General features: G+C 37.0%; 1 protein-coding gene and 1 long non-coding RNA gene across 2 annotated transcripts; one reads left to right on the forward strand and one right to left on the reverse strand.

Annotated features, from left to right (window-relative positions):
- Positions 1 to 12,893: 12,893 nt before the first annotated feature.
- On the forward strand, positions 12,894 to 31,592 carry LOC149414231 (uncharacterized). Its single transcript, XM_089644052.1, has 9 exons — positions 12,894 to 13,032; positions 14,289 to 14,392; positions 18,363 to 18,423; positions 23,411 to 23,514; positions 24,189 to 24,306; positions 26,203 to 26,348; positions 28,071 to 28,180; positions 31,119 to 31,271; positions 31,544 to 31,592. The coding sequence occupies exons 1-8, from the start codon at positions 12,966 to 12,968 to the stop codon at positions 31,261 to 31,263; spliced, it is 855 nt and encodes a 284-aa protein (XP_089500178.1). The 5' UTR covers positions 12,894 to 12,965; the 3' UTR covers positions 31,264 to 31,271; positions 31,544 to 31,592.
- A 14,235-nt stretch (positions 31,593 to 45,827) lies between these two features.
- On the reverse strand, positions 45,828 to 50,009 carry LOC149414232 (uncharacterized). The gene is made up of 3 exons (XR_016304156.1): positions 49,870 to 50,009; positions 48,890 to 49,010; positions 45,828 to 46,345 (listed from the first exon to the last, which is right to left on the reverse strand). It is a non-coding gene; the product is annotated as an uncharacterized LOC149414232 (long non-coding RNA).
- Positions 50,010 to 72,089: the final 22,080 nt, after the last annotated feature.

Below are 72,089 nucleotides of genomic sequence, written 5' to 3' on the forward strand. Positions count from 1 at the left end.
ATAATTGCATGGCCACGAATCACACATTTGGAGGAACGACAGAAATTAGTTCGCAATATGCATTTTTTTAGTCAAGGTAGGTGGAGGTCTGCACTAAAAAGTCGATGAAAAAACTTAAATTTATTCAAAATTGCAAGTTTTTTGGTTCTTACAAAAAACAAACGAGTTCTAGTTTCTAAACTAAACTAAATAATGACTTTGGATGTTGAAGCGTGGCACTGCATGTCCTCAGCATACTTTTCATACGATGGTACGTAATTACCGAGTGCTAATCGCAAGTACGATGATATATGTTCGTCAGTTAGTCGATTGCGATATTTTGACTTAATTATCTTCATTTCAGAAAATGCAGACTCGCACAAGTAAGTTGACCTAAACATTGCGAATACGAAATTTGCCAGCTGTTACAGAACACTCCGTTCAGTAACTCAGTCTGCTACAAGCTACAAATAAATAATAAAAAAGAAGGATTGAAAAATGGGAAATTTTCTCGAGATCGACTCAAAAAGCGCTCGAGATCGACCGGTCGATCGCGATCGACTGTTTGAGCACCCCTGGACTAGATGATCATTTGTGGAAAAGTGAGTGGTTGGGTTAAGTTTTTCCTTTGGGGAAGATTTAACCCGGACAACTAAATCGGAAGTCAAAAAAAAATTGGATAATTTGTAGAGCGCCGTTTTTGTGAAAAATTACCTCAAGGGCCAAACTGCCAAGCTGATCCACGACTTACGGGAAAGGAACGATGCAACCGCAAATTTCCTTTCCCATAATTCGTGACTCAGCTCGCCTGTTTTTTCTTATACGCAGCATAACAATCTCTTGCCTGACGTTTGGCGGGGTTATATTTCCAAGTAGCCAGGACTCAAGAGAGATGAGTTATTTTAAATAAGTTGTGTTGATAAAACATATATGTAAGAATGTAATTTGACTATTTAATGTACCTAATTTAAGGTGACATAATACTCTAAAAACGAGGGTGTGCTCGACGCTCACACTTGAATTATTTCTGATGAACGTATTACTAAAATCTCAAATGATTCTAGAGATATCCCTACGGATGTAAGTTATTTATATTTAAGGCGATGCACTACGTAGTAATGCAAAATAAGAAGTAGAATATCCTTGCAGCTCAGGGGTAGATGTGCTTAATGAAGCTCAAACACATCTGACAGCTCTACAAGATGTCTTGGCAGAGAAGCAGTCGAAGGTCTCAAAAGACCAGCAGCTGAGAATTGCCAGAAACGTGTCGGAAGTTTTTAGATCAGTATCTCAGCTGTTGTTGGAGCGCGAGACCATGCGTGCTGATCTGGCTACAGTGACTGCCCAACTGAGAATGACAGAAATCAAAGTACGATACGTGAAGAGCGAAAAAAGACAACTTGAACAAAAAAATATTCAACTAGAGTCTGATCTTGGACCTGTAATGCGGAGAGTAGCGGAGGCAACAGAGGCTAGCCTCTCATTTGCTGACATCGCCCGCAAACAGCCTAATGATGCTCACCAACCCCCTCCACTTACCCAATATGGACATCGTGTCGGAGCACCAAGACCAGGCGTATGCGTATTTCCAACAGATGCAGACGCCACCAAGGATAGTGATGGTACCAAAAAAATTATCCAGGACATGATTCGGCCATCTGAGCTAGGCGTTCGGGTCACGGGAATAAAAAAGATAAGAAATAAAGGTATCTTGATAAACACGGCAACCGCAGGCGAGAAACAAAAACTATTAAATGCACCCTGTTTCGACAAATCAAGCACAATTAAGGCCCGACTGCCGACCAAGCGATCTCCGAGACTAATATTTTTTGGGGTGCCGCGGGACCTGACTGACGAAGAATTTTTAAGGATCGCCTTAACTGGGGTTCCCAACATTCAAGACATTGAGGGAACTATTGCGTGCTGCAAATTAAGTCACTTAGCTGGTGCTCGCACAGGAAACACTTGTCATTGTATTTATGAAATGCCAGCTATGGTGCGTAAATTACTTATTGAACAGTTGAAAGTATTTGTGAACTGGACTGTTTGCCGCGTCAGAGATTTTATTGGCCTTACCGTCTGCACTAAATGCCATATGATTGAACACTCATACAAATATTGCAGAGATACTAAACCTACATGTGGACACTGTGCACAAGAAAAACACACCCGTGAGTCGTGCCCAAATGCAGCCATCAAACCAGTTTGCGCGACATGCTTCAGATTTGGTAAGCCTGCTGACCATTCAACCGGAGATAGGGACAACTGCCCAGCTTACATAGCTGCCCTCAAGAAGGACCTAGCTACAGTAGACTATGGAGTGTAATATACAAGAACACAAGTGCCTAACTATCGATGACTATACTCCCATGAAGAACTGTCTGCGAATAATGTATATGAACGCCAGAAGTATACGAAACAAGTTTGACGAAATTGAGGAAAAGGTCAGAAGATTATGCGATATTGTTCATGTTCTTGTCATCACTGAAACGTGGCTTGATGTCGGAGAAGAAAAGTTCTTTTGCTTAAATGGTTTTTACAGTGCTTTTTCTTCTCGCCCAAATGAAGGAGGAGGAGGTGTGGCCATATATGTTCTGGATTCTATGAAGTGCTCCATCATTGAAAATTTTTCCAACGAAAATTCATTTTTAGGTATTAGTGTTTGCAGCAGTAATAGGAAACCGGTCAACATTTATGCCATTTATCGAAAACCTAACCCAAACAACATGCACGATTTCCTAACACATTTTGAAAAAATACTGAACAAAAGCAGACAAGATATATTAATACTCGGAGATTTCAACATTGACACTTCCATAAACACACCTTCTTCTTTAAATTTTATCAACACCTTATTAACATACAATTTCTCAATACAAAATAAATCATATCCCACGAGAGTCACTGATACAAGCAGCACTATTATAGATCACCTTATATCAAACAGACAAAACATTTTAACAACCATATCGAATATAGATGACCCGCTTAGTGACCATAATATACTAATTGTTGACTTTAAGAATAATTAAAAAAAATGGTTTAATAATAGAACTAAACCACGCTTTACTAAACCTATCATCAACAGTATGGCGGTAAAATCTTATATTGCGACTAACAAATTTGCTATCAACTCAACCAAACCCGAAGACGGTTACAAAGATTTTAATGATTATGTCAAAAATGCATTAGAAGCAGGTAAAACTACATCAAACGTAAAAACAGGAAGGCGGCAACATCTAAATACACCTTGGTTTGATTCTAAACTGAATTTTCTAATCAAGGAACGAAACCAGCTTCACAAGCAGTGGAAACAAGACCCAAGTAATATTACTCTTGCAATACGTAAAAATAAACTAAGAAACATAATAACTAATTATAGGAGAAGTCTAAAAAACAAATATTACATCAATAGCTTTCAACAAAGCCTAACTAACCCAAGAAAAACTTGGAAAACCATTAACTCAATTCTGTCTAACCGTGTACATAAACCCACTAACACAATTGAATCTCTCACCGTAAATAATTGTGAAATTAGGGAACCCCGTGAAATAGCGTTGGCATTTAATGAGTTTTTCCTGTCAGTTGTAGAAAAATTGGCAGCTGCCATTCCATCATTCCCGGATGACTGTAATACAATATATGTAGAACCAAAGGCACGACAATCCTTATATATGACTAGGACGAATAAGGATGAGGTAATAAAGGTCATCTCGAAACTTAGGTCGAATGCAGCGGCAGGAATCGATGGAGTAACACCGTGCATTCTTAAAACCTGTAAAGAAGAACTAGCGGGGCACCTAACCCAACTTATTAACTTCTCCATAGGCTCGGGAATATTTCCAAACCAGTTAAAGCTAGCAAAAATTATACCAATTTTTAAAGAAGACTGCAAGAAGTGTATTTCTAACTATCGTCCAATATCGATTTTATCAGTATTTTCAAAGGTGTTTCAGTCAATTATCAAAGATAGACTGATAAAATACATCTCTAGCAACGATATCCTAACACCACAGCAATATGGCTTTCGGAAAAACTCCAATACCCAATGTGCCACCTTCGATTTCATTTCTAACATTCAGCAGTACATAGACCAGGGCGAATATGTGGCAGCTATATTTATAGATCTGAAAAAAGCCTTTGATACGGTAGATCATAAAATACTTCTACAATAAATGGAACATTTGGGAATAGTCGGGAAATCTTTAAATTTGCTCCGAAGTTACCTAGCTGATAGATTTTGCCTTGTCGATAACGGGGGAACCTAAGCGGCGTTGGAAAAATCACATGTGGAGTGCCACAGGGCTCGATTCTTGGACCTCTACTTTTCTTACTATACATCAATGATATAACTAAATGTGGCATCTTGGGAAAACTTCAACTTTACGCTGATGATACTGTGATTTACTACCATTGTAAAAATCTGAAGGAACTTGAAGCTCTAATGAATAAAGATCTCGCAAAGCTGGCTAAATGGCTTCGATTAAACAAATTAAGCCTCAATGTTAAAAAATCCCATTACCTTACTTTCGGAAAAAAAGATAACATGGGTATGAATATCATTCTTGGAAATGAAAAGCTACAACATGTTCAAGTAACGAAATATTTGGGGTTACTCATAGACTCTAACCTCTCGTGGAACTCCCATGTTGAGAATGTGAAATCAAAAATTTCCCCGATAACCGGTGTACTTTATCGACTCCAAGGTGTGCTCCCCACATCTTTACTGCGTGCAACATATTATGCTATGATCCACTCCCACCTGAGTTATCTAGTTAGTATCTGGGGAACCATTACCAAAAAAAAAGTTCCGAAATACAAGTAATTCAAAATAGAGCCATACGTAATATATATAATCTGCCATGGGATACACATGTCAAAGATATATACTCACAGACACAAATACTTCCTTTTACAGTCCTGCCAAAGTATAACATCACAACTGCCATTCTACAAATAATTCAACACTCCTCACACACCAACACTAAACCAGTTAATTCTGACATACACCAACACAAAACACGATCACAAAATCAAATACATTTATCGTCATCTACTTACACGACCAAATTTGGAATTAACTCCTTACAATACATTGCACATAAACAATATAACGCATTACCTAGTAATTTAAAACTTCCGGCAACGAACAAAAAAACATTGACAAAAGCTCTTAAAATATATTTCCTTAGCAGTTTCATTAATGACTAACGCAATCTTTCTCTGGTAATCCATAATAACATCTGCGTTTATTTATTTTAACGTATTTTATTTATTTGCCTTGTCCTTTCTAATGTTGTCTTTCCCGAAATGAGTTTTATAAACTCATTGGGAATAATACATTATTACTTTGTTATCATTTTGTAATGTATTATCTTGTAATAAAATAAAAAATATCAGAACAGAAAGAGTTTTAAATAATTTTAGGAGCATACTTTGAAATTTTTTTCTATTGAGGGAATTTCATATAATTAACGTTTCATGTTTCATTAAATATTTTCACCATTTTCGCTTAATTATTATCGTTTTTTGAATATTAGTGCGCTCCCTCTTCATTCGTATTTACATATCCCCCTTCCAAAACATATTTGAACGCTTACTACGGGGCCTTAAATTAAAAACACATCATATAATATGTTGGACAGTGCCTAACAGCATCTGTGGAGGTCGAAGGTTAATGTCGTCATCGATAAATTATTATTGTTTTCATAAATTGATACGTGTACCTTACTCAAATCAAGATCAGCTCAATGACCTCTGTGGTCTAGAGGTCATTAGCAAAGCTATTTAAAAAAATAATGAAAAACACAAAATATTGACATTAATAACTGTTGAACACGATCTGCAGCAGGGGGCGAAGTTGATAATAATTATTATTGTTTATTTATAAAATAAAACGTTCTTGTGACTCAGACTAGATTGCAGCTTGATGAATATTTTAATCTTTATTCTGATTTTTTATTCGTGTTGTTTACAATTAGTTATCGGTAGTAACTTGCAAGTACATAGGTAGGTCGTGTTGTTTACTTTTGTCAAGACAATCTAGATTAATCTCTGGCCACAGTGATAATTTCCCTCGGGGCGTATGTCATATTTGGGGACGCTATGTGGAGGATCTTTTTTAGGAAAGGAAGGAGAGGAAGTTCTGGGAAGAGAAAAGGTATGAGGGGTGGGGAGGAATCTAGGGATCAGAGTGACTAAAAGTGACGGACGAATGATCCATCCATCCCGTTACGGCGCAAAGCGATGAGTCGAGAGAGACCCGTTGGAGAGATCAAAGGACTGAGGATTGAAGCTTCCTCCCCAGGAACTGAATAAAATTAGTGAATCGCGTTATCACTTAAGCCAAATCCTTATTTGATCGTACCGAGATTTATTTCGTATATTAACTGTATGCGTGAGTGTCGCGAAAAATCGATAAAGTGCATTGTTATCAACAACACTGTCGAGTTTCAGCTCGAACGGATGTCGGGAAATGGGTTAATTTCCACTTCTAAGCTTACATTTGATTCATTAATTTATTTATTCATTATTTCAAGAAAAAAAAATCTAAATTAAAATAGATGTATAATAAAAACACATAAATTTGTTTTTGACCACGATAGTTTTATTTTCACTCTACCGGTTTCGGAAGATCCCTTCCTTCGTCAGGAGAATATTTAAAACTAATCTACTACACAAAATATTGACACATAAATACAAAAATGTTAAGTGTTTGAGAGAGATGTCGACAAAGTGGAAGGGGTAATTACGGGAATTCCAGGAAGAACAGAGCGGTTAACTGGAAATATGTCAAGAATAGGACTATAAGACAGATTAATTTGGTTATTTATTATACTGGAGTTATTATTGATGGCTTTTCTGATTTCAAGTGCTTCTAAATTATCTAATTTTTTGCCTTTATTACTACGGTGAAGAATTTTAACCCCTGTATCTTTACTAAAAGTATGATCGGTGGAAATGAGATGATTGGCAAACTCTGAAAAATTGTTGTTATTTAAACATCTTAAATGTTCGGTGATTCTAATATTCATATATCTAGTTGTCTTACCTATGTAGAACGATTGACAATCATTGCAACATAGTTGGTAAATGCCTGAGTGGCTAAATTTGTGATCTTTATCTTTAGTATTTTTAAGTAATTTTCCCAAGTTGTTATCAGTATAGAACGCGGGTTTAATGTGGGTAGGCAAATTTTTTGTACTAAGTGAAGAAAAATTGGATATGTATAAGATTTTACGCCATTGAAAGGGATTTATGATTTTATTATTAGTTTCAGGTGTACCAAATAAAAATGTATTCGTCGAAATGAGTTTAAGTTTCTTATTCAGGATTTTATCAATTAAGTGTGTCGAGTAACCATTATTTAGAGCAATTTGTTTTATTTTTGACAGTTCAATTTCGAAATTAACAGCTGATAGTGGGATTTTTACTAAGCGGTGTACCATTGAATGATAGGCAGAATGTTTGTGTGATATCGGGTGGTTTGACGTGTTATGTATAGTTATATCCGTGAATGTCGGTTTACGATAGATGTTAAATTCAATTGTATTATTTATTGAAGTTAGTGTTAAATCTAGAAAATTAATCGATGCATTACTGCCTACCTCTACAGTGAATTGAATTTTTTTATGAAATGAATTTATAATTAGAAGGAATTTAGTTAGTTGCCGCTCTGTTCCCGTCCAGATACAAAAAATATCGTCTACATATCGTTTCCAAGTGAGAACATTATTTAAGAGTGATGACTTACAATTAAAAATCTTATTTTCTAAGTTATTCATAAAAATATCTGCCAAAAGTGGGCTAGTAGGAGCTCCCATAGGTAGCCCTTGGCTCTGTTGGAAGACGCAGTTGTTATACTGGAAATAATTTTGATTAAGGCACATATTGAATAAACGAGACAGGTCATCAATCATATCTTTATCTAAATTAGAGGATTTTAACATATCTACAATTATTTGTTTGCAATCAGTAGTTGGAACATTTGGAAATAAGTTAATTACATCAAACGAAATTAGCTTAGCATTATTGGGAATGAACAAGTCCTTAACTGAATTTATTAAATCAAATGAGTTTTTAATGGTATATTTGGGTGAAAACACATTAAAATTGTTGAAGACATTAGTGATATGAGAAGCTATTATGAAATTCGGGGAAGCACAGCATGACACGACAGGACGAATAGGTTCATTGATTTTATGTATTTTTAAAATCCCGTACAACTTGGGAATTTTAGGATTAGACTGCAAGAATTTATTCTGGTTAGGATAATCATCTTTAAAGATTTGGGATTTGCATGCATTTATTGAATTTTTTATATCTATTTGACCGGTCAGTGGTTGAGTGGGCATAGCGCTTGGGTCTCACCCGAGCGTCGCGTGTTCGATTCCTCGGCTGGCTAAGTCCTCCATCACAACACAAGCAACATTTTCGGCTTTCTGTGGTGGTAGTAGGAGATTTTCAAACATTGTTGGGTTATTCGTAACCCGGGAATGTTAGTCTTTCTTTTTAAAAATAATTTATTTATTAGTCGGATCTTTTTTTATAATAAGATGTCGTCACTTTTTACGAAGTCTTCCATTTTTTCGTGGTAGGCCATTTTGTTCATTATGATCACAGTGTTTCCTTTGTCTGCCCTAGTAAGCACTAAATCCTTTTCAGCCAACGTTTTGCGAATTTTATTGGTGCATAAAATTTCTGGATGTATGACCTTTTTAATTTTATCTTTTGTTATTAGATTTTTAATTGTCTCAGCACTTTTGTACAGAAACGGTCTAGGTTGGTACGATAGAGCCGTTTCAATGTCCACTGCCACATTTTCAATAGCACTTTGTATGTTATTTTTATTGTAATTTAAATTATATTTTAGTCCTTTAGATAGTAAATTCATCTCTTCCGGGAGGAACACGTGGGAAGAGAGATTCTTCACTCGATCAAAAAATGTATGTTCTGGTTTATCTGGACACTGGTTACTGATGTTAGGTTTACAAAGATTTTGAAGTTTTTTATTTAATTTCCCTTGTTTTTTGAACGCCTTTTCCGAGGTATACATCCTTATTTTATCGTCGAATAAAACCCACTCGACTGGATGTAAATCGTGTACTAGTTCAGTGTGTAGTAGCATGATTTTAAGTTTAATTTCGTTTCTCTGTTTAAAAGCACCTTTCAAATCTTCTTTTAACCAAGCAACTTTAGCTCGGTAAGCAGAACTATTTGATGTTGGAGAAGGACCGCACATTTTATTGAATTTATTATTAATATAATTCGGAAACACTTTACACTTTATACATCGCTGGTAGAAATATATGTCTAAACTCAGCATTCTGTATTTAATAGAAAAGTTTTTAAATAATTTTGCTTTGTTGGCCGTACTTGCCGATATTACGTAATTGTAAAAAGCATTCACTTTGTGGCTCATCCTAAAGATAAAGATCACTAAAAAATATCACTTAAATATCACTAAAAAATATCACTTAAAAATACTAAAGATAAAGATCACAAATTTAGCCACTCAGGCATTTACCAACTATGTTGCAATGATTGTCAATCGTTCTACATAGGTAAGACAACTAGAAATATGAATATTAGAATCACCGAACATTTAAGATGTTTAAATAACAACAATTTTTCAGAGTTTGCCAATCATCTCATTTCCACCGATCATACTTTTAGTAAAGATACAGGGGTTAAAATTCTTCACCGTAGTAATAAAGGCAAAAAATTAGATAATTTAGAAGCACTTGAAATCAGAAAAGCCATCAATAATAACTCCAGTATAATAAATAACCAAATTAATCTGTCTTATAGTCCTATTCTTGACATATTTCCAGTTAACCGCTCTGTTCTTCCTGGAATTCCCGTAATTACCCCTTCCACTTTGTCGACATCTCTCTCAAACACTTAACATTTTTGTATTTATGTGTCAATATTTTGTGTAGTAGATTAGTTTTAAATATTCTCCTGACGAAGGAAGGGATCTTCCGAAACCGGTAGAGTGAAAATAAAACTATCGTGGTCAAAAACAAATTTATGTGTTTTTATTATAAATTATGATGAGCCACAAAGTGAATGCTTTTTACAATTACGTAAAATAGATGTATTTAAAAGTAATAATAGACAGTAGAAATAAATGTAAACAGTACGAAATTAGCTGGTCTTTAACTAACTTTGAATGGTAGATTTTTTTTTAAATTAATTTTCCGATTCATTTTTAGTCATGCTGAAATTAATATTATATTATGGAATTCTTCATTTTATTTATTGTATGTGTACATTATTCACAAGAGTAGGTCCTTTAACGTATCTATGATTTAAGAGGAAGCTACAAGCGAAAAATATGTATATTCTTGGTATACCTTATATTGTAGGTAATAGGCATAAAAATCGCTTGACAAACGGAGTCTAGAAACGTTTGATTTCAAGAACAAAACTGGTTTTTATTTATTTTGTAAATAATTTTATAACAAAGCAAAAAAGTTAATCAAGTGAAACTGTCACAGATAATCTTGGCTATAATAATGTATTTTTTTAAAGTTGTTTCCTTTACGGCTACGCGTTCATACATTTATATTGGAAAAATATATTTTTTATTATGTTACATTTATATTTTTTATTGAGTACCTAATTTATTTTTTATTTGTATTCTACTCAAGCGAAGCGATAGAAAAACCTTCAATTTATCTAAAACATATTTTTTGGTATTCATAATGTACACACATTCGTTAATTTAGGTAATTTTACACAATTATTATTATTACTAAACGGTTGAGTCAACTACTACATCTACTTGAGTGCAATTCTCCTATCTGAACACATTACAATGTTCATGGACAAGTTATTCAAAGAATCCAAAATGAGTTCTTAAGATTTTAATTGGGTATTTCAGCAATTTTATAGAACTATTCTTTTAAATTATTTGTATATGCTTAAATCGTCTGATAGAAGGATTCTCTCTGACTTGGTATTTCTATATAACATTCTAAATGATGCATTTGATAGTCCAGAATTGCTTGCGTTGATAAGCTTTCGGATTCCACTACGTCGGGATTTATTTCAGTGCAGAAATTCTGGGATTAACAACCAAATGTACTCCTCATTGCCCAGAATACTAATGGAGGGAAATAATTATTCTTGAGTCAGTGGACATCTTCAACTTGTCACTGAATAAATATAACAGATTGTTTCTGACGCAGCTCAGTTATGTGTAATATGTACTATATAATATACACTATGTATTCCTATGTAAAAGCCCCTAAGGACCTAATTAATTAAAGAAGGGGATAAATAATACAATTGGACCCAATGCAGATCCTTGAGGAACACCCATATTTTTCGATTGCTTTCGACACTGAGATTTAAATTTTTATTTTATTTCTTAAAAAGGATTTCTTTAAATAAATTTAGAGCATTCAAGGGCGCTGTGAACTACTATCTACTGTTCCTAGATGAATAATTTCTTCCACAAATATTTCTATGTTCAGTGTGTAACATTTTGACATCTAGCTCTGGCCCTATAGACCAATGTCCTAGGAATAATATTTTTTTAAAGTTCCCTGGCCGAATCTTTTCGGGCCTCCAACCGGCCTGCCTAGTCCGTCCCTGTTTGCAAGACACTGCGCCAATTCGTTATCTTTTGTACGACCCTTAAGCTGCTGCCACACGCAAAGCTCACATCAACAGATAATATAAAGCACAATAGCGCTCGCCATACAATCCCATACAGACCCGACACACGTAAAAAGATAACGCGCTATAATTGTGGTTCTGAACTTCGCTAACCGAATTTATTTTACGTAACCGCTCCCGACGCGATATTTGAAAAGTTATGCGTCCCCCTCTCCGTCGTAAAAAGGAGAGGGGGTCATTTTAATTACGGAGCTACCAACTAAGTTCCGTGTTCCCTTTGACAGCCATGACATAAGCAGCCTAGTAATGCATTTCTTATTTATTATGTTAGCTCATATCGTCATGTGTGCTAGTAAATTTAGAAACATAAAAAAAACCTTATTTGGCAAACATACTTAACATATATTTAAAATATAAATATAATCAATATTTGAATTTGAAGTAAACAAATTTTCGCCCTTTCAAAATTAATCATATTTTTAATCTCAGTATGTTTATATGGTAATATCATTCGGTTTTTTGATAAAGTTGGACTGCCTGATACCTACATAGAGAAGCTTTTAGTTTGTTCGTTTGTTGATTGTTTTCAATTGTTTTCCTGGGTAATCTGGTTTGCTCTCGTTAGCTCTCGTGCTCTCTTCTCGTTCCCTGCCCTGGTGTTGGTCCTTGCCGCCTTTGCCTTCGACATTTTTGGAAATCGACGTGAGCTTATTTTACAATAATTTATTATATGTCGCTTTCGTCGATCGGCGTGCGAACTGCGAATTTCCTGATTCGACGGAGAGGTTATGTCAGGTTATGTGAAAATGCGCTATTTACGCGCAGATTGTTTAAAATCTAAAAAGTTTATAAATAGCATTTATAATCATATAGTTGGCGGCATCATCATCTGAGGATGAGCTGTCCAACAGATCCAGCAATAGGCGACAAGTATCATCCATTTCGAAAACGTGCTCAAGCTGTCAGTAATAATAATAATAATAATACTTGGATGACTTGTATAGCGCCGTTTTTGTGCAAAAACACCTCAAGGGCGCTGCAGTAAAGTTGTCACTTTGACAGATGAAATTATGTTCCTCGGCCGCTCTCGAATTCAACTGACCCCCTCTCCTACCATAGGAAGAAATATTTGATAGCGTCGTGTGTCGGTAGAAAAGATGATGTGCTGTACATTAACTTTTGATGTGAGCTTTGCGTGTGGCAGCAGCATTAAAGTCAAAATACTGATGCAACTCTTAGCTACCATAAATATGGTAGCTGAGGTCTTTGCATCGCATTTTGCTTTCAAATCACAACTAGGGAGGTACTTAATACCTTTAGGTTTTGTTTAAATTCTGTGTTTGCTTAAAACAATCATAATGCGTTATCTCTTAGAGATTGTGTCCGCGGTGATCATGTTGACTTGTGTTGTGGGACTACAGGAAGGTAAGAAGTTTTAAAAAAAGTTCAATTAAATTAACTTACAATTTAAAAAAAACATCATTGATTGTACTTGTATTTGTGAGTGTATTATTTATTTATTTATTCATTTTTGGAAAATCGACAGTTTATATTTAATCAGTTTGTACATGAGTGTTATTTAGTAAAATAAAACCAATATGGATTTCCTCCTTGTGACTTTAACTGAGACAGCATAATTTAAATTTGTGAGAAAGGAATATGAATTAAATAAAAATTATACACAACAGTCATGTAAATATGAATGTTAGAGGGAGCTCGCTAATATTAAAAAACGATCATAAAATAGAGTGAAAATGGTGAAAATATTTAATAAAACACGACTCGTTTGAACTAGAACAAAAATCTGTCGACAAATGCTTAAGTTGCATTTAAAGATTCACTGTGATTTTTTTCATACCTATAACACAATAAATAACAAAACGTGTTTTGAATAATTTTTGTTGTTTACTTTGCGATTTTTTTTCTATCGAGAGAATTTCATATAATTACAGTTTCGGCTTTACAAATGTATAGATATTACAATATACTAGACTAGAAACGTCTTTTATGAAAATTGACAGTCCTAACTTTCAGACACTGAATTTAAGTAAATGATGCATGAAAGCATTTAGAGAATATATATAGCAAGTTTTAAGGGAAAAAACGGTCACGTTTGGTAAAACCGCCCATGATGTGATTTTGATCAATTCATCAAAATATTATTATTTATTATTAAGGCGATGCACTACGTAGTGTAATATTTTAAATCGAGCCGCTATCAATTACACCCCTTACGTAGATGGCGATATGGTTTAAATTCCCGCTTAACACCATCCGCCTGTATTGATTTATGCAAGAAAAAAACATGGCCAAAAAGTGCCTTTTATTTTATTTTGTGGATGTTCAGGCATAAATATTAAACTTTTTTTCGTTCATTTTATAAATAACTTAATTTTCCACATTATACAATAAAATCATAACCGAAAATGGGTTCGTAAGTAGGAGATTTCGAACTTTAAAGCAGTTTTCATAGGCCTTATACATTATTTTTTTCTGGGCTTATAAAAAGACTTATCTAAAAACTACTCGATTATTTCAAAGGCCAAGATGTATTCTACTCACAGTATTTAATTAAAGCATCTGAAACATTTCTAGGCGACCAAATTTTCAAGCCAAAAACACATGATTTTGCATTACTACGTATGGCATCGCCTTAAAACTATTGTGGTATTTTGTTACAGGTGATCCGTGCACCATGGAGAGTACAGGGCAGGCCGGCAGGTGTCTGCACTTGTCAAGGTGTCCAATTGCCGTGGAAGAAGTTGATAAGGGAATAGATCCTCAGGTGAGGTAGCAACGCACTCGACTTTGACACCCTTAGGCCATTTGTATACAGAGATGCTTACAAGCTACGCGACTGTGACGCTACGAACCTTAATGCTAAATCACTATTTTGATTAATCTTTATAACGAATTGGTGTACACTGTGAATACCAAAAATATGCTTTAGATAAATTAAAGGTTTTCCTATCGCTTCGCTTGAGTAGAATACAAATAAAAAAAAAAATTACCCAATAAAAAATATAAATGTAACATACTAAAAAAAATATTTTCCAAATAGAAATGTATGAACGCGTAAAGGAAACATCTTTTAAAAACTACAGTATTATAGCTAAGATTATCTGTGACAGTTTCACTTGATTAACTTTTTTGCTTTATTATAAAATTATTTCAAAAATAAATTAAAACCAGTTTTGTGCTTGAAATCGAACGTTTCTTGACTCCGTTTGTCAAGCGATTTTAATTCCTATTACCTTCAATATAAGGTATTCCAAGAATATACACATTTTTGGCTTGTAGCTTTCTCTTAAGTGAATCTACCGACGATGACAATAATATTTTTCGTCTTTATATTCACAAGTATAATATAACACTCTAAAAGAAGATATTTTCGAGATGAAATTGTAGGGCATTACATGAGAATGATGTCAAATGAACATTCAAGTCATGTTTGTATGACATTTCGGTTAAACGAGTAAGAGATACGAATGCAACTAGCGTAGAGTCAGTAGCGTGCCACCAGCACCGTCAGTAGCGTGCCACTAGCACCGTCAGTAGCGTGCCACTAGCACTCACCGTCAGTAGCGTGCAACTAGCACCGTCAGAAGCGTGCCACTAGCAATGCCAGTAGCATGTCACCAACACTGCCAGTAGCGTGCCACCAGCACCGTCAGTAGCGTGCAACTAGCACCGTCAGAAGCGTGCCACTAGCAATGCCAGTAGCATGTCACCAACACTGTCAGTAGCGTGCCACCAGCACCGTCAGTAGCGTGCAACTAGCACCGTCAGAAGCGTGCCACTAGCAATGCCAGTAGCATGTCACCAACACTGCCAGTAGCGTGCCACCAGCACCGTCAGTAGCGTGCAACTAGCACCGTCAGAAGCGTGCCACTAGCAATGCCAGTAGCATGCCACCAACACTGTCAGTGGCGTGCCACCAGCACCGTCAGTAGCGTGCAACTAGCACCGTCAGAAGCGTGCCACTAGCAATGCCAGTGGCATGCCAACAACACTGTCAGTAGCGTGCCACCAGCACTGCCAGTAGTGTGCCAGTAGCATGCCACCGGCACTCTTTTTCTTTTCCTCGTCTCGTGTGTTTTGTGCTGCAGGTTTCAATTTTTCTTTGAAATTCAAATGATGTATGCCATAAGATTGCGATAAGATTCTGATTAATGCAATAAATAAACAAAAAGTGTGTTTTATTGTATTTTGAAGTTCAGACACAAATATTAAGAAATTTTACGATAATTTTCTAAAGAACTTAATTTTCCTCAATATGCCTAAAGTAAAATAATAACCGGAACCGCATTTGTGGTAGCGATGAGTCGTTCATAAGCGAGTCACATAATTGAGCTAGCTCTTTTGTGGTGAGCCGTATTTGTACGACTCAATTGAACGGATACCCTTTTTTCTACAGGGGGTATTTTAGAAAAATAGCACCACTGAGTTTATCCAAGTATTAATTGTTATTATAAATACTCCGCGACGTGAATGCCATCTGACAGCCTTGGAAAGGACTTGGGCTATGTACCCACACCTACTAACTACCTAGCATCTTATTTATGTCGTGCTACGAGCCGGCGTGCCGGTACCAATAGTGGTACGATCATTCATACGCTGGGAGCTGGGAGCCGTATCGGGGAGCCGTATCAGGTGATTCGTATCGTGCGCCACAGTGTTCTCATTGCTCATTCGGCTCCCGCGTCGTTCAATTGAGTCACTCTTTGAACCGTAGGAAAATATTGAGCTGGTACCGTAGCCCCCCGCTCTAAGAGTAGAAAATGTTGAACTTTAACAATATACCAGCGTTTGAGGGTCATATATGACCGGGTGTCCATATTTCATCAAGTATTTTTATCTTTTTTTTCGACGTTAGAAAGACAAATAATTATTCTTTTCAGTTTGCCTCAAATATTTATACTGGAATTCGAATTAATAAAATCCTGAAAATAGACAAAATTCATATTTTGCGCCTCTACCGTAACAATCGTTTTAACTTTAAAAATTATTACTCATTTTTTTTATTCTATGAATGAGATAAAAGTGAAGTAACACTTTTCTTACAAATTCTCCAAACAAAACAAATTATCTAGTTCTCTCAATTTTTCTATGATTGGAGTAAAAAATTAAATAAAACATTCGAGCAAAGAAATTATATTTATTTTGCGACGAAACTCCACAATATCCTTCCCCCTGATATAAAGCGAATAGAAAATTTGAATGATTACAAATCAAGAATAAAAATCTGGCTGAAAGAGATTAATGAAAAAACTCTGAACAAAACATTTGTCCGTCTCAGCACGGGTCACCCTAGTGAGGAGGAAAAATAAATACAACTTACTACACATATATTTATATCATATTTTGTATGTTCAATGTTTAAATAGTCGTTATAATAAAAAATTTTAATTTAAAAAAAAACAAAACACAGAAAAATAAAAAGAAAACGGTATCAACTGGGAATCAAACCCAGGATCTCTGTTTTACAACAACATGACAATACCTTTATCCACTCGACCATTGTCACCTAATTATTTAACCTAGTTAATAATAATAATAATAATTGGATGACTTGTATAGCGCCGTTTTTGTGCAAAATCACCTCAAGGGCGCTGTACAAACTTATAATACATTTCTACAGTGATCAATGTTATTACTTAACTATTTATGGAGATAATATACAGTACAATACTTACCTGGTAGGTCACAAGAGATTAACACTTATTTAACATTATCTAATTGTTTATTAGCGAAATTTAGATACAGGATTTAGGAAATAATTAGAAAATTGGATATAACTGAACTTTCTCTCAGGAATTTAAGGGTATGACAGCTTAAAAAGGTAAGTTTTTAGTTTAGACCTGAATTCTGTTGGACTTGTTATGGATCTAAGGCTGATTTTAGTGTCACGCCGACCGCACGCGCACCGTCGGCGCTGATGGTCGAGATATATGAACTTCTAGGAAGCGTTTTTGAATGACGCGTAGCTATCAGCGCGCAAGGTGGTCAGCGCTGATGGCTACGCGGCCGTACTCGTCGCGCGTCAGCGCCGCGTAGTTGTCGGCGCTGACGATCGCACGAGCGCCTCTGCTTTCAGCGAGCGTTCTAGTGTCGAGCGGAGCAGATGTCATCGCGTGTACAGTCATGGCGGATAGGTAGTACAAAGCAGCAATAACTTATACACTCCGCATTTTGGTCTTCGACTGTACAGTAAGGCGGTCAGTACGATACTGAAACGAGCCACGCTGAGCCTCAGCGCTGACGAACTACGCGCTGATCTATGAGCGCTGACGGTGAGCGTGACACTAAAATCAGCCTTAGTTTTTACCAAGCCTTCGGCCCAGATGCTCCGAAAGCGCGATCACCAAACTTAGTATTTGTCTTGAACTTAGGTTCCATCAGTCTGCCTACAGCTGATGATGTTGCTGATCTAAGAGTTGACTGCCTCAGACCAGTGTTTTCCAGGACGCATAGTTCATAGGGTTGGGCCATTTCATTGATGGATTTAAACACCATCCAGCACAGTTTGTACTGGATGTCAGGGCACTTGAGCCAGTGAAGGTTACGAAGGTGTTCTGAAACCTACCTACGTACCTAGTTAATTACAATTAACTACCAATTATTATATTGAAACTAATTTTTCCCATATTTTTACAGCTATATTTTGAATGGTTACAAAGTTCTAAAAAATTGGTTAAAAATAACGTAGATAGTGTCTCGGATAAACAAATATTTATAATTAATATTGCTTTCAGATTTGCAGTTTTGAGGGTACCGTTGCGATTGTCTGCTGTCCTCCTGTGAAGATAGTTGAAGGTACAGTATCTGAATCTAATCAAATCCGGTAGACCATTATTTCCCAAACTAAGGGACAAACTACCGGGCACCAAGAAATAAAAATGCCGGGTCGCATACCTTCCGTGGGTAAATTTACTGATATTCGTAGAAAATCTATAAAAACTCAACGATTTTCTTTCAAATTTTGTACATCATGACAATCTTTGTATAATTTTTTGAGAATAAAACAAGAACATTGGAGTAATTTCTATCATGACTGTCTTCGTGAATTGCAATCGTTAATTTTTGGCTAATAGTGTTAGGAAATGATAAACAGTTGTATTTAGGACATGGTTTCTCTCCTGAATGCTTAAGCATGGTGACTGAGTATCTCATCAAAATGACAGTTTAACACACCTACAAAAAGTGATATAAAGTCATGAAAAGTGATGAAATAAAACTAGGTTAAATAGGTTACGTAGGTAAATATTTAACCTTGTTTTTGTTTCATCACTTTTAATGACTCTATATCACTTTTTAAAGGTGTGTTTAATTGTGATTTTGATGTAATATCATGGAACCCTTAAGAATACAATAGAATTCATTTATTTATTTATAAATTCACGCCCGGCTGGGCTTTTAAATGTTATTTTATTATTTTTTTACAAAGAACATCTAAATAAACAAAACAAAATCAAAGTAAAATCAAAAAACAAAATCAAAAAGAAAATAGAAGACCTAATAAAACACAACCTCTTAAACAAAAACAATGTCAAAACGAAATAAAGTGCAAACTAGAAACTCCGCCATGCAAGATGGAAAAATATATTTTTTTTTATTTTTTTTTTTTTATGTGACACCTCACAAGAGTGTCCCTGCCTGTGCAGTGCACAGACAGGGGAACTATGTCACCACCCGGTTGGGCGGCGTTGTGAGGCGGAGTAAGGTAGGGGCTGTAGGAAGGGATTTGTTAATGCGGGCCTTGAAGAGGCTCGGATTATAGGAGGGAGGAAAAACAGATGCCGGTAGCTCGTTCCACATACGAGCCGACTTACACAAAAACGAGTCGTAAAAACGGCCCGTTCTCATGAAGCCAACGTCAACCGTGAACGGGTGTTCAGTTCGTGTCCGTCGAGTTTCGCGCACGTGCACCGGTGCATCAGGAATCAATGCTGCTAGCTCCTTGGAGCAGGCTCCATTGAAATACCTGTAGAACAGACACAGCATGCCTACATTGCGTCTATGCATCAGAGAAGGCAATCGGTCTGTTAACAACGGATTGTCAATCAGACGGATCGCTCTCCTTTGCAAAGACTCAAGCAGGTTTATCAAGTATTTTGGGGCACCAGCCCAAAGGTGGCTCCCAAATTCAATAGTTGGGCGGACTTGAGACTTGTACAGGGTCAGCAGCTGGTCACTGTTGAAGAATCTCCTAGCCCTGTACAAGACGCCCAACTTTTTGGAGGCCTGATTTACTCGGGCTTCTATGGATCCCCGATACTTGAGCTGGTCTGATATAGTAACTCCAAGCATTTCGATGGAGTCTTTATTGGGGAGAGTGCTCCCATCAAATTGCACCAGACAGTCATTGATCTCCCTCTTTGCCGAAATCAGACACGCTTGGGTTTTTGAGACGTTGAAACTGACCAAGTTGGCCTTACCCCAGGCACGAACCATCTCTAGGTGGTGGTCAATTTTTCGCTTCAAAACTTCCCGAGCTGTTCGGACATCATAGGTGGAAGGGGGCCTGTCAAAAAGATAACCCTCGTGAACGGTGCTGTCATCAGCGTAGCAGTGAATTGGTGCACATTCAACGAGATCGTTGATGTGCAATAAAAACAGCGTCGGAGACAGCACAGATCCTTGTGGCACCCCCGCATTGATTTGGTGCGGTGAGGAAGAAGAGCCGTCAACCACGGTTTGAATTGTTCTTCCCCTCAGAAAGTCCGCAATCCAACTATGCAGGGTTGGGTGGATCCCATACGATGGTAATTTCCCGATAAGCGCCCGGTGCCAGACTCTGTCAAAGGCTTTGGAGATATCCAACCCAACGGTTTGGGTTTCACCAAAACGTTCCATGTACCGCCCCCAAATATGCGTTACATATCCGAGTAGATCGCCACACGATCGGTTTCGACGAAATCCATATTGCCGATCGCTTAGGATATTGTTATTCTCGAGATATGTGAGCAATTTGTTGTTAACCACCCTTTCTAATACCTTCGAGAGTATGGAAGTGATGGCTATGGGGCGGTAGTTAGAAGGGTCGGAACGGTCCCCCTTTTTTGGGATTGGGTGGACGATTGCCTTTTTCCAAAGATCTGGCACCTTTCCACCTTTGAGAGAGAGCCTAAATAATTTCGCGAGCACTGGAGTCATTTCTGCAGAACACCTCTTGAGGACCAAGGCAGGTATTCCGTCCGGCCCACTGGCTTTGTCGACTTTCAGCTCGTTCAAGACTCGGAGAACCTCTCTGTTCCGGATCTTCGGTTCCTCCATTTGAAAACCGCAGTGCGGAATGGAAGGGGGAGTCTCTCCGTTATCTTGAAGAGTTGAGTTTTCCGCGAAAATTTTGCCTAATAATTCAGCTTTCTCGCGGGCTGAGTTAGCCAGCCGACCATCAGGCTTGGTCAGAGGTGGGAAAGTGGTTCTGCAGAAATTTCTTCCGATCGAGCTAGCGAGTGACCAGAAAGCACGGCTACCAGTGGGGCAGTCAGCCAGCTTTTTCGCAATTCTCTGGTCGTGATCGCTCTTAGCTCTATTTAGAACTCTCTTACAATCCCTTGCCCGTTTTCGGTATTCGGAAAGGTTATTCATGGAGCTAATCTTCCGGAGTGCATTAAAAGCCGTATTTTTCAGTCTGACAGCTTCAGCACAGCGATGGTCAAACCACGGTTTTGTGCCCGCTCCAGAGGATTTGACGGAGAAGGGAATGTAGCAATCCATTGCTGATGTGATTACTTCTTCTACCTCGCGTGCACAAATTGATGGGTCCTCGGAGCTAAAGCATACAGTACTCCAAGGAAAGGCGCCGAAGAAAGACCGCATGCCGTCCCATTTTGCTGCCCTGTAGTGCCATACCTTCCTCTTTACATGTTTGTCGGGTTGACGGTTCATGGAGGATGGGACAGAGGTGGTAATCAGGCAGTGGTCAGAGGATCCTAAGGGCGCTGTCACCTCCACTCTGTACCCGAGTGGCTCACTAGTGAGAAACAAATCGAGTAGGTTGGCTCGATGTGATGGGATGTCTGGTATTCTGGTCGGAGATTCTACGAGTTGGCTTAGTCCATGGATAAGGGCAAAGGATTCCGCAGATCTACCGGCAGAGTTTGTTGGGCCCGAGAACTTCAGCCATTGTTCATTATGAACATTGAAGTCCCCCAGGATTACAAACTCGGCCGATGGGTAACGGGGCAAGAGAATATCTACAGTGTCACTCAAGTATTTAAACAACTCAATAGTGTCTGATTCGGCAAGGTTTGGTGAGCGATATAGGCACGCATAGATTCTCATCATACCGGTGAGATCCACACGTACCCATAAAACTTCGTGTTTTGCGCTCTCGATATTTGCGAGACGAGCGCAGCTGATGTCAGCACGGCTGTAAAGGCAGACACCTCCTTTGGGCCTGAAAAGGCTTTCCAGATGATATCCTGGGCAGTTCAGATAGGAGTTATCTGGGGGCTCGGCAATCTGTGTTTCCGTAAGGAAGAGGAGATGGGGATTTTGTGAGAGAAGGTGGTGGTGGATGGGAGTTAGGTTGGTGTGCAGACCGCGAATGTTAGCGAAATTCACCTTCATCCTCGGTCCACACTGAGGACACCTACTGTTCGCTGTCGCTGAGTTTATATTAATTTGTTGTGAGTTCATAGTTTTTAAGTTTGTTTTATTTGTTTGTGGGATTTAGGATGGGTTGGGAAGGATTAGGTTAAAAAGGTTGGGTGGGGAGTTGGAGAGTGGAGCAACTGGATACACCAAATGTAAGGTATGTTCTTCTGACTGCGGTTCTAGGCAATGGGCAGGAGAGTCCGGCTGTGGGGGTCGCCCAGTGCGCCCCAAACGCTAGATGCTGGGTCCTCACCGGTCACGAACCGGCACAACATCAGCGGCAGGGTTTTTTCGCTGGCTGATGGGGCAGCCCACCCTTGGTCGTGAGCCCAAGGGTCGGGCCCCTGTACTATCCAGCGGCCCGGACAGCGATAACCGGTTTACTGGATCTCCCTCAACTGGCCTCTCCCAGCCCGGCCCGCCCCGCAGTGAGTAGGCTGACCCATTCATCAGTGTGATCCAGAACGCACAACCCTCCATGAGCCCGGGCACCCCTGCTAAGTCACCAAACGTAGCGAACCACTTCAGGTGACTTGTGGCAGAGGTGTTGGTAACCCAGAGTATGGTTCCCGGGGCGGCGGTACCCATTGACCACCTCCCAAATTACAAAATATAATACTAGGAAAATTACAAAACTTTGGTAAGATAAACAGAGCTACGTAGTTTCTGTAGTTAAATTATATTATATTTGATATTCGTCTTTCTGAAATAAATTGGGTAATGACTTGTTCTTATTTGGTGAATGATGTGTTGAATATATCAACCACATCTTTATAGTCATTACCCAAATTTAGTATACGGCCAACAGGGGTATGGAATTGAAATTCTGTGTTGGTGTTATCACAATAGAACGGTAGATAATGCCTCGATGTTGGTTTGCGAGGTATATGTAAAGAAATCAAGTATAATTGTTCAGGGCTGTCAATTATTGAATTTATGATTTTATATAAACATTTTAGGTCATTAACTATTCTACGTTAAGATAATTTTAATAAGTTGAGTTGACATAGTAGATAATCATAGTTGACGCATTCCCTTGTAATACCCATTCTGAAATGAATAATAACAAAATAGAATAATATAGCGAAGGATAAAATAAAAAATACTCGGTACACAGAAGTAGGCGATGGTAAGGTAAGTGGTATTTCCTAGGTTCCAACATGTAACCCTGATGTGACTGTATGTTGTGTTCTTGTAGGTAGCACCTGTATCGTGGTGGAAACGGGGATGACGGGAGCATGCAGTCGACTCGCAGACTGTCGGGTGGCGATGCTTGCTGCAAGTAAAGGCAATCTACCACAGGTAAACAGATTTTATCATCAAACCTCCTTATCAACAAAACCACAGGCCAAAAATGTGCATATTTTTTGTGTGTCCTAAATCGCCACAAATTAGGTTGAGTCAACGAAACTAACCGCAACCTGAATTTAAAGTTCCTAACATTTCGTAGGTGAAGTTTACGTCATAGAGAAAATCCCAACTAATTAGAACCATTACAAATGCGAAAGTATGTTTGTTTGTCCTTACTTCGAGACTCAGCGGATCCACTGATCGACGTGAATTTTTGCATAGAGATAGTTGGAGGTCTGTGAAGATGTCACTTTGCACATACATTCCATTCCTGTGGGAGAATTCTTTTTTCGGTAATTTCTCCTCAATACCACGCGAGCGAAGCTCAACGACAAATGACTGTTGCCAAGCGGTGATTGCTTTTTGAGTTATTAAACTGAATTGCGCTGCCTCCTCTCTCTTTTTTTCAACAATTCAGAAAGCCTTGCAATCTCCATCATCGGGAAAGATGTTAGACAGAGCATTTTATTAACTGTCACTTAGACGACCCTATTGAAAAATCCCTGGGTCAGCCGACTTTTTCTCTCTGGACTGCTATTATTTCTCTTGTCGTGTTATATGTTATGCTGTAATTGGACATCAAACGATGAACAAACAAATGATCAATATAACATGTTGGGTTTCAGATATGTAACCCGTATGCCAGTGCGACAGAAGGACAGTTAGTTTGCTGCTCCGAGCCGTGTTCACCTGTGTCCAAGATACTAGTACCGCAGCAACCAAGCGGATCAAAGGCGGCTGATTGTAAGTATAAATACAATACACAAATTAATTTATTATTTAAATTAGAAAATACCACCATAGTAGGTATATACATAATTCATAGACCAGCCTATAAAGGAAAGGAAAACAAACCAAGTAGCGAGGAGCGGAGAGGCGGCTCCCTTTCCGTGATTTGTGATATATTGAATCTGACAGTATGCAGGCAACTCCCATTATGCTTAAGCATGCTGATGAATTGCTAGTCCTTTGTTACAATGGTGCCCAAATTTAACTAAAAATCCCAAATCGGGTAAAACAAAAACTTGGGCTTGTTTTCAAAATGTTGTATTTTGTTACACTATTTAGTTAAAAACTTTAACAGATGTGTTATAATTTAAACAAATCACTACGCTAGTGTGTTCGATTAAGGCGAAGGTTAATGTTAAATCAATATTTTGATTAATCTTTATAACGAATTGGTGTACATTATGAAATCCAAAAAATATGCTTTAGATAAATTGAAGGTTTTCCTATCGTTTCGCTTGAGTAGAATACAAATAAAAATAGTAATTTCTCAGCAAAAAATATAAATGTAAACTACTAAAAAATATTTTTTTCAATAGAAATGTATGAACGCGTAAAGGAAACAACTTTAAAAAATACAGTATTATAGCTAAGATTATCTGTGACAGTTTCATTTGATTAACTTTTTTGCTTTCTTATAAAATTATTTACAAAATAAATAAAAACCAGTTTTGTGCTTGAAATCGAACGTTTCTAGACTCCGTTTGTCAAGCGATTTTAATGCATATTACCTACAATATAAGGTATACCAAGAATATACACATTTTTGGCTTGTAGCTTCCTCTTAAAAACGAACATTCAGATTCTGCACAGAAAAGTCCCACAATGTACTGCGCTGCAAACCGTTGCCTTACTTCAGCGAACTTTAAAATTTTGCACAGGGTCTAGTTATTTCAATGTGCGCTCTTCGGCGGTCAACGAATGACTGATGTGGTAGTTTATTCAAAGTATTATCGAACCCTTCTAGTGCCAAAAATATGGCCACGTATTATGCCTCCAGGTCGTCGAAATGATAACCAGATTTAATGTGAGGACAAGTTCATCATTTTGAATGTCTATGTACCTGTATAATATATTTATGCAATATTGGATTTATTTTGTTCTCGAAATTGATTTCTTGACTTTCTGAATATGTTTATACGACGAGTACCTGATATAAGCGACAAAAATAAATTATTGTTATCTGCTATGAGCACCAAAGTCTTCAGTCTAGAAGTTACAGTTGTAGTCCTCCCGGAGTCGTCCTAATGCCTTCTGGAATGTCTTGTAAGAAGTTTGCACCAGACTTGGCGGCCTACGTGGTCAAGATATAAAGTTCTCGACTTCGAATCGTGCAAAATACGGCGTGCACTGGTAAATATACAGAAAACAGGACACGCGTGTCTCAATATGCTCATTTTGTTTTTAAAAAACTTTTTAGTAGTTAGTTAATAATGAGAACTAAGTTTTTCAGTTTCTGCAAATAGAAAATAATGCATTTTAGTAGTTATTTCGTTAAAATTAAAACCAATTTTTACTAGGCGGCCATTGTTGTTGATGTCAAAGTTTTACGGTTAGTTTGTTTTTCCCTTTTCTTATTTACATACTTATTAATAAAACAACTAGCCTAAATAAAAAAATTAAAATTGTTACGTCAAAATATGGGATGGAGAAAAGGCGTCAAATTATACAGTTTGTTTATGAAACACCTACTAAAATGCTTTTCTTTCATTTTCGGCAACTGAAAAACTTACTTCTAATTCTTATCTAAATGGAGTGGTAACCGTGTCCCCATTTTCTGTATTTTTACCATTGAACTAATTGGAGTTGGTTCTGACCATTATCTCAAAACATTATTTTTTTTTTCCTCTACAGACTGCATAGAACTGGCAGGGAAACTGTACCCCTGCCAGCACACTAGTTTTGGCTGGACCCGAGGAGACATGTGTCCAGCAATACCTAATACAGGCACAGAACACCACGAGACTCGCATATACTCTATCACAGAGGCTCCTTACAAGGCAAGTTACAGACATTATTACGACCGCAGTAAGAAGTATTAAGTTGAATACAAATTATTTGCGTTAATTAAATAAACCATTTATAAACAATGACATAAATTACAACTACATTTAAAAAAAAAAACTTATTTTATTTCATCAATATACATTATAAAAGTAAGTGTACAATGTGCGTGACGCTAAAAGTCAGAAAAGAGTCCCGGTACGATCAAGGGAGTTATATGGCGTGGCAGGCCTCTATCCCCCATCCATGAAGAAGGTTTCCGTTTTTACTACACACTCTACAAATTTCTAGAAAAGTCCAGAATATTCTAGATTATTCGGAAGCATTCCACAATATTCTGGAACATCCCGGAACATTCTGGAATGTTGTGAACATTCGGGAACATCCCAGAATATCCCAGATCATCCCAAAAAAACTGAATTACACGCCGTTTCCTGATAAACTTTTAGTAAATTAGTAATAATATAATGTAACTCGTATTGAAGGTTTATATATATATAGAGTACACTTCAGCTAGTTTAAGGCGATGCACTACGTCGTGTAATATTTTAAATTGTGCCGCTATCAATATCCCTTACGTAGATGGCGTTAAGGTTTAAATTCCTGCTTAACAAAATCCGCCTCTTTTGATTTATGCAAGATAAAAACATCCTTTTTTTCCTGTTTTTTTTGTTGTTTGTTTTTGGGGTGTTATGCCGTGTTGCGCTAACTCCTTCTTTAGCCGACGTTTCGGACAGCGTTGCAGTGTCCATCATCAGGGCAGATCCGGTAGATCCGAAGATGTGTTTTCCTTTTTCCGATTTTTCCTTTTTTTCCGATCGTTTTATAAATAACTTAATTTGCCACATTATACAATAAAATCATGACCGAAAATGGGTTCGTAAGTAGGAGATTTTGAACTTTAAAGCAGTTTTCATAGGCCTTATACATTATTTTTTTCTGGGCTTATAAAAAGACTTATCTTAAAAATACTCGATTATTTCAAAGGTCAAGATGTATTCTACTCGCAGTATTTAATTAAAACATCTGAAACATTTCTAGGCGACCAAATTTTCAAACCAAAAACAAATGATTTTGCATTACTACGTAGTGCATCGCCTTAACATACAAAAAAACAAGAATCACCTAAGTACAGATAATTTAGACTAGTCATTACTCACTATCAATGCATAGTTGTTACACATTAGCATATAGATTTAGTGTTATTTTAGATTATGTGTGTCAATAATAATAATCCGTAATCAGTAAATAATAGTAAGATTAAGAAAGGGACGCTTAGATGGATTGGACATGTAGAGCAAGTCTTACTCGTACCAGCCATACCCCGTATTGGAGATGCCATAGTTTCACATTTATACAAATAAATTTAATTGACTTTTTAATTTATTTTCGAGCAATTTAAAAGAAGACTCGCTCACATACAGTTCTCCAACTTGTCGTGGATGGAGATTTTAGAGAATAAGTTCCTTATATTAAATCAGGGATTTATTCGAGACTTCGCGTATTACAAGAGAGACTACAATGGTCGACTAGGAGCTGGCTAAATGAGATTTGGCTACTAGGCCCTAGCTACCACTGGCTACTAGCTGCCATCTTGCGGACTTCCAAGCAAGCTCTTTGCACTGCCCTCTATGAGTGCATCTGTGAAGTTCTGGGCTAACCCACTTCCCAACAGAATATAATCATATGTATAATGTAAAGAGGGCTTGTATTCCCAGGCACGATTTGGAAGTGGTGAAAAGGACAAAATCACCTGGCAGAAGACAGGAGGGACCCTAATGAGTGACCGATGGGTTGTCACTACCGCATACGTCCTTGACGGCATAGGGTGAGTCTAACTAAACATCACGCCATTTCCCAGCAGGGGTTGGTAATCAGGACAGACTGCCAAACAACTCGGTCATGGCACACACTCCTTGCCTCATTCATATTCATACATGGTCACATATACATGGCCTCAAGTATCTGCTTCACTTAATCATGCCATGACTTCCTCGGGCGACCCCAACTTCTTCCACCATTCGCATTTGCATTATATATTCTCCTAACACACCTTGCATCGTTCATTCACTCTACATGCCCAAACCTTCTACTAAAGCGTCCCTTTATCAATCTTACTCATCACGTTTACATCAGCCTTGCACTCTATGCGGATCTCCACATTTCTCACATGATCATACGTGGTTTTACCACACATACGCCTCAGGGATCTCATTTGTACAGCATCTAATCTACTTTCATCCTTCCTCTACACGTTCCATGCCTCACTACCATACAACAGAGTAAGTAGCAGCACTCCATTGTGGACTGCTAGCTTATCTTCTTTGGACATATTTTTGCTAGCGCTAATTGCATTCAGTCCTCCATTAAACCTTCTTTCAATATCTCTGTCAGCCTTCCCATCTCTCTAGAACATACTTCCTAAATACACAAACTCATCCACCTGCTCCAAGTATTCCTCATTCACAACTATATTGCACACAGTTCTTGTAGGTACGCATTCTATTTCAAACACCATGACACTTACTTGGATTTATTACTTTCAAATTCTACTCATCTTGTAAACAACTCTCAAAGTGGTAAATAGAGACCGGAAAAAGCAATCTACATTTTTTCATTATTATTTTACCTGATTAGTGCATTTACATTATCTGCTAAAAATGAGCAGTCTCCAAAATGAGTATATTCTTAGTGTGCTTTATACTACCACAAATATAGGGAGTATGCAAAAATATCGCGTGGCAAACGGAGTTTAGAAACGGGTTATTAAATACACATAGGAAGCCCTGAGGAAAGAAATTTCCGTCAGGGCCTATTTCATCTTTAGGGATGCTGTGTGGAGGGACTACTTGGGTTCTGGGAGGTAAAGGGGCATGAAAGGGGGAGGGTAAGAGTGACGGACTTATGAATCAGAGGCGGTCGGTGACTTTTTGTAGAAGGGATGCTGGACAAATATTTATACTCGTACTTACTACGTACTTGATATCAAATATGCACATCTAGACGCTAACCCACGAACGAGATACAATTAGGTACCGTCTAAAATTATCTCTATAAATCCATTAAGCTTCATAACTCAATGTTTCCAGTACCAGAATAAGTATTTTTTTCCGCAAATGACAAAGACACAAAACTTTTTCGCACTAATTATTCAATTATACAACCACACAATTCACTATTATCATTTAGAACACGTTGGCGTAGTATCCATCTTATTTTGGGTATTCATTTTATTTATTTAAGTTATGATTAAAAAGTAAATCGCAGGTTAATAATATTCAATAAGAATTCGACTTCAGTATTCGAGTTCATAGCAAACTGTCAAAGCAGCGCGCGCATACAATCCAATGGATTAGTAATAGAGTACACGATTCTGTGCATTATAGATAAGACGGTTTCTGTACGTTGGATGCTGTCATCAGAGATGTGCAAAATGGGTACCCAAAACCATTTGAAATGCAAAATGGAAATGGGTCAAAACTTTTCCATTTGAAAATGCAAAATGCAAAATGGTTTTTAGAAAAGCATTTCAAATGCAAAATGCAAAATACCTATTTTCAAAATGCATTGAAAATGCAAAATGGTTTCTCAGGTCAAACAATTAAAATAATTATAGAATTTTTAAACAATTTCGTCATTTAATAATGGACATCAATGTAGAACAAACATTATACATGATGTTAAATCCAAAAACACCACGACTATAGATTATGAAACCACAAACAAAATTGCGCGGGACTAATGTTGCCAACGTAAAAACATAGAAACTAAATCTAACATTTAATATTACAGCGTCATGGCCCCATGTTCAGTATTTGAATCAGTATTTTTTGTAATGGTATCACTCAATTGCCAGGGCTCCTACCAGGGAGCAACTTGACAAATGTAAATTATCTCTCATAGCGAGGTTGAGGACCGACTGATATTTGGGGCTTATGAAAAAAAGATGAGTGGAGATAGTAGGAAGAATGTTGCAAAAAGCATTTAAAATGGAAAATGCATTGAGAAAAGCATTTGAAATGCAAAATGCAAAATGGTTTTTAGAAAAGCATTTAAAATGCAAAATGAAAAATACCCATTTTGCATTTTGCATTTCCATTTGAAATGGATTTATTTGAAATAAAGCACATCTCTTGCTGATATTAATATCGTACAAAGTTGACGAAGATATTGGCTTGCGGGTCTCAGTGCGCATGCGCGGAAAGAACGTACGTTCTATCATTTTGGATTCGGTTTACAGATCGCTTCCACACCACATTATTATTGCCTGTGTATGTGATAGAATGTATTTGTATTTAGACTCGCCCGCGCTGTTTGTATCGTGTCGTTCGTTGTGCGTACTACAGAGAAACGGGACGATAATATGCACGATGTCTTATAATAATAATATTTGTATGATTTCTTACAGCGCCGTTTTTCAAAAAAAAATCACATTTAAATTGCAGTATTGCTGTTTACGGCTAGAATTACAAATCTTTTTACTCTGAAATGCAAGAGATGCGGAGCATACACAGCCTGTATGGACGGACCGCGCCAGGTATGAATACATCCCTCCCACTCCAGTGCAAGAGAGTCTGGCTGGAGAGTTCAAAAGGTCTCCCTCAACCATACAGACCAGGGATGTAGGATGTATTGTATTCCTCCGGATAGTTAGCGAGAAGGATCAGACTGTCAAGCCAAGCACAAAACTGATTGAAATAATTCCAGGTGATGTACTGAGGTAAGAGGTGATGTTTGCACCACTGATAAACCAATCTTTATTTCAGATCCGAAAATGTGAAGTTTGTGGGATTGGGCGGGAGATTCAACCCAGATATTCCAGATGCTATCTATGGTGTTATTAGAATAGTCATCCATCCGGAATACGATACATCTTCCAACATGTACAATAACATAGCTCTGGTACAATAAGATCGACGGTAAGCATCAAGATTAATTATGAATTTGAAATATGAGATGGACTAATATGACGATTAATGAATTGGTCCCAATGGTCAAGTTGGTAAAGACGCCTGTCCGGTAAGGCAAGTGATCCTGGGTTCGAATACCTAGTTGTGACTGTTATCTTTTCATTTTTCTTTGTCTCGTTTTGTTTTTTGTTTCGCTTAGTATATATTTATGAATTTTACATTACAAATAAATATAAATATAAATAAAAATAAATATTTGCAACCATTTTTATCGGTTTCAGAGTTATATTTACAAATAAAATTCTCCCTGCCTGTCTCCACACGGGGACTGCTCTTCCTGGCGCAGGCATTATCTACACTGGCAGGGATATTACATTGCAGGTTGACATTAAAGTAAGAACCTTTTCAGAGTTATATTTACTAATAGGATTCTCCCTGCCTGTCTCCACACGGGCACTGCTCTTCCTGGCGCAGGCCTTATCTACACTGGCACGGATATTACATTGCAGGTTGACATTAAAGTAAGAACCTTTTCAGAGTTATATTTACTAATAGGATTCTCCCTGCCTGTCTCCACACGGGCACTGCTCTTCCTGGTGCCGGCCTTATAGACACTGGCACGGATATTACATTGCAGGTTGACATTAAAGTAAGAACCTTTTCAGAGTTATATTTACTTATAGGATTCTCCCTGCCTGTCTCCACACGGGCACTGCTCTTCCTGGTGAAGGCCTTATCTACACTGGCAGGGATATTACATTGCAGGTTGACATTAAAGTAAGAACCTTTTCAGAGTTATATTTACTAATAGGATTCTCCCTGCCTGTCTCCACACGGGCACTGCTCTTCCTGGCGCAGGCCTTATCTACACTGGCACGGATATTACATTGCAGGTTGACATTAAAGTAAGAACCTTTTCAGAGTTATATTTACTTATAGGATTCTCCCTGCCTGTCTCCACACGGGCACTGCTCTTCCTGGTGAAGGCCTTATCTACACTGGCAGGGATATTACATTGCAGGTTGACATTAAAGTAAGAACCTTTTCAGAGTTATATTTACTAATAGGATTCTCCCTGCCTGTCTCCACACGGGCACTGCTCTTCCTGGCGCAGGCCTTATCTACACTGGCACGGATATTACATTGCAGGTTGACATTAAAGTAAGAACCTTTTCAGAGTTATATTTACTAATAGGATTCTCCCTGCCTGTCTCCACACGGGCACTGCTCTTCCTGGTGCCGGCCTTATAGACACTGGCACGGATATTACATTGCAGGTTGACATTAAAGTAAGAACCTTTTCAGAGTTATATTTACTTATAGGATTCTCCCTGCCTGTCTCCACACGGGCACTGCTCTTCCTGGTGCAGGCCTTATCTTCACTGGCAGGGATATTACATTGCAGGTTGACATTAAAGTAAGAACCTTTTCAGAGTTATATTTACTAATAGGATTCTCCCTGCCTGTCTCCACACGGGCACTGCTCTTCCTGGCGCCGGCCTTATCTACACTGGCAGGGATATTACATTGCAGGTTGACATTAAAGTAAGAACCTTTTCAGAGTTATATTTACTAATAGGATTCTCCCTGCCTGTCTCCACACGGGCACTGCTCTTCCTGGTGCCGGCCTTATAGACACTGGCACGGATATTACATTGCAGGTTGACATTAAAGTAAGAACCTTTTCAGAGTTATATTTACTTATAGGATTCTCCCTGCCTGTCTCCACACGGGCACTGCTCTTCCTGGTGCAGGCCTTATCTTCACTGGCAGGGATATTACATTGCAGGTTGACATTAAAGTAAGAACCTTTTCAGAGTTATATTTACTAATAGGATTCTCCCTGCCTGTCTCCACACGGGCACTGCTCTTCCTGGCGCCGGCCTTATCTACACTGGCAGGGATATTACATTGCAGGTTGACATTAAAGTAAGAACCTTTTCAGAGTTATATTTACTAATAGGATTCTCCCTGCCTGTCTCCACACGGGCACTGCTCTTCCTGGTGCCGGCCTTATCTACACTGGCACGGATATTACATTGCAGGTTGACATTAAAGTAAGAACCTTTTCAGAGTTATATTTACTAATAGGATTCTCCCTGCCTGTCTCCACACGGGCACTGCTCTTCCTGGTGCCGGCCTTATAGACACTGGCACGGATATTACATTGCAGGTTGACATTAAAGTAAGAACCTTTTCAGAGTTATATTTACTTATAGGATTCTCCCTGCCTGTCTCCACACGGGCACTGCTCTTCCTGGTGAAGGCCTTATCTACACTGGCAGGGATATTACATTGCAGGTTGACATTAAAGTAAGAACCTTTTCAGAGTTATATTTACTAATAGGATTCTCCCTGCCTGTCTCCACACGGGCACTGCTCTTCCTGGCGCAGGCCTTATCTACACTGGCACGGATATTACATTGCAGGTTGACATTAAAGTAAGAACCTTTTCAGAGTTATATTTACTAATAGGATTCTCCCTGCCTGTCTCCACACGGGCACTGCTCTTCCTGGTGCCGGCCTTATAGACACTGGCACGGATATTACATTGCAGGTTGACATTAAAGTAAGAACCTTTTCAGAGTTATATTTACTTATAGGATTCTCCCTGCCTGTCTCCACACGGGCACTGCTCTTCCTGGTGCAGGCCTTATCTACACTGGCAGGGATATTACATTGCAGGTTGACATTAAAGTAAGAACCTTTTCAGAGTTATATTTACTAATAGGATTCTCCCTGCCTGTCTCCACACGGGCACTGCTCTTCCTGGTGCCGGCCTTATAGACACTGGCACGGATATTACATTGCAGGTTGACATTAAAGTAAGAACCTTTTCAGAGTTATATTTACTAATAGGATTCTCCCTGCCTGTCTCCACACGGGCACTGCTCTTCCTGGTGCCGGCCTTATAGACACTGGCACGGATATTACATTGCAGGTTGACATTAAAGTAAGAACCTTTTCAGAGTTATATTTACTTATAGGATTCTCCCTGCCTGTCTCCACACGGGCACTGCTCTTCCTGGTGCCGGCCTTATAGACACTGGCACGGATATTACATTGCAGGTTGACATTAAAGTAAGAACCTTTTCAGAGTTATATTTACTTATAGGATTCTCCCTGCCTGTCTCCACACGGGCACTGCTCTTCCTGGTGAAGGCCTTATCTACACTGGCAGGGATATTACATTGCAGGTTGACATTAAAGTAAGAACCTTTTCAGAGTTATATTTACTAATAGGATTCTCCCTGCCTGTCTCCACACGGGCACTGCTCTTCCTGGTGCCGGCCTTATAGACACTGGCACGGATATTACATTGCAGGTTGACATTAAAGTAAGAACCTTTTCAGAGTTATATTTACTAATAGGATTCTCCCTGCCTGTCTCCACACGGGCACTGCTCTTCCTGGTGCCGGCCTTATAGACACTGGCACGGATATTACATTGCAGGTTGACATTAAAGTAAGAACCTTTTCAGAGTTATATTTACTTATAGGATTCTCCCTGCCTGTCTCCACACGGGCACTGCTCTTCCTGGTGCCGGCCTTATAGACACTGGCACGGATATTACATTGCAGGTTGACATTAAAGTAAGAACCTTTTCAGAGTTATATTTACTTATAGGATTCTCCCTGCCTGTCTCCACACGGGCACTGCTCTTCCTGGTGAAGGCCTTATCTACACTGGCAGGGATATTACATTGCAGGTTGACATTAAAGTAAGAACCTTTTCAGAGTTATATTTACTAATAGGATTCTCCCTGCCTGTCTCCACACGGGCACTGCTCTTCCTGGCGCAGGCCTTATCTACACTGGCACGGATATTACATTGCAGGTTGACATTAAAGTAAGAACCTTTTCAGAGTTATATTTACTAATAGGATTCTCCCTGCCTGTCTCCACACGGGCACTGCTCTTCCTGGTGCAGGCCTTATCTTCACTGGCAGGGATATTACATTGCAGGTTGACATTAAAGTAAGAACCTTTTCAGACTTATATTTATAAATAGATTCTCCCTGCCTGTCCCTACACGGGCACTGCTCTTCTCTTATATACACTGGCAGGGATTTTACCTTGCAGGTAAGATGCTGTGCGAATGATCTTTTTAAGGGAAGGGGGGAGAAGAAGTTCTGGGAAGGAAAAAGGATTGAGGAGTGGGTCTGGGGATCAGTGTATCCAGGAGTGACTTCTGAATGAATCCTTCCCTCTCACTGCAATACAAGGCGTTAGAGTCAAGAGTCCAGCTTTACACATGGACAAACCTCATATCATGAACACAGGCATCCCTGCTAAGTCATCAAACGTAGCGAATCACTTGGGGTAACCTATAGCATAGATGTTGGTTATCCAATTAATGGTTCCCGAGGCGGCGACCTCCCGAATTAACACGGTACAGTTATTATAATACTTGAGTCGGGTCAGGATAACGAAAGAGTATGTGTGACACAATGTATGAGTGTGAATGAAGCAATGAGTGTGTTCCAAGATGTGTGGCAGTCTATCCACTCTGCCTACCGCTGCGGGAAGCGGCGCGATGATAAAACAAATAAGGAATTACATAATGTAAGGATGATTAGAAATTCAAAGAAAATAAAAGGAGAGAAAAGGAGATTAAAAACAAAACATGAAAAGAAAATGTTATTTTAAAACATTTTGATATTATTTATGCAGATGAATTATATTATGGCAATATTAATACAATATTATACACATTTTATTTAAATAAGAAATATATGATTTGTAAGACCTCCATGGTTGAGGGTAAGACGCTCGACTAGCAGGCCGGGGGTCAAGGGTTCAAATCCCGGCAAGCACAACTAAATTTTATTTGATTAAATTGCGTTATTTATAACTTACTCTTTTAAAATAATATATAGTATATTTGCGGTACGTGTAATATACTCTCAGTATCGCCCTGGTGTAAGAGTACCATTCAGCATTGAAAGGTTGCTTGAAATGGCTTTGGCCATGTTTGTTGTCCAGATTTGAATACCCAGATACTTCCCCACCTTCTTCCTCCCCGTATCCTTTCCTTCCCCGCTACATTGAACCTCGTAATTGTTGTTAAAAACAATTATATTTGATTTAATTGAATAAAATTACCAAATCATTAAATAAAATCTGCATTTCAGACATCAATTATGATAATCCCAGAGGAACAATGTTCTGAAGTATTTCCTGCCAGAGGCCGTGGCATCCTTCCTCGAGGAGTGAAACATGACATTCAATTTTGCGGCCGTCGTATAAACGCAGCTGGACCATGTCGGGTATGTAACGTTGAAATACGTTTATTGATTTAATTTTAATTTTTTTTTAAATTTTTTTTTAAAAAGAAAGACAAACATTCCCAGGTTACGAATAACCCAACAATGTTTGAAAATCTCCTACTACCACCACAGAAAGCCGAAAATGTTGATTGTGTTGTGATGGAGGACTTAGCCAGCCGAGGAATCGAACACGCGACGCTCGGGTGAGACCCAAGCGCTATGCCCACTCAACCACTGACCGGTCAAATACATAACACTGTACGTAGCGTATAATATGAACTAAAACTGTAGAAATGAATGATGAGAATCGTAGACACCTAGCTACCTAAATAAAGCACCGACAGATTGCAAAAATAATGATCAAATGTGATAAGTTTTAAATTAATTTTGGAGTTGAACCGACAGCTAGGCTGATGGACTAGCAAGGAAAGGGGCGAAAGCACCACTTGTAGGATCCGAGCCGGCCGTAGGAGTAATTACATATTGATAGGTGGGTTAAATCCCAGCACCGCGAAGAATGGGAGAGGTCACCTGGAATGAGACAATCCAAAGTACTCATAAAAGGACCAGACCCTAGACGAACCAAGAAACTACTCGATATGGACAGAAACTCGCTGAGGGAACTGGTAGGACTAGTAACAGGACACTGCCATCTCAGGAAACACATGCAGATATTGGGAGTGGAAAACACCAATAAATGCAGGAAATGTGAAGAGGATGAAGAGACTCCAATTCACCTATGGTGCCAATGTCCTGCCCTGGTGGGAACTAGGCGCAGATACCTGGGGAGACATACAGTAGAAACAGAAGACATAGCCACATACCCAATGACAACCCTGATGCACTTTATTAAAGGGACTGGGTTGTTGTTAAAGGATTGAGGTAAAATGGGAGATAGCACAATGGGTCTATGGCCTAAGTGCTCACGGGAACTACGTGTAAACCGTCTCCGCTTTAAAAAGAAGGTTATCTCCTAATTCGTAAAAATAACTTAACACCTGTTCACAGTTAATGAGAATGGGCCGCTTCTTGTACTCGTTTTGGTTCTTGGACAGCTCGTATATGGAACTAGTTACCGGCATTTGTGTTTCTTCATTCATATAATCCGGGCCTCTTAAAGACCTGCATTAATAAATCCCTGCCTACAGCTTCTACCTTGACCCGCCTAACAACGCTACTTTGCCTCTCGATCCACTGCAGCGCAGTGGGAGGAATGAGTTCATGCGTCCGTCGCTTCTGGACACATTGACCACAGATTGCTATCTACCCACCAGAATTTTCTCTCCTTCCTTTCCTTAAAAAGAACCGCCACACAGCATTCCCAAAGATGACCAAGGCCCTGATTTATAACAAGTTTCTCGTCAACTCTTTAAGTTTTAAGTTCCAAAACAAAAATGTTATATTTGAAGATATATACATTTGTTAGGCCGAAACGTTAATTATATGAAATTTCTTCGGTAGAAAATAATCGCAAAGTAAACTCCGAAAATTATTTTAAACACGTTCTGTTCTGTTATTTAATATGTTATATGCATGAAAAAATTACACATTATATCTTTAAATGCAACTAAATCATTTGTCGAGAGATTTTTTCTTTATTGCAAACGAGTCGTGCTATATTAAATAATTTGAACATGTATATATTTATAATAAATTACGAATTTTATATCAAAATGAAGCGAGCCCTTACCATAAAATCTAATTTCTTATTAATTAATTTTAGATATGTAAGATTATTTTTTTGGTGTCTTAAATACCGTACATAAATATTTATTTTTAGTTTATCTTTTGGAACACCTTTTTAGAATTTATTAAAATTACGAACAGTCGTATTTACAATTTAAATTTAATTTATTCAATTGTACAGTTTATAAATTTTTTTTTGTACATTACTAAACTGCCCCAGCAACATTTTTTCGTACTTGGTTTGGTCAACTCTTTGACAAGGCTAAATTTTTACCGTTCGCCATCTGATTCTATTTTCGTCATAGCTTATTTGTCTTTTGCAAATTTATGTACAGGGTGCGGCAAAGTAGCATTTGGCACATATATCGGCGATTTCCTTCCAAATTAGATCCTTGTGTCCTTCAAAGTTACAGGTCGATGTTTAAAACATTTTCTTTCATTGCATAACTTGCCCAGGAAGGCCAGCTAGGTGACGAACGAAAATGTGCAGACGGCGAAGCCCCGGTGTTGTTGGGATCAAATAATGGTAACGACTGAAAACGGCATGACCCCTCCGACAGAATGAGACCACTCCGAGATTCCTACTCTCTCCACACGAGATGTACCCAGCTACCCACCCTTCAAAACTGCACTGTATGTTTTATTTATTTGGAAATTGCTATTACGACTGTATTTCGCTATTTGTTCTCAGGTCGCCATTACCGGTTCTCCGTTGTCCATATACAACGGCGCCAGGGTGAGTTGCACCCACCTGCTTGTAGGGCTCATATCCGCGTTGGACGCTAAAACCTGCACGACCATCTACACGCGGGTGTCAGCATACATCCCATGGATTGAGAGCGTCGTGTGGGCCTAAACAGTTCCCCAAAGGACTCTAGTGCACTGTGCTCCATCTACACGCGGGTGTCAGCATACATCCCATGGATTGAGAGCGTCGTGTGGGCTTAACCAGTGCCCCACAGGACTCTAGTGCACTGTGCTCCAATCTTTGACGATTTCCGCAACCTTTGTGATTTTTACTTCTTTTTCGCCACCTATCTACAACGCACTCTCGCGACTGCACTGAAAAATTGAAAAATTTGGCAAAACTTTGAATATCAGATGTGCTTTTTGCTGTTTTGTTTTAATTAAGCTATTAACCCATTCCGTTAACTTAACACCTAACGTTTATTTTTAAACTTCTCGACCAGAACCAAAGGATGTTTCTTGAAATAATTGATATTGAAGATTTCTGTTTTTCTGTCTACGGGTAATTCCCGCGGTCTTTGATTCATTTTTCTTTGTATTGAAGACGATAGAATGATAATGAAATTTAGGATATTCTTTTGTCTGATGAATCAAATATCCAAGACTGTACAATCGACGAACTTGTGGAAGATGAGTGATTGGGAATTAACTTTTATAACATTTGTTATGCAACATATCATTTTATACTTGTTACTTAGATCGGCTTTTAAATTTGTTACTTAGTCCTGTTTTTATATGTTAGTCTACATTCACTAAATACTTAATTGTATACAGAGATGTACTTTATTTCAAATAAATCCATTTCAAATGGAAATGCAAAATGCAAAAGGGGTATTTTCCATTTTGCATTTTAAATGCTTTTCTAAAAACCATTTTACATTTTGCATTTTAAATGCTTTTCTAAAAACCATTTTGCATTTTGCATTTTAAATGCTTTTCTCAATGCATTTTCCATTTTAAATGCTTTTTTGCAACATTCTTCCTACTATCTCAACTCATCTTTTTTTCATAAGCCCCAAATATCAGTCGGTCCTCGACCTCGCTATGAGAGATAATTTACATTTGTCAAGTTGCTCCCTGGTAGGAGCCCTGGCAATTGAGTGATACCATTACAAAAAATACTGAACATGGGGCCATGACGCTGTAATATTAAATGTTAGATAGCAGTTTCTATGTTTTTACGTTGGCAATATTTGTCCCGCGCAAATTTTTTGTGGTTCATAATCCGTAGTCGTGTCATTTTTTGATTTACCATCATGTAATATGTTTGTTCTACATTGATGTCCATTATTAAATGAAAAAAATTGTTTAAAAATTCTATAATTATTTTAATTGTTTGACCTGAGAAACCATTTTGCATTTTCAATGCATTTTGAAAATAGGTATTTTGCATTTTGCATTTGAAATGCTTTTCTAAAAACCATTTTGCATTTTCAAATGGAAAAGTTTTGACCCATTTCCATTTTGCATTTCAAATGGTTTTGGGTACCCATTTTGCACATCTCTGGTTGTATATTACAAAATCAAGTTCAATCTGTGAACATTTATAATTGATCTGTTTCTTTTGCACCCTCCTTTGTATATTAAATTAATATTAAGACTATTTATATTCCTTAAAACAAATAAATAAATAAACATTTCTTAATAAATATTTATTTTTTGCTGTTGCTGTTGCTGTTTCTCGTGAAGATAGAGAAACGATAGGGCGTGTTGATTTTACATCCAAAAGATGACGACCATGCAAAAATGAATTTTATTTGATTAATTTGTATTATTTCACAAATAATTCATTTAAAATTATATATAGCATATTTGTGGCACGTTTCAGAGTAGAAAATACTCTCAGTATCGCCGTGGAGTAAGACCACCATCCAAGACCATCGTTTGTTGAATAGATCTGTCAAATAGTCAGGTACTTTCCCACTGTTCGGGCATATATACCGATAGATATCTTTAACTATTATATCCTACCTACCCGTCCTTGTAACCCTATCACCAGGAGAGGAAAGGTTCGCCAGTACAATTTCTACACTCTATAACAGTGGGTCTTGACCTTTTTGGAGGTACCGAACCCCACCAGTTACATATGCGCATTCACCGAACCCCTCCTAATTTGAAAAATAAAATTAGATTTTTACAAATTCAAAACATGGTATATATTTATATATAGGTGTACAAAATGAAAAAAAAAAGATCAAAACACTAAATTTTAATGGTTAAATCAAAACATGAAACATGTCAAAATGATCAGGTAAGCAACTTGCTGTGAGGATCGGTTTGTTGACGGGTGCAAAGCCGAGTACAGGAAGAGTAGCCTTTTCAACAAATCTGGCTCTCTTCACCTTGAATTCAGCGAGTTGTGTTCTTGTATTTTCCATCTCTATGGAGCTTAAGGAAGTGTTCTCTTAGTTTTGCCGGTGCTAGACTAGAATTATTCAACTTGGCATTGCAAATCATGCAGCAAGGATGCTGACTCCCATCACGTTCCGTTATACATGTGAATCAATTTTCCACATATTCATCCGACCACTTTATTTTTTGCTCGACATAGTTAGTGCGAAGGGATTGAATATTAAAATATTAAGAAAGGTATCATACGACGTAAGATACACAGAACACACCACTAATCTGTAAGATATAATGACTACGGTCATTTTCGGACGGCCATCTCGACCGGTAATCGCAAGCTCTACCGCTGCGTGATCACCTGCAGCCAATGATGGATAAGCGGGGCGTGTCACCACGAATCATATAAGTCGGGGGTCTTAACCTCCACCGAACCCCCGAGACTGACTCACCGAACCCCTGGGGCTCGATCGAACCCAGGTTAAGAACCAATGACTCTATAAGGTTGCACTCCGAGTGTAGTGCAATTTCGCCTTGAGTTTCTTTACGTGCTGGCCAAGAGGAACATTTGAGACACCATAACCAAGGTAGGACTCTATTATTCCGGTGGCATTCTCTTATAGATCGCGTTCGTTCCCCTTTCGCTATACAATATTCAAGGAAGAAATTCGCAGCCCGAAATATATCTCCCCTCCCGCTACATTCAGCCTCATAACATACCCAATTTGGGATGCCATAGTCTCACTGGCTCCAGATGGTTGGGAACAGTTGGGACTCTGTTCCGGTTGCTCTGTGCGGTTTCACATTTAAAATATGTGTCCAACAGATGGCGCTGTTTTAAAAAAAGCGTGTTTTCACATCTATATAATACTTAGTGGTCAGACGCTATCTTGCCACAGATCGCCTACTATGTAGACCACATTTTATACAGACCGCATTTTATGTAGACCACATTTTATACAGACCGCATTTTATACAGACCGCATTTTATGTAGACCACATTTTATACAGACCGCATTTTATGTAGACCGCATTTTATACAGACCGCATTTTATGTAGACCGCATTTTATACAGACCGCATTCTATGTAGACCACATTTTATACAGACCGCATTTTATGTAGACCGCATTTTATACAGACCGCATTTTATACAGACCGCATTTTATGTAGACCGCATTATATACAGACCTCATTTTATGTAGACCGCATTTTATATATTGTCGCTGTTGTCGGATATTTTATGCGCAAGTCACATCCATCGTACATATTATTTTCACGTTTCATTTGATATCGATCATTTCAGCAGATTGTGGTAATTGTTCAGTACGATAGAAAATAAATAAAAATGTGACATTGTGGCAGATTACCGCACAAATAGGGTGAAGTCCTCAAACGCCGAACAACAGGTAGTACCGAACGAATACGAAAACTATAACAAATAAGCGAACGAAAACGGTCGTTTGTACAGAGCTAGTTAGTCTTGCTCGTAGCCCCGCTTTACCTACGATTCAAAGAAAACATTTTCCATATACATTTTTTATTCATCCACCTTCATGTGTAATAAATAAAATGAAATACCTTAATTGATAATACATAAAAAATTGAATGCTATTATAAATGAGGTAAATAAAAATTGGTTCTTAAGTCTAAAAATTGATATTTCTTTAGATCTCAACAAAATCACAACTTATCAGGTGCAAAACTATTCTATGTTTCAAGCTGGAACCAACCATACATTATAAGCAATAAATAGTCGCCCGAAATACTAAAACAAATTGAAAATATCTCCCGAGTAAAAATAAATGCCGCCAACGGGAATTGAACCCGTGCCTTCTGATGTCCGGTCAGGTGCTCATTAACCACTGAGCTATGTCGGCTTATTTCCAACCCGCCAAATGATTCAATATGTGCTAGTACCTCAATCAACAATTACTGCTTATTATATTTTTTTCCACCTTTACACTACCAACTTTATTTTTGTAGGAAGGGCTTTGTTAGTGCTAAATTTCTCACTAGATGGCGTTGAGACCACAGACATAGGAATTAATAGACGAGAAGATAATGGCGAGGGGTAAAATCAACTGTTGAAGAACGAAGGGCGTAAGGCTGACTGTGATTCGTCAATAAATCAATCTGACAGTAAATAGGCATCTCGCATTATAATATCACCATTTACTTCTTAAGAGTAAAATCTGCTTTTGAATGAATAGACATTTTTACATGGGAGCGCAAAATACTCGCCACGTTATGAACTAATTTGCGAAGTCCAAATTCGGCAAAAAAATTCGGTTCTATTTTCAGAGTCGAATATTTCGTTTAAGTATTTAGTTAAGACACTTTTATAAATGTTCATAATTTACTTCCCAGCAACCAACCAGCATTGTGTTTCGCGTCCAGACGTTTCTCGATGTGATAGTAACAACTGATCTATATTATACGATGTGAATATGCTTAAAATAAAGTAAAATAATGCTTATATATGGAATGTAATACGACAATTGGGTTTATTCTCTTTTTCACATCTATTTTTACAAGTTTTCATAGTACAAGTCAACATTTTGCCGTGTTATTTCGTAAAATGAACCGATGATGCCTCGACCATAGTTCGCACAAGAATGATGACGTCACGTTTTCAAATTTCACTTGAGGCCATACGCGAGCCCAGCCGGCTCCAATGGAACCGGTATGGGGAGTGGGGAATAATACGCTTTTAATCACTTAGGGCAGGTCTACTAATATTCATATGTCTATGGTTGAGACATATTATATCTCCATTTATTGATGAAATATTTTTGACTTGTCAAATATTATTATTGTTTAATGATAAACTAATGTTTATAAGACAAGGTTTTATGCATAGCACAAAGGATAACAAATAATTATAAGCAATAATTAGTCGTCTGACCGGACATCACAAGGTGCGGGTTCAATTCCCGTTGGCGGCATTTATTTTTACTCGGGAGATATTTTCAATTTGTATTAATATTTCAGGCAACTAATTATTGCTTATAATTATTTGTTATCCTTTGTTCTATGCATATAACCTTGTCTTATAAACATTAGTTTATCATTAAAAAATACTAAACATAGATATTTTTTAAAATCTATTTTTCAAAATCACAACCTATCGGGTCCAAAACTATCCTATGTTTCAAGCGGTGACCGGATAAATCATCACAATGATAATTCATCACATCTTTAAAAAGTTATATAAAGTCATGGAAAGTGATGAAACAAAAACTTTATTAACTGGGTTAAGTAGGTTAGGTTAGGTTAGGTCAAAAAAAAAATGTCATCGTTTCTAATGACTTTATATAACTTTAAAAAAATGTGTTGTGTTGAGTTATCATGGAACCGTTTCAAGCTGGAACCAACCATACATATTCACAAAACTTCATTGAAATCGGTTGGGTGGTTTCGGATATTGGCGTCTACGTACACAGTGACATATGAATTGTATATATATATATATAAAATGATGCGCGTATTCAAAAGCAAAGTTGTATCAAAATTTCAAAGCAATCGGTGAAGAAATTTCGGAGATTTAAAATTTTTAACAAACGAACATTTACATTTTTTTTATATAGATAGATTAATATTATTTGTATCTCCAGGGTTTTTTCAAAAACTTTCTTAATCAATAAAACTCCGGCTTGAACAAAATACTTGGACTTTTATTGTGATTATTAATCCTATTATTCTTGTCAGCTAACGCCATCTATGGGTAACCTAATTGACTAATCTAGTGCCATCTATAGGTGAGTTCATACAATAACATCAAGGATATTACATCATTATATACTTTTTTAAATTCACACTATAATATTAAAAACATTGGACATTGCATGATTAGTCACATTAAGGATATAACATTTATTAGATCTCTCTTTATAATTTTTTTAACTTCAAAAATCTTAAATTATAATATACCGTGATTTTTCACGGGTCTGCGTTAACCATGGAATAAAGAAGAACATAAGAAGTGTTTCACCATGATTACAAAATTCAAATGGGATGGAGATCTACGATGTCAGCCATTGTAAGTGAGACAGAGCGCGTGCGGAACGTAACAATTTTTTTTTACAATTAACTCTACAGGAGGCCCTGAGGAAAATAATTTCCCTCTAGGTTTATGTCAAATTTGGGGATGCTGTGTGAAGTCTTGAAGACCCATGTTTTAAGAGGGAGGAAACACAGAGTTTGGCAGATCGGATGAGAATCAGTTTGTGGTTTTATGGTGAACTGTAATCAACAATTGACACAACTATTGGGGTAGCCGTTGTTAACAGTTAGAATTGGAAAGGAATCTGACTTACTCTTGGTCTTTTCAATCGATATTATGGAATTGAGGGACACAGCACAAACTTCCGTAACAGACTCGAATTAAACACACTAAAGGAACATATTCACTTTTCCGGTTTTCTTAACAGACTGTTTATGTTTAAATCGAATAAAACGCGCTAAAGGAACATGTTTACTGTTCCGGTTTTCTTAACAGACTGACGATTTATAAATAAATTGTTGCAATTGTCAGTGATGTAGGTACTCTACACTGTCAGACAGGGAGAGGTAATTGGGTAACAGGTTGAGTGGGGGAAAGCAGGAACATTTGTTAAAGGGAGATGAATATAATTGCGTTTAATAAATTAACTATTCAGCCTTGTTGACTCCTCCCACCCATTCAATCTTACCACTACCAACTATAATAGTGAACACATCTCCCGGTCTTCTATCCTGACCTACACTCAACCTACCGCCACCAACTGAGCCACGCCCACTGTCACCAATCGCAGGCTTAACGCTAATCTGCCTAGCCTCACTTTGACTTGCGTATTTTGGCCGGTCTTTCGGGCCCGTTACTGGGCCGATAAACCGGGATTATGGATGCTATGACACCTTGTAGAGTGTGTGAGTACGTGCGAGGTACACGCTGAGGATAGTCAGGAAGAGTTGGCAGGCCAGGAAGATGAAAAGTATGATACCAATATGGTGGCGAAACTTGTGTATTTGATCCAGTAGCACTTCTAAGCAGCCCTGGAAGAGAGAAACATAATATTATGTTAAATTAGTGGTAAGAAAAGTTATTTATTTATTTATTCAAATGCCATAAAATGGAGAATAATACAATACAGTGATAATCGAATTAAAAGCGTACAGTGGTAAACAGGATAATAATAGCAATAAATTAAAGAACAATTAATGTGTACACAAAAACATTACTGCAATTGATGCAGTTATTAATATAAGTGCAGTAAGACAATGCATAATCCAAAAGAAATATATAGGGTGTATCGGCAAGTACCCGACAAACTTCAACCAGCTATTCCTTAGCACATTTGGAGTAAAAAATGTTATGGTCACTTTGCTGTCCGGTAACATTTTTTTTCATAAAAAAATTACTATTCATATTTTCACCACATGTCACCAATGTTTTATCCTTTGTCAAAGATTGAAAACCCATCTGGCAATGTTTTGTTCGAGTTTCGTTGAATAATGTAAGTACGTACCTACGTTGGCGCGCTTTTACAATCACAACGAAATGGCATGGCACCATTCGTCTCATTTTTAACTATTATTAGTGTACGAAAGAGCGAGGACACTTTTTGACACACTTGCTAATAACAGCTGTTGAACGCGAGAAACAATGCAAATGACAATGACGGAGTGTAGATTTTTTATTTATTTTTTGTTTTTAATGGAAAAAAAATGTTACCGGACAGCAAAGCGCCCATAACATTTTTTACTCCAAATGTGCTGAGGAATAGCTGGTTAAAGTTTGTCGGGTACTTGCCGATACACCCTGTATAAACCAGTGTAACAATAGTTGAACTAATTTATACTAGGCTTGTATAAGTCCTGTCATAAGCCGAAGTATGAGGTGTCTGTGATAATAGTCAGTAGTGAGTTTATTGTTAAAGTCAAGTCAAAGTCAAAATTAATTGTACTTGGAATAGCTGAGTAGGCATCGCAACTTGGCATTAACAATTCAGGACTGTCAGCGATTCAATTATACTTATGGATAAGAAATAATAATTTTTTAAATAGTTTAGATGTAGTAAAATATGATATAGGAGCTATGCAGAAGAATATTATCATTCCTGACATTGATTATTGTTTTTGAGGTATGTTATTATAGCCTTCTTGTAACTATATTCCGTGCAGTTGAACACATCTACTACTTCTGAGAAAACATTGCCAACTGCATGCAATCTAGGTATAAGCGAGTGTCTAAATGTCTCACTCCTGATATTTTTGTTGCAATTAAAAAGAGTTTTAGATCGGCTAGTTCTTATAGGTATATGGAAGGTAATTAGACTTAATAAATCAGGGCTGTCTGTAATACCATTAACAATTTTATAAATAAAAATCAAGTCGGAAACATGTCTTCTATCTGAGAGTTTTAATAAATTTAGTTCTTTCATCAAGTGATTGTAGTTTATTGTTTCAATTGGTAGACCGAGTTTATAGTTAATAAAATTTGGGAATTTATGCTGAATTGTTTCAATGGAGTCAGAGTGGATTTTGAAGTAATGGGACCAGATAGAAGAATTACGTTCGACTTGACTACGAACTAAAGAAGAATATAAGATTTTTAATGTTGAAATATTACGCACGGTGTCAAGCGACAAATTATCAACAAGGAAATAAAGAACAGGAGGTTCTGCGAAGGAAAAGGGAACGAGGCATAATAATCGCTTTAATTGTCCAGTGATCATTGCTTTTCTAATAAACATAATTTTTTTTACACAACAGATAAACGATCAATTACTAATAGTAATTAATAAACAACCAACAACCTGGCGGCCTCAGTGGTTGAAAGGTAAAGCTATCGATCAGTAAGCCGAAGATTTTATTTGATTAATTTGTGTTACTTCACAATTTATTCATTTAAAATAATGGGATGTACTACACTGGAACGTACCTTGCGGTACGTTCCAGTGTAGAAAATACTTTAGGGATGGGTTGTTTCGGAGAATTTGAACAATTCTTCAAATTTCAAAGTTAATTTTCAAGTTTTGTGAAAGATTTTTTCAAGTTTTGTTATTATTTCAGTTATGTCAAGCAACTAACCTATAATGATATAATAACAGCACACGAAAAGGACTTTCACAGAAACCGAAAATGAACGTTGAAATTTGATGAATTGATGCAAGACCACTATTCATTACATTGCTTTTAAATGGAATTAGCCGTGTTTGTGACCAGATCTGAATAGCCAACCTTCCTCTTCGACGTGTCCTTCTCCTCTCCACAACCTTCAGCTTCACAACATACTCCGATTGGGATGCCATTGTCTCAATGGCTACAGAGAGTTGGGACTCAATCATCGATAGTTGTAATCCCAACAAACTTTGCGTTGACATGCTCCACAGCTCAGACATGGGGACTATTTGTCCATCGAAGCAAGAGTCAAGTTAAAAAACACTTCTAACTCTGTGCAGCAAAGAGTGGACCATTTGAAAGGTTCCCCTGGCAATCTTTGCAGCACAGACGTCAAGCGGAAATGCTGTTCTTGTTCTACCGGTAAGAGTATTTCAATGGAAGATGCTCCGAAGCATGCAAAAAGTATAATTCTACCTTTTTGAATGGATTACATTCTTTGTCAGAGACCAGTTCCGTCCTATTGTCGGACTTTTCGCAGCATGTGGCTGGGAACACTGCTCCATTATTCTTCTGGAAGTTGAAACCTTCGAAGTCACTGCAAATAGGTTTTTTGGGTGAATATTTATTTATTTATTTATTACACGCCCTAGTGGGTTTTTCTTTAAAAAAAAATACAAGCATTTTGTATCAGAGTAGACACTTACAAATTAATACAATAAAGAAGAATGTAAACATAATGGCAAAAATGAATCCTCACGCATATAATTGAATTTAAAAGATTCAACAAAACAAAATAGTAGAAGCGGAGAAGTTATATGGGTACATAGGTCTATTTGTGTCTAGAAGAATAAAAGTGATAGAATATACAACATTTATACTGATTAGTTTTCAAATGAAATATATCACCCAGATCAGAAAGACTGTGAAGTCTCGGAATCGGAGAATTTTGGTAAGCTAGTGTCCTGGTGTTATTGAAGTAAAAAGGTAAGAAATGTCGGCATGATTTTTAGGGAACATGGATATTGATACATTGAAGTAATTCGGGACAGTCAATTTTAAAATATAGTATTCTTTGTAACAGTATTAAATCTGTGCTTATTCTTCTTTCTGAAAGTTTCAATAGAGACATTTTATCCAAGAGGTAATTGTAATTTATGTTTTGTATAGGAATATGCAATGTATACGTAGTTAGCCTCTATCACCTGAGAAGATTCAAATGAAAACAATGGGACCTATCCTAATGACCTATCATTTTGGACAGCCTCCATGGTAGAGGGGTAAGGCTCTCGACTAGCAAGCCGGAGGTAGCGGGTTCAAATCCCATTTCATTTGATTGATTTGTGTCATTTAAAAATTTAGTCATTTAAAATAACTATCTGACGTGTACCACAATGGACTTTTCGAGTTTCGACTTTTGGACTTCTACCATTAATTACTGCGTTTGATTAAATCACCTGTAGTTGTTGACACCACAGCACTTAAGGTTGGTGAAGAGTTGATTCCACAGGCTCTTGGAAGAGCTCGAAGTCGAGGAGTCGGAGTAATCCCTGATGATGCGACTGTGCAGCCAGCTGCGGCTCTTGGACTCTATCTGGAAGGATGGCTTCAATTTTAATATTTCAAACCAACTCAAATTGAAAATATTTGTAATTCGTAGAAATGTCAAAAATCAGTGTTGCAATCCCAACATACAAAATCTCTATACTAAAGGTGGAAAAAGTGGAGAAGGGAAGAAGGTGGAGAATGTGGAGAAGATGAGTAATGGAAAAAGGAAGAAACGGATAATATACAGAGAAGGGGAGAAGGAGAGAAATGATGACGGGGAAAAGGGGTGAAGGGGGGAAGGGGATAAGGGGAGATGGTTAGACGTGGAGAAGGAGAGAAGGAGAAGAAGGGGATGGGGAGAAGGGGAGAAAGAAAGACGGGGAGAATGGGAGAAGGGGAAAGGGGGATGGGGAGAAGAGGAGAAAGGGAGAAGGGGTGAATGGGATAGAGGGAGATGGGTAGAAGTGTAGAAGCGGAAAAAGGGGATGGGGAGAAGGGGAGAAAGAAAGACGGGGAGAATGGGAGAAGGGGAAAGGGGGATTTGGAGAAGAGGAGAAAGGGAGAAGGGGTGAATGGGAAAGGGGGAGATGGGTAGAAGTGGAGAAGGGGGAAAAGGGGATGGGGAGAAGGGGAGAAAGAGAGACGGGGTGAATGGGAGAAGGAGAAAAAGGGGATGGGGAAAAGGGAAGAAAGAGAGACGGGGAGAATGCGAAAGAATGGGAAAGGGGGATAGGGAGAAGGGGAGAAGAGGAGAAAGGGAGAAGGGGAGATGGGTAGAAGGGGAGGAGGGGAGGAGGGAAGGAGTGGAGGAGGGAATGAGGGATGGAGGGGCTGAGGGGTGGAGGTGATGAGGGGCGGGAGGGGGGAGGAGGAGGGGACGAGAGGAGGAGAGATGGATGGGGAGGAGGGGGGGAGGAGGGGGGGAGGGGAGGAGGGGAGGAGTGGAGGATAGGAGAAGAGGAGTTGGAGTACTCATTTGTATGCTAATTACATATACATACCTCCGTCCTATAGATGGTGAGGCCCAGACCGGACGCCAGCTGAAGGAGGAGACTCGCCGACACTATGAGGGCATACTGATAAAACATAATCACGATTTCAATGTTTAATGAAACTAATCTAAATGAATGGATTTGAAGAGCAGGTGGTGAAACGTTGGACTGACCAGGTAGAGCAGAGATGGTCGCCCCAGTAATGCCCCGCAGCACCCGGCGACGCCCGGGATGAAGAGAAGACAAGCCGCCACTCCAAGAACCGAAGAGTACAACGCGCCTTTCGCAATCTGCAAATCATACACCATTCCAATCAGAGTGGAAGATACTCTCAGTATCTCCCAGGTGTAAGAGTGTTTGGTGACCAGATCTTAATAGCCAGATACTTCCCCACCTTCCTCTTTCTCATCTCCATCCCGTCCCCACTACATTCATCATCACAACATAGATTGGTATGACCATAGTCTCACTGGCTTCAGATGGTTGAGAACTTGTGCGGTTTCGCATGAAAAAATTTGTAAAATATATATTTATAGTAAAAAAACCTTTTTTTTATTATTTTGTTACTGAATTAATTTTTTATACGCGATTTTTACACATTGTACCCAATATACATTTTATATTTTATGTGTAATTGTCAGTTTAGTTGTCTTCCAAACAGATGGTCGCCAGTGGCAATTTTTTATCTTATTTTTGTTTAATATTGCTGCGCTAGTATCATTATTGTGACAGCTGTTTCGGCGATAAATGCCATTATAAAAGGTCAAATGGAGACGGGCTAGGGTACCGCCGCCCCGGGAACATTTATTGGATAACCAACATCTCTGCTATAGGTCTTCGCTATGTTTGCTGATTGAGCAGGGGTGCTCGGGTTCATGGGGAGAGGTTTGTCAGGGTTTTAACGATAGATGCGTCTGCCCACAAACTGCATGGCAGGCCGGATCAGGAGAGACTAGTTAAAGGAGACCCTTTGACCTCTCCAGCAAGACTCTCTCAGAACACCCCTTTTGATTTCTGTATTGCAAATTTTCGTTTGAGATTCGCTAATATTGTCTTCGGTGATTAAATCTTACAGCCTGAGATTAAACTAAATTTATTTTAATCTTACTAATTAAGGCGATGCACTACGTCATGTAATATTTTAAATTGAGCCGCTATCAATAACACACCTTACGTAGATGGCGATAAGGCTTAAATTCCCGCTTAACACCATCCGCCTGTTTTGATTTATGCAAGAAAAAAACATGGGCAAAAAGTGCTTTTTATTTTTTTTTGTGGATGTTCAGGCATAAATATTTAATTTTTTTCCGATCATTTTATAAATAACTTAATTTTCCACATTATACAATAAAACCATAACCGAAATTGGGTTCGTAAGTACGAGATTTTGAACTTTAAAGCAGTTTTCATGGGCCTTAGACATAATTTTTCTGGGCTCATAATAAGAATTATCTAAAAAATACTCGATTATTTCAAAGGCCAATATGTATTCTACTCGCAATATTTAATTAGAGCATCTGAAACATTTCTAGGCGACCAAATTTTCAAACCAAAAACACATGATTTTAAATTACTACGTAGTACATCGCCTTAAGTTATTCCAAAAATTAATTATTAATAATATCAAATTGAATTTATTTTTTAAATTATAAACAAGTAACTGTGGTTTAAAATGTTGAGCGTGACTCGAGGAAGTTAGTGGGGGATAAAACATGCCCCATTATTCAGCCTACTTCCTTGCGTTTTCTTACTTCCGGGGGTGAATAACTTCCCTTATTCAGGGGCGGATTGCCGAAACCGGTTCTTATTTAACAATGACTAAAGTCCGTATTCAAAAAGATGTTTTTAAAAAATAGAATATTCAATTTTGTAAAAAGATCGAATTCAAAACTCAAACAACTGTTCAGTAATAATTTTTGGATTATAAATCGCGGTAGAGTTAACAAAAACGTGGTTTCCAGAGGTAAAGTGCACTAACTTTGGGAGGTGATTACACACGACGGTAGAAGTAAAAATATATGTTTGCCAGAGGTAAAGGTCATTTAACATTATTATACAAAAAAAAATTCTCCAAGGAAGGTTTTCTTTCACACAAACAATTCAAATCGTTACTTTGAAATTACCTTTACCTCTCGAGTGATCCACAAAACGTCTCGAGTGATCGCACGCCATAATATGCCATTCTAACGCCAATCACTCAACTCATATTCCATTTTTTGACGCGACCACTAGTATATACCTCATTGAAATTAATGCAATTTAACCACAGACACCTTGCATTATTTATTATATCTTTGTTGGTCGAGTGGCTCAATGCCTCTGGCTCCCACTAGGTCACTGCGCAAACAACGTTTTCCAATTATAATTATGAGAAGCAGGAGGAATTCAAATAATATTAGCAGATAAAAACTCGCTGCTGCGATTTGTAAACTTCAACTGTTATTTTTGAAAATAACAGAGGGCGCCACTTCCGCTTGCGAAAATCTTAAACTGTACAGTCATTATGATGATAATAATAATACGAAAAGAATTTGGCATTCTCAGACGATAAAAATATTACCATTTGTTATTTCGGCTACTGGCATTATACCTAGCTCTCTCATTCAAAATTTAGGCGTATTAGATCTGCCAAAGAATTTATATGTAAAAATGCAAAAATCAGTCATTTTAATTACATGTAGGATAACGAAATATTTTTTAAATATTTATATTGAGGGATCAGTAGGATTTATAGGTCCAGTTAGAAGTTCTACAGAGCCGAACCCTCTGATATGAAAATATCTGGAGTCGGTAAATTATTATCCCATTTGATCTCTGGTGAGTTGACGTGTTGTTCTTGTATTGTTTTGTATTTATTATGCTTAACTAGATGATCAATTGTGGAAAAGTGTGTGGAAGGGTTTATTTTTTCCTGTGGGGAAGATTTAACCTGGACATAAAGTCGGAAATCATATGTCAGATTTTTCGTGACATATAAATGTTTGGCATTCTTTAAAAAGGTAATTTTAAAAGAAACGATTCCCAGTTCTTCCCTGTTAGTTTTCATGAGTTTATTACCCCCTAATAAGTAGGATATAATAAGGGATATTCCCGCCAGCCCCAGGGCGCGCAAGGGAGTGACCACAGAAGACACGCCACTAGACGGGATCAACGCCAAGAAATTAAACTTTTCTGATTGATAATTTTTTTAAATATTGAAGACAATATTAGTGATTCTTAAACGCAAATCTGAAACAGAAAAATCAGAAAAGGAAACGGTCACATCTGGGACTCGAACCCAGGACCCTTGTCTTTCCGGGACAATGCTCTACCAACTGCGCTAATGGGACCCTATCCTCATCGGTCACTTTTAACTGTATCATACTTCGAATAAGAACTACCAACGTTGTCTTCATTTTTTCACCGCACATTTTTATTGGCAACTATCTTTATGTATGATCATACATAAAGATAGTTGCCAATAAAAATGTGCGGTGAAAAAATGAAGACAACGTTGGTAGTTCTTATTCGAAGTATGATACAGTTAAAAGTGACCAATGAGGATAGGGTCCCATTAGCGCAGTTGGTAGAGCATTGTCCCGGAAAGACAAGGGTCCTGGGTTCGAGTCCCAGATGTGACCGTTTTCTTTTCTGATTTTTCTGTTTCAGATTTGCGTTTAAGAATCACTAATATTGTCTTCAATATTTAATATTATAATTTGAGGTTTTACTCAATAAGTTATTCCGAAAAATAATGATAATTTTTTTCTTACAGAAGAAAAATTAATCGGAAGTTTTGTTCTTGTTCTTCAATCATTGTGATTTTACAAGTTGGGAGGTGGGTATGGATACCACCGTGTTATGTGTTCTATTTGTTTGTTTAATATATAATTGTGATGCTGGTCATCTCGGCACAGGAATCCTATAGTGAGATGAGCGGCGGAGGATTCTATTGCAAAACGAGTATAACAACTTCACAAATCCTACAATTGCAATGTGTATACAGTTCCCCGTAACGGCGAATGATTCCCATATATAATTCCATATAAAGTTCCCCATAACGGCGCATTGTTCCCATATATAATTCCTTATACAGGGTGTATCGGCACGTACCCGACAAACTTTAACCAGCTATTCCTTAGCACATTTGGAGTAAAAATTGTTATGGGCACTTTGCTATCCGGTAACATTTTTTTTAATAAAAAATTTACTATACATATTTTCACCACATGTCACCACTGTTTTAGCCTTTGTCAAAGTTTGAAAACCCACCTGGCAATATTTTATTCGAGTTTCGTTGAATAATATACGTACGTACCTACATTAGCGCGCTTTTACGATCACAGCGAAATGGCATGGCACCATTCGTCTCATTTTTAGCTATTATTATTTAGCGTGTATGAAAGAGCGAACACGCTTTTTGACACACTTGCTAATAACAGCTGTTGAACACGAGAAACAATGCCAATGACAGTGACGGAGTGTGGATTTTTTTTAATCATTTTTTGTATTTAATTGAAAAAAAATGCTACCGGACAGAAAAGTGCCGATAACATTTTTTACTCCAAATGTGCTAAGGAAAACCTGGTTAAAGTTTGTCGGGTACGTGCCGATACATCCTGTATAGTTCCCCATAAGGGCGCATTGTTCCCATATATAATTCAGTCGGGGAGCTCCCTAGACTCGAGACGTGGCTAATATATTCCGGAGTTCAAACATCTACCCAGACACGAAGGTCTAAGAACATAAGGCGTGTGTTTGGTAGTTACTCCTACAATCGTAGTCCCCTTTGAAATACTGGATTCCCGCAACTAACAACTTGATTCTGTCGTGCGCCGGCCATGGAAGTAGGTTATCCTTACAGTACATCGCATTACATAGTAACCTAAAACTCCCGGTAACAAACAAATAAAACATTACAGGATATTTCCTCGATATATTTCAATTAAATGTGTTAATTAAGTCTGTCTAATCTGATTTAAAATCAATATACAATGTTCATTGAACTCCCTTTTAAAATCGTAGATGTAATCTCTAAATAGTAAAAAACAAAGTAGCTATCCGCGTCTGACTGTTTGTGCGCTTAATTCTTCTAAAACACGTAACATATTTTGATATGGTTTTCACTATTATTTAAAGAATATCATTCGAAAGTTTTATATATTTAATACATTCATATTAAGGCGATGCACTACGTCGTGTAATATTTTAAATTGAGCCGCTATCAATAACAACCCTTACGTAGATGGCGATAAGGTTTAAATTCACCATCCGCCTGTTTTGAATTATGCAAGAAAAAACCTTTTATTTTATTTTGTGGATGTTCAGGCATAAATATTTAATTTTTTTCGATCATTTTATAAATAACTTAATTTGCCTCATTATACAGTAAAATCATAACCGAAAATGGGTTCGTAAGTAGGAGATTTTGAACTTTAAAGCAGTTTTCACAGGCCTTTACAATATTTTTTTCTGGACTTATAAAAAGACTTATCTAAAAAATACTCGATTATTTCAAAGGTCAAGATGTATTCTACTCGCAGTATTTAATTAAAGCATCTGAAACATTTCTAGGCGATCAAACTCTCAAACCAAAAACACATGATTTTGCATTACTATGTATCGCATCGCCTTAAAGTCACATAAATAAAAAATAAGATTCAATTTATCATGCTACGTACAAATACAAATAGTATTAAGTTAAACAAATTAAATAATCCATTATTTAATTTTTTTATCTCTGGGACGTGGTATGAAAATGAAGAAAAACTCCAAAACATATTTCAATTAAAAATGGGCATTTGAACTATCTAAAAACTGAAACTATTTTTGAAAGGTTATAAAACACGCATTCAAATTGTATTACTTTATGATATATTCAAAATTTTATTGCTATCATAAAAAAAATTCAAAAATGGTTCACCTTACGTTTTTTCCTATAAAAACTGAACTAAAATAACTGTTAATAAAAAAAACATATTTAAATGTATCATAACCATTATTGTCACATTATTTTTTTTACGTTTCGTACGAAAATAATGAGTAAAAAAATCACAAAGTTTCATAAATTTATCTCAAATTTCGGTCGGAACCTTTGGTTCCATACGGGTGTACATATTAAGGCAAGCTTAATGCCAAATCACTATTTTGATTAATCTTTGCAACGAATTGGTGTAAATCAATGTGAATACCATAATTTATATGCTTTAGATAAATTGAAGGTTTTCCTATCGTTTCGCTTGAGTAGAATACAAATAAAAGAATAAATTACTCGATAAAAAATATAAATGCAAACTACTAAAAATTATTTTTTTTCAATAGAAATGTATGAACGCGTAAAGGAAACAACTTTAAAAAATACAGTATTATAGCTAAGATTATCTGTGACAGTTTCACTTTATTAACTTTTTTGCTTTCATATAAAATTATGTACAAAATTACATTAGATATAAAACCTATTTTATATCTAATGTATATTTTCATTAACTACTTTATATCTTATGTATATTTCCATTAACTCTTTTATATCTAATGTATATTTCCATTAACTATTTTATATCTAATGCATATTTCCATTAACTATTTTATATCTAATGTATATTACTTAGCAAATTGGAATAGATGGAATAGCGCTATCATGGTTTCAAAGTTATTTAAATGAGAGACTCCAATATGTTAAAATAAATAATACCTTAAGTGAACCCGAAACCACCTCTTTTGACATTCCGCAAGGAACTGTAATCGGTCCAATCCTTTTTACTATTTATGTAAATAATATGTTCACACTCCCAATAGTTGGAGATATCATATCGTATGCAGACAACACTGTACTGATAACAAAGGGAAAAACATGGGAGGAAACAACGAGGATAGCAAATCCTAACATAAACACTCTAAAAATATGGTTTGACCAAAATTGCCTGTCACTAAACACTGATAAAACATATTTTATCCCATTCTCATTGAAAGAAAAAAACGTCGAAAATAATGTTCGAATTAAAATCCACTCTGCCGAGTGTGAAAATAAAGAAGAATGTAATCATGTGAAATGTTCACCCATAACGGGAAAAAATAGCATTAAGTATCTGGGTGTTATAGTTGACAGTCAATTAAAATGGAGCGAGCAAATCAAAAATACTATAACTAGAGTAAGAAAACTAATATATATATTTATTAGATTAAGAACAATCCTATCATCCAGTATGATTAAAATTATATATTTTTCTCTTGCCCAATCCATATTACAATATGGTATAATCGGTTGGGGAGGGACTTTCAAAACTAACCTTTCACCTGTAGAAAAGGTTCAGAGGTTAATTTTGAAAGTCATCCTAAGAAAACCATCGATATTTCCAACCACGCAGCTGTTTGACTCGTTTAGGGTTCTTAGCTTAAACAAAAATTTTAAAAAGAATGCACAAATTTTTACAAATTTTCCACATGTTACAAATTCACAAAGACCATTTCAATTCAACAATTTCTACAAAAATAAGTAACCGATCTAGATCACGTGGTAACATAGAAATTCCTAAATGTAAAACTAGTGCTGGTCAACACCATTATACTTATCAAGGTATAAAATTGTTTAATGCCCTTCCGGATGAAATTAAAACTGAAAAAAATTACAAAACATTCAAATCACAAATCAAACAACTTTTAGATAAACCCAACGGTAATCATAAGTTTTAATTTCATTGGATACATTTTTCAAATTCTTTTTATGTGAACTCATTTGTAATATTTATTGATTAAATTTTCCTAAATTCACTTATGAATTTAGGAAAATTGATTAATGATTAATAAAAAAAAATATATAAACAAGATTTAATTTATAAAAAAAAAAGAAGCTACATATATTTTTTTACATATCCTCTAAAGTTATATTATGCGCTTCCTAATATGCGTTTATTGTTGTTGCATTTTATTAAGTACCCATTTCATACAAGATTGCCAGCTCGGTCTTTGAACAATTTACAACTAGTACTGTACCTACATTCTATTATTTCGTACCTAATAAGTACATTTTTATTTTTATATCTTATTTTTTCTAAGTTTAATAACTATTATATTATTTAAGTTATATTTTTTAGTTTGTAATTAAATTTCTTATTTTCTTAATTATATTATGTTTATCAAATTTATCATCTAGTTTTATGACTATTTGTTAATTTTTAGCTACATCAACTAGTGAAATTTTACAACCTATAAACCATAATGACTCACAACACTCCCCAACTCAAACACGAGAATTAATTTCTCAATTGAGTTGGGCAGTTTTCGTTAAAAATTTATAAATTTTTCGCAATCAGCCTCGAAATATCTACATTTGTAAATTATTGTAATGTGTTTGTATATTCAATAAAAAAATAAAAAAAATTTCCATTAACTATTTTATATCTAATGTATATTTTCACTAACTATTTTATATCTTATGTATATTTCCATTAACTATTTTGTATCTAATGTATATTTCCATTAACTATTTTATGTCAGTTTCTCTTTTACCTTCTAATTAGTTAGAATTAATTTTTATAATTTTGTAATATACAAGAAATTTAATTAAACAATACATATTACTAGTGATCTTTCTCAGGCGTCTCCGATTTTTTCCACCATTCACTTCTGTATACCACAATGTTACTGTTAAAAACACTACATTACATCGACATTAATTCGATTCTGTATTTCATTACACTTCTTATTTACTTCTTCTATTCAAACCACTCTCTTACTAATGTATTATTCCCAATCGGGGAAAGCTGTGGGGCTGAAAGGGGTGGGTAAGGGAAGGAAATGATGTAGAGGAAGATTGAGGAGTACCTGACTGTTCCGATCTTATCACTAAACACGACTAAACCCGTTTCAAGCAAGTTTCAATATCAATTTCTGTTTATTCCACTTACATTACCAAAGGCAGGGTCCAGCCTTTTGAGGGTTAAAAACAAGCTGGATGGATGACACGATGACCAGACTGAAAAGCAAAATAGACACAGTCCTGCAATCTGGAACAAATAATATTATATTATAGTGATTTCTTTTTGGGGTATTATGCCGTGTTGCCCTACCTACTTCTTTAGCCAAGGTTTCGGGCAGCATTTTTTTTTTTTTTTTTTTTTTTTTAAATTGACTGAAAATTTTACTTTTTTTTTTTTTTAGACAATGTATAGATAGTCCCACAAAGCTGCCACATGGCTGCTTGTCTGCAGGTTCTATCTCAATATACAATTATAATACAATATAAGTCTCCCGTTATATAAAATAAATAACAGACTCTTACATACAATCATAGAACTCACTAAAGCGTCCCAAATACACTAACACTTTGAATGACAATACGATAACGTACATTCAAAAGTACAAGACAATATAGCACACAGATAAAAGACACATTCAAAAGTAAGACATAAATACAATAACACACATTGAAAGTGAATAACATCGTACTGTAGCACAATGTAAGTGAAATTACAGAGGCCATCACCAGGACAGATGTGTAAAAGATTGTTCTGTCCTGATGATGGACATTTCAATGCTGTCCGAAACGTCGGCTAAAGAAGAAGGTAGCGCAATACGGCATAATACCCCAAAAATAATTCACTATAATACACTTGGCCTTGAAAATTCTCAATCATTTTAAAGTGGCAAATATCAACCATATACAAATGTTGGGAACACATTTTTTTCACATTAACTCCACTCTGATCTTTGGGGATGCTCTACGGGGGGTTTTCTTGAAACCCATGTTGTAAGTAGGAGGAGACAAGGAGAGGCAAATCGTTTCACAGCCGACCTGTTGAACTTAAGAACGAATTGTAGGAAAGACCCATTCTCGTGTGGCAATTGTTGGCAAAAAATGCTGCTAGGGTTTCTGCACAGAGTTAAGGGTTTTTAAATTCAACAGTGGTCAGATCTCAATAACCGGGTTTGAACCCAACCTTAAGTTTTTCCGTTTCCCTTCAGTCTAACATACGTAAATTGGGGTATGTTTCTGGCTTACTGTTGGGACTCTTGTTTTGTATTCACATAAAAATGTAGGTACTTACCACAAATAAAATGTTGAAAATAACCAATATTGTTTTGGCTGCGTTTGACCCACACTGTATCGATGACATGGTTAACTCTTAAGCTCTGAAAAATAAACAAATTATATTTTTAAAAACTCGGTTATAACGAGATCATTATCATATACTGATCAGTCATTAGTCACTCGACCAGTATTCATTTTAAATTGTTTGGCGGGTTAAATTTTACCGCCAAATTGGGGGCGAGTGTTTTTTTAAATTTTAGCGCCAAAATTTTACTTTCCGCAAAATGTTCATATCTTATGATCCATTTGACATTTTTTGATGAAACTTTCAGTGTTTTACTTTAAAAAGATGTCTCTATTTATTACTTACTTAGCAATGTATGTGTAATTCCTTTTTTTATGAACAAAAACTTTCTACTTTCTTGGGAATCATAGAAAAAACAGTATTTCACAATCGAAATAACATATCGAAATTTATTCATAAAAAGATTATTTAGAAATTTTCAATACATATAAAAAAACTATAACCTAATAGTGCTTCAATGTGTGATAGCGTTCGAAACACTTTCCTTTATGTAGGGGCACATTACAAAACTTGCACATGTACCGCGTTTCACTGCGTAGTTTGTGAGCGGAACATACGCGACAGCGATTTTATTTTTTTGTTGTGTTTCAAACTCATTGTATTGACAGGTATAATAAATACACTTACTATGTCAATAATATAGAGCGCATACAAAATAAATTCATTAAGTACCTAGATTATAAATACAACAATAATTATATCTGCACTCTCCAATCCCTGAAATCCAGGCGAACGGTAGCTGACATGACATTTCTCCATAAAATAATACACAACGAAATAGACTGCTCAGAACTTCTATCCCAAATAAATTTTAACACCCCATCTAAAAGAACTCGACACACCAACCTTTTTTACACAACTAGTAATAATACAAACGCTGCAGCCAATTCCCCTATTTCTCGCATCCTTCAAACATTCAACTCAATTCAAACAAGCACAAATACCGATATATTTTTTGATTCTCTCCCTCTATTTAAGAAAAACTTTTTTAGCACACTGAATTCGCCCACGTAACACATACAACCACACACAGACACACATGCACACGTACACACACACACACACAAACACTCACACACACCTCTCTCCTTCCCCAGCACACTAATTTAACTTAACTTAAAAATGTAACTTAACCGTAAAATGTATAATATACCTCATATGCATATATGTCAGCGACATGTCATTGGTACCATTTATTGTACTAACTTTTATAATTTTGTAACTATTGTCATCTGTGTAATTATGTACTGTTTGTTTCTGCAATAAACAAAAATAAAATAAAATAAAATAAAATAAAATATAGATCGGGTACCGCCGACAATAGAAAACACATGACCCCGCACCCATTTAGATCACCTTGTTTACAAGTTTCCCGCTCCTTACCGCTTTGCGCAACAAAACGAGTAAACTCGTCTCCCGCGTCTTACTGTTAAAAGGCGTATGACGAGTTTTCTCGTTTCATGCAAAGATTGTGTTAATATAAGCAAATAGTCGATTTTCACATTTTAAATTTTTAATAACTTATATAGGGTTCACAGCTTATAATTTTAGTCAAGACTACAGAACAATTTAGAAAAAAATAAAATCAGTGAAAGTTTAAAAGAAAGTCCACGATTGCCCTCACTAAACACTTCATCAATTGATTGTCCACTAGGGAACGGTTACTTTAATTCCCAAGGAGGACCTAGAGGGATCTCTCGACTTGGTACTGGTTTGTTAACTTAGCACTAACCACTAGGATGCTGTTGCATAGCTCTACCGGGAGTCCGGCTACACTGATTTTAAAGTAGTATCATATTGTAAAATTAATGAATTTCGGGGAACTTAATCTCAATGTCTCATGAACTGAGGTAAGGGTAAGTACCTGAGGGATGGTTTTTTTTCTACCATTTTGTTGTATTTTTTGGAAATGGATAGGTGGGATTATCATCGGGACTTGAACGCCCGAGACATGTTATGCTCGGGTTTGAGTGCATAGGAAGATTCGAATAGAAGGATTTGGCTAATTCTACCATGTGGGTTTTAAATGGGGGGCTTTTCTTGCCTGAATTAATTATGCTATTTCGGACAAACCAAGGGCTTTTGGTGTATCTTCTAAGTGTGGCATTCTGGAATGTCGCAAGGCGATTTGTGTTCCCCGTGCCCCATATGGGTGAGGGGTAGGTCTTAAAGGGGCGTACATGAGTTTTGTAGATTAGAAGTTTGTTTTGAATTGAAGTTTTAGCATTCGATGTCTTTTTAGCTTTGTTTAGAGTGATTTTAATGTGCGTTGTCCATGTAAGTCGTTTGTCAAGTGTCACTCCTGGTCGTACATCGTTATTTCCTCTCTCGGAGTCTGCCCGCTTTTTCTACGGGAGAAAAGACGGCAACACTCTTTGATGGATTCACGTCTATACGCCATCTATCGTACCAATCTTGAAGTATGTTAATGTTTCTTTGTAATCGGTACGTAATCATCCTGGGTGAACAGTATCTAACCATAACTGTAGTTTCATCTGCGTACAGAGCTTTATGTGAATTAGAAATTTTCAGAAAGGGGAATGTCGTGAGTGTAGACATTAAAGAGGATTGGAGAAAGCAGAGACCCCTGCGGGACCCCTACTGTCATGAAGCGTTTTATTGAAAGAGCGCCGCCGTATTTTACTTGAAAAGTACGTTGGCGTAGAAATGATTTGAAGGCACCGAGTAGTTGGGGATCGATTGAGTTTGAGAAGTAGGCCGTTCCATACTTTATCGAAAGCTTTGGCTATGTCCAGGAACATGTGGCCAGTTGATCGCTTGGTATTGAAGCCTCCGATGATTGGTTGGTTCTAAAGCCGTGTTGCTCTTCAGGTAATATTAAAACCTCGTCAATGTGCTTAAGGAGCCGTGTAAAAAGGATTTTTTCATATATTTTACCAATATTTGAAACAAGGCTGATCGGACGGTGATTTTCGCAGAAGAGGGGGTCTTTTCCCGGTTTTGGGAAAACGATGACGTGCGCGTGTTTCCAGCTTTTCGGGAAATAGCGTAGTCTAAGTGCAGTGTGGTTGAGATTTACTATTGCAAGTATTCCTTTTTGGGGAGGGCTTTAAGAGCGAAGTTTGTGACGCCGCACAGTGGCTTAAATTTGAGCGCTGGCGCGACATTGACCCCAGATCGGCATGTTCCCGAAATGATTTTTTTTTTACCAATATGTGTTCTCAATTAATCACCGACATTAAAAAAACCATTGAAAATAACATCCAAAGCTTACTTACTCGGTAATTACGCACAGAACTGAGATGTTCGTCTGGGCAGGGAGCTTTTTTCTTTTTCCGGCTTTTTTACAGCACGGATGACTTCGGTCGGGGTAGTGAAGTGGGTATTTGTATTGGAGAAGTGATTAAATACATTATTAATTTTGCGGTTGACATTTGCAATGTGATCTAGGTCGGCGTGTTTGAAACTGGGGCTGAATTGATTTTCAAGACTGTCAGCGAACGCCTCCGCTTTGTCTTGATCGTCGAAAACGAGACCGTTTTCGGCGTGAATGGGGTGGTTAGGGGTGGGGGTGGCTTTGAGAGTTTTGGATAATTTCCACAGACACATATCTACACTCACGACATTCCCCTCTCTGAAAATTCTAATTCACATAAAGCTCTGTACGCAGATGACACTACAGTTATGGTTAGATACTGTTCACCCAGGATGATTACTTACCGATTACAAAGAAAAATTGACATACTTCAAAATTGGTACGACAGATGGCGTATAGACGTGAATCCCTCTAATAGTGTTGCTGTCCTTTTCTCCCGTAGAAAGAGCGGCCAGGCCCCTAGAGAGGAAATAACAATGTACGGCCTGACTATACGATGGCAAAAATCACATTAAAATCTCTCTAAACAAAGCAAAAAAGACATCCAACGCTAAAACTTCAATTCAAAACAAATTTCTCATCTACAAATCATAAGTACGACCCATCATGACTTACGCCTCACCCATATGAGTCACGGGGAACACAAATCGTCTTGCAACATTCCAGAATGCAACACTTAGAAGATACACCAAAAACCCTTGGTTTGTCCATAAAAGCATAATTAATTCAGGCACGAAAATCCCCTCATTGAAAACCCACATGGTAGAATTAGCCAAAACCTTCTATGCGAAACTTCCTATGCACTCAAAACCGAGCATAGCATGTCTCGGGCTTTCAAGTCCCGATGACAATCCCACCTATCCATTCCCAGTCTCCATTACATTCCCCCCTTGATGAGTGAACTCAAATAAAAAATTACAAAGCAACCAGATATACAAAAAAATATATTATTGGCAGCCCACTCATCGGGTAGAAAAAAACCATCCCTCATGTACTTACCCTCCCCTCAGTTCATGAGACATGGAGATTAAATTCCCGACACTCTGTAAATTTACAATATGATACGTCAAACATTACTCCAAACCATTTATGAGTCTCCAAGCAACGCGTTTGGATGTGTCAAGTATTTAACACATCCAAACGATCATTTAAGGCGATGCACTACGTAGTAATGCAAAATCATGTGTTTTTGTTTTGAAAATTTGGCCGCCTAGAAATGTTTCAGATGCTTTAATTAAATACTGCGAGTAGAATACATCTTGGCCTTTGAAATAATCGAGTATTTTTTAGATAAGTCTTTTTATAAGCCCAGAAAAAAATAATATAAAGGCCTATGAAAACTGCATTAAAGTTCAAAATCTCCTACTTACGAACCCATTTTCGGTTATGATTTTATTGTATAATGTGGCAAATTAAGTTATTTATAAAATGATCGAAAAAAAAAATTATTTATGCCTGAAAATCCACAAAATAAAATAAAAGGCACTTTTTGGCCATGTTTTTTTCTTGCATAAATCAAAACAGGCGGATGGTGTTAAGCGGAAATTTAAACCTTATCGCCATCTACGTAAGGGTTGTTATTGATGGCAGCTCAATTTAAAATATTACACGACGTAGTGCATCGCCTTAATCTGAATTCATAAGATTTCTAAGTAGGTATTTCGTTGAACTTTTTTTAAATTTCGAATAAGAACGTCACTATCTCAATGACAATTTTTTCAAACGTTCTTAGAGCAGGTAGGTAGTTCAGTCAAAGTTAGGCTTGCTTGAATAAGATGAATGCATTAGATTTTCGAAACCGGAAACGGAACGTACAAACTAATTCACAGACAGATTAAATTCCAAAATGTCGAGTTAAAACAGGATTTATTAAAATAATTTGTGTTGCTTTCAAATTAATGAATTTAAAATATATATCGGAATTGAGAATTCGACCTCAATTCAGAATTCAGAATGACCAAATCTGAATTAGCCAGATACTTTCTTACCTTCATTTCTCCCATTTCGTTCTACTCCCACTACCCACTAGCCTCACAAAAATCAATAATCCTTCTCATGTTACGTAGAATGCATTTTAAATTCTCTTGAAGAACTCCACAAGTCAACTTGATTTGTGGAGAATTCAGACTATAAGGTGAATTTTCATTTATCTACGCGAATACGATAAGAATTTTTCTGTAAAATCGACAAAAACCGATAACCCCCGGATTCATATATTTATATTAAGGCCTGCAAACAGTGCAAACGGGTTTGGGGGCGAGATGGGAGGTGAGAGGGGGCGGCTATAGGGGGCGGCAAGAGGGGGCGGCAATAGGGGGCGGCAGGAGTAGGCGGCGAGAGGGGGCGACGCGATTTACTTTTACCTTATCTCAGTTTCTTATAAAATTACAGTGTACGTTAAAATATTAAAACGAGACAGTACCCTAAAATAAAGCCAGAATCTTAACGATCTAAGATAAGGCTTTTGATTAATCTTTAAAACGAATTTGTGTACATTATGAATACCAAAAAATATGCTTTAGATAAATTGAAGGTTTTCCTATCGTTTTGCTTGAGTAAAATACAAATAAAATAAAAAAAATTACTATAATAAAAAACATAATATATATGTAAACTACTAAAAAAAGGGTTTTTGCAATAGAAATGTATGAACACGTAAAGGAAACAACTTTTTAAAAATACATTATTATAGCTAAGATTATCTGTGACAGTTTCACTTGATTAACTTTTTTGCTTTCTTATAAAATTATTTACAAAATAAATCAAAACCAGTTTTTGTCTTGAATTCGAACGTTTCTAAACTCCGTTTGTCAAGCGATTTTAATGCATATTACCACAATAGCCATGCACATAAATATGCGAAGCTCGGCCCTGATGTATTGGACAGACCTAAGGTAGAATTTGCCCTAGCATATCTCTAAATTAAATTGGGAATCTTACAGACATAAGTGATGAAGTCCTGTAAAAAACTTCTCAAGTAAAGAAGTCTATATAAATAAAAATGTTTGTTTGTTCACAATCTTAAATCTCCGAAAGTTCTTCGTCGATTGAATTGAAATTTTGACACAACTATGGCTTATCTATCAGCACAGACAGACTGAGCAACAGCAACGCGTGGCTGGGTACAGTTATTATTCAAATAAAAATTCTTTGTTTTGCTAGGTTTTCTACGTTTGGTATTTTTGTAGGTTTTCCAGATTGTATCGTTTTCGTTACATTGCCAAAAAATATTTCAGAATATTGTTTCCCGATAAATAAATGTGTGTGAAAATATTAATTCGACCTACGTTTAAAGTATGTTATATGTCAGAAATTCCAAAAATATCTCATTTGTGAACTAATTGCATTTTTACAAAAGGGACTCTGCAAAAAACTCTAAATGAAGAGTCAAGTTTGACGGTGATTAAAACCGTATGTATCCGAAATATGGCAATCAATAAATGGTTTTTTTTTTAATAAAACACAACAGTAGAATAACATACGAAAGAAATAAGAAGTGAGGATTACCTATTTATTGATTATTAGGAAGGAATCAGGATTATTGAAGGTACACTTATAATCATTGACCAAAAGCTGGCCAGAGCATTAATGTGATTGTGTATGAATGGCATTGAAGCCAAATCTAGGTTGAGGGGAAATTCCCTGGCAGCCATCTTGTATGACAAAGTGGTGCATAATAAACTATTATTTCAAGCTTATAATATAACATAACCGGGGTTTCAAAATATTCGCACATTGCAGCACACCTTTGTAACCTTCACTAGCTCAAGTGCCCTGAAAGAATCCAGTACATATTGTGCTGGGTGGTGTTTAAATCCATCAATGAAATGGCCCCACCCTACATCTCTGAACTATGCGTCCCGGAAAACACTGGTCTGAGGCAGTCAACTCTTAGATCATCAACATCATCAGCTGTAGGCAGACTGATGGAACCTAAGCGCAAGCCAAATACTAAGTTTGGTGATCGCGCTTTCGGAGTATCTGGGCCGAAGGCTTGGAATAAACTCCCTCCGGAACTAAGATCCATAACAAGTCCAACAGAATTCAGGTCTAAACTAAAAACTTACCCTTTTAAGGCGATGCCATCAATAACATTCCTTACGTAGATGACGATAAGGCTTAAATTCCCGCTTAACACCATCCAGCTGTTGATTTAGGCAAGAAAAAAGCATGGCCAAAAAGTGCCTTTTATTTTATTGTGTATGTTCAGGCATAAATATTTAAATGTTTTCCGATCATTTTATAAATAACTTAATTTGCCACATTATACAATAAAACCATAACCGAAAATGGTTTCGTAAGTAGGATATTTTGAACTTTAAAGCAGTTTTCATAGGCCTTATACATTATTTTTTTCTGGGCTTATAAAAAGAACTAGGTACGTAAAAAATACTCGATTATTTCAAAGGCCAAGACGTATTATACTCGCGGTAATTATTTTTAAAGCATCTGAAACATTTCTAGGCGACCAAATTTTCAATCCAAAACACATAATTTTGTATTACTATACGTAGTGCATCGCCTTAAGCTGTCATACCCTTAAATTAAATATACCATTCCTAAGAGAAAGTCCAGTTATATCCAATTTTCCAATTATGTCCTAAATCCTGTATCTAAATTTCGCTAATAAACAATTAGTTAATCTTAATTAAGCGTTTTTTTTTTTTTTTTATAGTGTATACCTCACAAGAGTCCCAACTGCTCCCGTCTGGAGCCAGTGAGACTATGGCATCCCCAATTGGGGGATGTTGTGAGGCTGAAGGTAAGTGGGGAAGGGAAAGAGGAAGGTGGGGAAGTACCTGGCTATTCAGATCTAGTCACTAAACACGGCTAAAGCCATTTGGAGCAACGTTTCAATTCTGAATGGTGGTCTTACACCAGGGCGATACTGGTAGTATCTTCCACTCTGGAACGTGCCGCAAATATACTATATATTATTTTAATTAATTAATTGTGAAATAACACAAATTAATCAAATAAAATTTATTTGCGCACGCCGGGTTCGAGCCCGCGACCTTCGGAATGGCAGTCCAATGCGTTACCACTGGACTATGCCGGCCGTTAATCTCAAGTGACCTACCAGGTAAGTATTGTACTGAATATTATCTCCATATATAGTTAGTAATAACATAGATCACTGTAGAAATGTATTATAAATTTACAATAGTCAATTTGACGATGAAACAACATGACATTCAGCGTAATGGCGGTAAATGCGAAAACAGAAATCTGCACTACCGACAGTTTCTAAGCTAAAGAAACTGTGGACAGAGATCATGCAACATGAGTAAAGTTTCTCGCTTCTTTACAGCACTCGGTTTTTGTCGATTCCTTACCGACCCGCGGGATATTCGTTACACTTGTTTACAAACGTGAATGCAAGTATATGCGAGCTATTTAAAACTGTTTAAATCGATGTTATTATTTCACTTGTGCTGTGACCTGTGACCCAAATATTGGCAGCACATGTTAATTTATCCAATGTACATATGAAAATACGTACCTACACTGGATATTACGAAGAGGTCAGAGGCGGGTCATACCTTGGGTCATGACCTATTTATTGAACGTGAGGGTCGGAAATTCATATTGGATATGAACATCTTTTTTAAATCACACCTTAATAATACGAGGTAATTTTACATAATACTAATAATTCTGTGAACAAGGCTTTTTTTTACCATATTTGGTTTAAAGTTTTTTCTTATTAGTGCCTAACAAAAAAATGTCCAAAGGAGCAAAGTTAACAGTCCACAACGGAGTGCTGGTACCTACCCTGATGTATGGAAGTGAGGCATGGAATTGGCAAAGAAAGGATGAAAGTAGATTGAATGCTGTTGAAATGAGATCCCTGAGGCGTATCTGTGGTAAAACCATATTTGATCGTGTGAGGAATGTGGAGATCCGCAAAGAGTGCAAGGCCGATGTAAGCGTAATGCGTAAGATTAAGAAAGGAACGCTTAGATGGTTTGGGCATGTAGAGCGAATGGGCGAAGAAATGAGTGTAAGGAGAATATATTATGCAAATGAGAATGGTAGCAGTAGTCGAGGACGCCCAAGGAAGACATGGCACGATCAAGCTAATCAGATACTCGAGTCGGGCCATGTCAAGAGTCAGAATAATATAATAGTATGTATGAAAAACACTACAAATTAATACTTTACATTAAAATAATATTATTTCCACCTTAAAAAGTTACCCAGTTGTCAGAAACTCTAGAATTCACAACCAAAAAGTCCCCGCGCAACCCCGGGTATACCTCAACTAATATGTAATAAACTAACTAAATTGTGAATACACAACATTCCTAAGTAATTAAAAACAATAATATAATATTTTTTATTTCGAATTGAGTACCCAAAGAAACGTCACTATCTCAATTACATTTAAACATTCTCAAGGCAGGTAGGTACCATAATATTGAAAAGCTCAGTCAAAGCTTGCTTGAATAATAAGACGAATGCCTCAGATTTTAGAAACCGAAAACGGAACGTGCAAACTAATTTAAACAGACATGATGATGATATGCCAAACGGTATTAGATAAATAATTTATGTTGCTTACAATTAATTAATTGGAAGGTGGACTTACACCAGGGCGATACTGACTTTTAGTTTTCTAGTATATAATCACAAGGTTTTGCACATTTTTAATAAATTCAAAAAGTCGAAACAAGTACCTAAGTACTAAATTAATTAATTATTAATTAATTATTTTGTCAAGCACTCACTATTTTAATCACAACATTTTTATAGTTAAAATTAACTGCAGTCAAATAATGTTAAACATGTTCAAACACTAACAAAACTTTGTCAGAAGATTTAAACTACGAGTATGTTAGTAATCTGTAGAAAATTTGGTTAATTTGACAATAAAACGAAGTTTTTGTTTATTAAAATTAAAATTACAAACATCTTGTAAAACCGCAACATTTTTGACAACCACTTTACACAAGTTACCGAAGCTACTGAAGAAGAAAATGACACAAAGAAAAGTTGAGAAAATTTTCAACGTTGTGTTGCGGCAATGCTTGGTAGGAAGCTTCGGAAGTTTACCGCTAGATCGATGTTAAATAAAACAATGAACCCGTAAAAACCATTTTGGATCATTTTTATAGCACCATTTCGTGAGAAAATCACCTCAAGGGCGCTTAACAACTTAATTTATACATTTAACCTGTTCCTTATCACTTAGACTTATAACTTATAACTAAAATTAATGAAAATATATCTTGTATAAATGATTTTAAATTAACAAATTTTTGTTTGATTGATGATTTGAACTTTCCTCATAGGGACTGTTTTTTAAACTACTGTGAACTTTTATAATGTCTTTTGATTATTTAAAAAAAATGGTTTTGCTGAAGATAGAATCTTCCTCCCGAGGAACTGACGGGAGTCAATCGCGCTAACAACTGAGCTAAATCTCGATTGGATAGGACCGGTATTTATTTAGCACATTGACTGTTATGAATGTTATTCAATTTAAGATAAATGCGTATGTCATCTATAACAACGCACCTGTCGAGTTTCACTATTTAAAAATGTTTTCCAGATATCAGCTGGCAATCATAACCGTATGACCGTGGACAGAAGTTGTAATTTATTGTTGATTATCCAGAAACGGCGTTTAACGGGGACCTTTTAAATTTCACAACAACAAAATAACCATTTTATAACAATGTAGCATTTGATTTTTTATGAAACGT

This window comes from Hesperophylax consimilis, chromosome 20 (genome assembly GCF_061612785.1).
Source record: "Hesperophylax consimilis isolate HC1 chromosome 20, BYU_Hcon_1.0, whole genome shotgun sequence".
Taxonomy (NCBI): domain Eukaryota; kingdom Metazoa; phylum Arthropoda; class Insecta; order Trichoptera; family Limnephilidae; genus Hesperophylax; species Hesperophylax consimilis.

Coding starts and splice junctions, on each gene's coding strand:
- LOC149414231 (XM_089644052.1), top strand. CDS start 12,966: ATGCGTTATCTCTTAGAGATTGTGTCCGCGGTGATCATGTTGACTTGT. Junction 26,349..28,070: donor TCACAGAGGCTCCTTACAAG/GCAAGTTACAGA, acceptor TTGTATTCCCAG/GCACGATTTGGAAGTGGTGA. Junction 28,181..31,118: donor TACGTCCTTGACGGCATAGG/GTGAGTCTAACT, acceptor TCTTTATTTCAG/ATCCGAAAATGTGAAGTTTG.